The sequence below is a fragment of the Carex rostrata genome, chromosome 13 (assembly GCF_964058835.1).
Source record: "Carex rostrata chromosome 13, lpCarRost1.2, whole genome shotgun sequence".
NCBI classification, from domain to species: domain Eukaryota; kingdom Viridiplantae; phylum Streptophyta; class Magnoliopsida; order Poales; family Cyperaceae; genus Carex; species Carex rostrata.
Window position 1 is genome coordinate 3,682,887 of NC_135930.1, and position 71,507 is coordinate 3,754,393.

The window sequence follows — 71,507 nt, forward strand, 5'->3', positions numbered from 1 at the left end:
TTTATAAAAATAAATAAACACGATTTCAATAATAATCAATAATAAAAAGAATAAATAAGTAGTATTAAAAAAATTAAACATAAATAAGCAAATTTTATCTTACATTTACATTTTTTTTATGCATTACAATCAATATAAATAATAAATAAATATTAATTTATTTTTCAAAATAAAGAATGAACAACTATTCATTTTTTTTATCTAACAATTTTCCGTAACAACATAAAAGATAAAAATTAAAATTCCACCTTATAATGTAATACCTCTAATGAAATAGATAAGCTTCTTTAAGACATTGTATTAATAGAAACGAACAAGCTTCTTTTAGGGCATTGTATTAATAGAAAATTAAATGATTTATGAAAGTAAATCATCTCTTTTCAAATAATTTTGTATAAGTTTGATTAAATCATCTCTTTTCAAATAATTTTGTATAAGTTTGATATACTGTATTTTTTTTTTCAAACAGTGAGGGCTCAATTTTTCGTAAATGTCACCTATTTTATATATCTCTTTTTCATCATTCAAATAATGTCAAATCATTTGACTAAATTGAGTTTGTCCATAATAGTTAAATATAATGTTTTGACGTACTACAGGTACATTGGCGTATGACAGGTATATAACTAATAATAGCAGGAATTTTCTTATTTGTCATTCTCTTCACTTTCTAATTATTTCTCCACTTCTAGTGATAATTTTTTTTTTCATTTATTTTTCCACTTCTAGTGGAATGATGCACTTTTTCTTCATTATCACGTCCATATCTAATAGTTTGTCCATCATATTATTTTCCACTTCATGTGTAACTATTATTTTGTTCAACCAGAACAAGACATGTGGCTTCAATAATTTATTATAATTGAACTTCAGGTCAATTGATAAAATTGATGAAATAGCTTCAGGTCAATTTCATTAATATAATTTATATTCATATGGCTTCGGGCCATTTCATTAACATAATATAATGTAAAAGATAATGTATAAACTCGAAATATTTCTTGAATCTTCTTCGGGAAGAGTACATCAAAAAATTCCACATCATATAAATCTGATTGAAATCTTCTTCAAGAAGATATATTGAAATATTGTCATATTAATTTTTGTGAACCACATAAATCTTCTTCAAGAAGATTAAATTATTAAAAAAAATATGAACATCACATTAATTTTTTGCACATTATTTAATTTTTTTTCATTATCTTTCCACTTCAGGTGGAAATATGTGTTTTTGTAATAATCACCATGATAATAAACTCATTCTTGTACGTCCATGTCCACAAGTTTTTTTTTTTTTTCAAATTTATTATTATATATTACTACATTTACTTCAAGAAATGAAGCATAACAAATTGAATTATTTTGTCCAACAACTCATTATAATCTCTTCAACCATAAAGAGATAATAAATCAACTTAGAATATCTCTTAACTTCTTCAAGAAGATTAAATTATTGAAAAAATATATATATATAAACATCATGATAAATTTGCGCATCATATAATTTTTCTTTATATCTTCTTCAGGAAGATCTTTGATGTGAATTATGCAATACAAGTAATAAATCCTAAATTGCACTCAATTTGGTTGCAAGTGTACAACCTTATCGAGGAGTACTTAGGGATCGTCTCCACAGGGACAAGTCGGAATTTCAAGTCTAACCTAATCAATTTAAATTAGTAAAAGAAAATAAAAGGAATTTGTTTGTTTTTAGGATGGTTTGGTTGTGATTAAATTGAATTAAACTAAAGTCTTTAAAAGCAAAATTAGGTTTTTAACAAGAATTAGAAATTAGGGTTTCTTAGGGTTCCTATCCACTAGTGTTATGACTAATTGGTTTATTAAATTTGTTCTTTTAGTTATGAAGGCACAGTTGGGTATTGTAGGTACAAAGGGATATCTCTATATTAATACCATCTTTAAATTAGAATAAACGTCACCTCTCGGTACTTGGCTACCCTAATCTAAAGTCATTAAGTTCTTACTGTCCCAATAAATCTAGAAAACTATCTTTCACCTCTCGGTACTTGGCACAATTCTCTAAACTATAAGGTAAAGCCCGTATAAGACAAGCGTCACCTCTCGGTACTTAGCCTATCAAATACCCTATTCCTTATGGTCTGGACCTAATATTTAATTTCTCAATTGCAAATACCAAATCCTAGGGTTTCATGTGATTTCGATTAAGTCCTCACAATCAATTAAAATAAAGAATAGATCATAACAAAGAACAAGAATATATAAAATAAAACAACTAAATCATAACAAAAGTTTCAAGTACAACCCTAATCTACCCTAGAAAAGCCTTTAGCCAGTCATGGCTAAAGCACAAATCAAAAGAATAAAAGAGTTCCAAAGGAAAGAAAATAATAAAACCGATTGATCAATGATCTCTTCTTCCTTCTTCTCTCTTCTAGCTTTTCCTTGCTCTTCCTTGTTGAAACCCTAGAAATTCTGCCTAAAAACGTGTCTAATCTGTTCTACAAGTCCCCTTTTTATAGCCCCCTCTAAAACCTAAAAATAGATCTCCAAAAATAGCAAATTCGGGCTCTGAACTGCCTTATTGCGGGCCGCAATGTACTGTAGCAGTTAACAGACTGCGCAGAAAAATTCTACAAGTTCAACAGCATAACCAGTCTTCTAAATGAACCAAACCGGAAAATAAACCGGGTCCAGTTTATTCTTTCTTTCGATGGCCACTTCTGAGTTAAGAAAATTTTACATTTTCATTATCATCTTGGATAAAAAACCAGAATATACATAGAGAATTTTCTAACATATCTCTGATTTTTTTTAGGGTATTAATGATGAAAAGTTGTAAACAATTTTACATTTGAAAATTTTGGGAAGTTTTGAGCTAAACAACAAACATTCACCACGTTCAAAGAACAAGGTTTCATCAAATAAAGATCAAAATAACATCTATTTAAGATCCAAAACATTAGTTGCATAAATTACTCCATCATAAAATATTCCAAACTTGGTAGGTAATACGAGCTTTTACATGAAATTTAGTAATAATAATCAGAGCTCAGTTGACTTCTTCTGCATGCATTGCCTTATTTCTTCTGTGCCAGAAACATATCAGTGAGTACATTCTTGGACTTTAATGATGTCTTTAGAAGCTCCAAACCCTACTACGATTAAAAAAAAAGTGTCAATTAAACAAACTAATTACTATGCAATACGCATAAATTTTTGTATAACAAAATAACGAAAAGCACTTTTATAGTATATCATATAAAAGTAATACTGAGAAGAAAAGAGATCGACCTCTTGGTACTCTTGGTACTGCATTAATGTTCAATTCATGATGTGTTCTTGATATCATCAACTTTGCTTAATATATGAATGTTCATTTTTATTCATCAAGTTCACTCTTGAAAATGTAGTCTTATTGAAGTTTAAAAAGAAAGAAACAGAGCTGACCTGTTGGATATCTAGGCTGACTGTTTTTTCTTCGAACAGGCTTAAATTATTGTACCCCATTTTTTTGAGAAACCCCATACTCCCAAAAGACATCATAGGCACTATGGATAGATCATCCATTACAGCATAAGTAATGCTATCTTTGACATATCCGTCTCTTTCAACCTCTGCCTTCGGGACACCGGATCCCACATATAATAATTCTATATTGGTAGTGCAGAGGCATCTATTGCAAACATTATCACGCACATAGCTAAAGCTATGGTTGCAACGGCATCGATAAGGCTTCTCTTGTGCAGTAACTGGACTTGCAGAACATAGAAGAAGAGCAAAATTGAAGGGAGATGTAGGCGAAATAACAGGTATAAAACTATTTGCTGCCATTCGGGGTTTAGAAAGAAAGATAGGATATAGCTGCTCCCAGCTGAGGTAAGTGTTGCACAAGGTACCGAAGGTTGATTCGTCTGTTATTAGTTTGCTCAATGATCCAATGGGCAGGCACAACAGACTGAAGAGAAAATCGACGACATCTTTCCGGACATTGGCAAACAACACTTTCTGGGATTTTTTTCTCAATTAGAAGGTTTAGTATAAGCTTGTCACCACGGGTGATAGACATTGTTGGCTAGACTTATGCGAATTGCAATAGATACATGAATTTCAATTTTGAGTGATATTTATAGGCAACAAGTGAAATTGATAAACCATAGAATTTGTCAACATCTTTTAATAAAGAAAATGGCGGTCACGATTCTTTCCAGTTATCTGGTATGACGCTTTGGTTAACTCTTTCTTATTGAAACTTAATTAGCAGTTAATTTGCAAATAATGCAATCTTTCGGCTGCCGTCACCTCGTGAGACTAATAGACACATACATACATACTGTGCATGCATGCTCACAAGTCACAAGGGAATTATAATAAAAAGGGATGTTAATTCTTAGGCGTCGTTTAGGAATCAGCAGTACCGATCGAGTCAGTATTTTGTATTTTATCATTTGGAAATTGAGGTATTTCCGTAGCAGGAATTAATGTTTCGTATTGAATTTTAGTTATGCATATTTGTTCACTTGTATAGTTTAATATTTTTTGTAAGAAATAAAAAAAAACTTTGATTAGGGTTTCAAACTTAACTTATCTTATTTTATGCGCATAAAAGATAATAAAATATTTTGACCTATAATTTGTTCGGTTTGTGTCACACCCCGGAACAGGGGGTCACGCAGTTTTCGCCAGTGTTTTAAAATGCGGTTTTGTTCATGCATGCGGAAGGCCATTGTATGCCGCATATGCGGATTTATATATATATTGTTATGTTTATATATGTGGGCCTGCTTCTAGGGGTATGCGGGGGGTGGCAGGGGGGCGGCAGCCCCCTGCGAGCATTGTCTGAGGTTACGAAGCACCGCTCAATAGAGCCCGGAAAATTTTATTTCGGAGAAGTCAAATTGCATGAAAATCCTTTAACCGACGGCCCAGATTAGTCCTTTTTCACATAAATTTTAATTAAAATACAATCAAATTATCATATGATTTGATTTAAAACAAGTTTTGTTCAAATCCGATTTAATTTGGCTAAGCTATACCCAAAACAGCATTTTTCAGAACCCCATTGCGGCCCACAATAGGGCTGTTGCGGCCCGCAACAAATTCCAAAATTTCCAGCCTCTGCAAATCGCCTTTGCCTCCATTCATTGCGGCCCGCAATGAATTTATTGCGGCCCGCAATGACCTGGTTGGATTTTAATCTGCGAATTTCCCTCTGTCTACTCTCATTGCGGCCCGCAATAGGGTTATTGCGGCCCGCAATAAGGGTACTGTTTTTCATTCCTTTGCCCATTTTCGTGAAATTTCACCCCGTTTTCAAACCCGATCAAATCTCCATATAATTAAACAATTATTCCCCATTCACTAGAAATTTTAATGACATTTAACATGCAATTTCAACATTTAAGTCATAACAACAATTTAAAACATACCGTTAGGGTTTTATAACATAATACGGTTCGATAATAACCTATACATCAAAATAACCGACTACGGGTTCAACTACACATTCAAAATGGGCATAAAAGGGTTTGGCATAACCTATTAGCCCGGCCTATACTCACGTGTCGAGCCCGAGTCCCACTTCACTCGCGTTTACCTGCACATATCAATTCAAAGGGAAAAATTCCCCGAGGGGAGGGGGTGAGAAAAACCTGTCATCCGTTTTCTCAGTGCGGAATTTAAAGGGCTACTGGATTTGTGAGAAATCCATCACCAGAACTAAATACACTAGCAAAAGGGTATCTATTTATTTATTCACCAATAATAATAAATGCACATGTACCGGGAATAGATTCAAACGGATTTCAATTCACATCTCATCAACATCAATCAACGAATTTCCAGAAAGATTTGGTTTCACAGATATAATATATATAAGTCTGGTTATGAGGTACAGATATCAACTATCGATCACCTCCGGCTTAACAGTTCTATTTTCTGGTTTCAAGTCATACAATCTCATCAATTCATCACTTAAAATATATACACGGGCATATTCCGCGAATATGCAACAGAATATCACTTTTCCCAAAAGGAAATCACTGACACTTTCACTGAATCACTGAACCACAGTTCTACCTAAAATTACACTGCACTTCCCTTACCCAACCGGTACTGGGTTCACTAGGGCCATTCTCCAGATGCGCATAAGGGTCCTGGATGAAAGTCTAGTAGCTAGCTAGACTTTCCACTATGATACACTGTTCACTTCACACAATCAATCCAAGTCATACTATGGTTCCACTCACTTATTCAAAACGGCAGATCAACAATCGATAAACCGTACCAACATGAGAATCATAACAGTTATACAATTCAATTACACTAATATCACAATTAATGCAATGCGGCAACAAATGCTTTCAATCAGAGATTCAACATGCTATGCACAGTTTATTTAAATTAAGCAATCAACATAAATATAATAATATGCACCGTTATTTAGTTCTAGAATAAACCCCAAAACGGATCCCGTGAACCCCCGCACCTGGTTACGTAGGGCACGTAGAGGGTCCGCGATCTCGCGACTCGGTAAGCTCGTCAATCCCGCTAGCCGTGCTCATTAGGATCTATACATAGGTCAATTTATTAATCTCCGGCACTTTTACAATTTAAACCCTAATCAATTTTTTGGGAAAATCCGTAAATTGGAAATTTGGTTGCACTTTGGAACACGGAATCAATCAATTTACACTATAGAAACAACAAAGGCACGGAATAATCAGTTTGGTACGATTCTACGGGTTTTCACCGAAACTCTAAAAACACGGAATCAAGAAATGAGAGAGAAATAGAAAGGGGAATTACCAATGGAACGGATGGATGTGCGAGGTTTGAGCTCCTCTTCCTAAATCTCCGTTTTCGGGCAATACGGTCACCGGGGGAGGGTTTAGGGTTGTCTCTCTCTCACTCTCTCGTTGTCTTTCTCTCTTGGCGGAAACAAAGGAAAAGAGAGAAGGGGTGGGGGCGCAGGAAAGGAAAGGAAGGAGGGGAAAGAGGAAAGAATGACAAGGGCCCCCACTTGTAAGTGGTCTTTTTGCAAAATAAACCCTCCACTTGTTCGATATTGATTAAATGATTTATATAACACCTATTGCTCCTCTTTCTTAACACAATTAATCGTATAATTATTGTTCACCATCCACGTCACTAATTTCGTATATACGTATATATATATATTATTCGATTTAACCACTTATTATTTTAATTAAATCTGAATTTTAAAAGTTCACAGTGTTACAGTTTGGGCTAAATAACACGACATAACCGGAGCCACAAGGCCTCCATGACTCCAGATTAATTTCGAAATTGTAATGTCTTATTAACATAAGAACCATAAACAGAAGAATTTATTAATTGAGTTATATGTGTAAGAATCATTCTTATAAATAACATCACAAGATAATCTTTTTTTTAAAAAAAAAAAAAAATGCTTGGTAGCTCACAAGATAATCTTTAATCATAGCTCGTGATGAGCTAGCACGTTGCCAGCACTACATCAATGTCATTTATTTAATATACAATACTCCTAATTGAAACCCGTTACTGCAAATTCATATACAATACTCCTAATTGAAATATCGGACACAAAATTAACTGAAACTGAAGCATTAGAATTGAATTTGTACAAAAAAAAAACAGTAAAGAAGAGATAAAGAAAAGGAACAACTTCATTTATTTAATTCAATTTTGCTTGGTTTTTGATACGGAAAGATAACACGCCATATATCTCGGCCTAATATATCGAAACTATTTTGTCCACTTCATTGATGCTGCTCCTCTCCATTGGTATTCCCAATTAGAAGCCTAAGAAGAGAAGACATATGGGCTCAGCCCACAATCAAGAACTATGTGACTTTTATGTTGTCAATGAAGAAACTTTTAGAAAAATGATAATTTAATGTTTTGTACTTGCAAACTTCAAGAATTTTTTAAACCGACATATATCAGAAAGTAGGATTTTGTAGTAATAAATTGTACCAATTACAGTCTACAAAAGTCATATATAACAGACTTTGTGTTAGTATAAATAGTTGGAAGTATATTTATGTATGGGTAAGTGTGAGAAAATATATCAAGCAATTGTACAGTCATAAATAAAAAATAAAATAAAAGTTATCTGCCACCTGCCATAGTACTATAGCTTACCACTAACAATAAAAAGATAACTTTTGCTCTTCTCCCAAGCGACAAAGGAAAAAAAAAAAAAGAAACTCTAGCCACCACCGTCGTTCTCCTTCAATCTTCTACACCTCTCCATTTCGTCTCTTTCACCTCTTTTAGTTTCCATCTCCGATATGGTGATACCTTCCCCTCTCTCTTGTGTTTATCTCCTTAAATGGAAGAAAAATGAGGGAGAGGGTAGGGAACCAAGCTGATCCGATCGGAGCCGAGAGCGCGGTATTGTCAGATCTCAAAGCGTAGAGCCTTTACTACCTCCATCTCGATCGGAGCACGGCGGTGAGCGAATTCAGCCATCGGAGCGTGGCGGCAATCGGACGAAAGCGGATCCGGTCGTGAAAAGAGATATATGGAAAAAGAGGTGATAGAGTGTTTAAGAGTAGATATTAGGAATAAGTGATTAGAGTAATTTACAAGATTTTATGAGAATGAATAAGGTTACATCTAAGAAGGAGGGTCATTTGACTCGTCGTAAGTTTTTTTTTTTTTATTATCAATGAAATTATTAGTAGGCATTTAAGCCACTAACCTTGAAAAAAAAAAACAATAAAAAGACGTACTATTTATCATTGGTACAAGACTTAGAAAATGTATTACTGTGTAAAACACTAACTGGAGGTCTTGCACCTAGTATCAAGCCTAATTTAGACTCAAAATATACGACAGTCACCGTGACAGCCACCGTACCGACTATCAGGCTTTGGCCTCGGTACATGGAAAAATTCTAGCGTATCAGACCTTCATCATTGTGAAATTTATTGATGTAGAGAACTACATCAGAGAGTTGATCCAATCAATGAGGATGGGCGCATTATTGCCTCTAATGATGCCGACTGATCTGTTGAACAGGATTTCCCGCTTCATTGGCTATGTTATCTTTCGCATGCCGGTTGAACGTCCTCTTCTTCAACGCCGATAATTTTGATAATTCTGATCCATGAGTGACCAGAATGAGAAACTAAAACAAAAATTAATGTACAAGAGCTAAACAATAACAATCGGGTTAAAACATGTACTGAATCATACATAAGAGTTAAAACAAGGAATTTTCAGATTTTAAAACAATTATATATAACAATTAATCTCAAACTTTCCACATATCAAAATACCAATCATATAATATTTCCAAAAAAAAGCATTTAAGATACCGGTAGGGGTTATCAGACATATCGACAAAATGAGAAGGAACTTCCTGTGGAAAAGAATGGAGATCTGCAAGGGGATTAACTGTTTGGTGAATTGGGAAAGAGTTTGTAACTTAAAAGAAAATGGGGGCTTGGGCATAATTGATCTCAGCTGTCAGAATGATGCATTATTATTGATCAAATGGTTGTGGGCTATTGACAATAATCCGGCTGGGCTTTGGGCGAAAACAATGGACTCGTTGTATGGAGTCACTGCAGCTTCACAGTTAGAGGCGTTGGGAAACATGGCTTCTTTTTTCATCAAAGAATTGGCACACCTGAAACATTTCTACTCGGGCTCGATAAATATGCAAGGAGGATTTACAAAATGGAGATGGACGAACTCCGGAATCTTTTCCTGCGCCTCTGCATATAGAGGGTTGCACAATACAGGGATCTTATCTCCGTATCACAGATCATTATGGAAGATAAAGGTCCCACTGAAAGTCAGAATTTTTATCTGGCTGATGCTGGATAGGAAAATTTTACCTCAGGATGTTTTAACTTACAGAGGCTGTAATGTGCAATCGGCGTGCCATCTCTGCGATGTGGACCTAATGGAAACGAGAGACCATATTATGTGGGAGTGTCCGTATGCAGTGAGGTTTTGGAGGGTGCTGCTGGTACAGTACAACCTAAGGGCATTAGGAGGAGTTGACATACAACGAGTGTGGTTTGAAACTGGTAGACAACTTTCAAAATCACAAAAAATATTCTGGAATATACTGTGGGCTACAGGAGCTTGGACATTATGGAGAGAGAGGAACAAAAGGTTCTTCTCAAATAAAAGAAGAGCTGTACATCACCTGATTAATGACACAACTATGGAAATTGAGAGGTGGAGAAATAGTTTGTAAATATTTTTTAGTACAATATAGGGGGGAGGGGTGAAGAGTAAGGGTTACTGTGGCTATATATTTGTGTAATTATGAGAATGGCTACGATCTTTTTCATTTCAAAAGCACTTTTGTAAATCATCTTTTATTAATATATTTGTTGACGGCAATTGCCGTCAACCATCAAAAAAAATATTTCCAAAAAAAAAATTAAAAAAATATTCCAAAAAAAAAAAAAATATTATCAGGGACGGCTATTAATTTGTTCGATTTTGATACTATCACATCAGGGTCGGCTATACTGTCCAATCGTCATAGTAACATAGTTTTTTTTGAGGGTGCCATCTTACGGTTTTTCCCATAGTAACATAGTTACAACCGAAATTTTTAAAAATATAATTTTATTAAAATTGATAAATCAAAACACCAATCTGGGTCGGAATTTATATAATTTGCATGGCCGCTGCCAAGGGAAGCGGGCAGCTGGAACTGGGCCGCTGCGAGGGGAAGCGGGCGCTTATTTGGGCCGCTTCTGGGCCCAGCGGGCTGAGCCGCTTTGGGGGCCAGCGGCCACATTGGATTTTGCTTTTTTTTTTTTTTTTTTTGGAAAACATATTTTTTTTTGTATTAAAATATTAGAAATGGTGAATATATTTTTTTGAAAATAGATGAAATCCAATATAATTTGATTTATTAGAAATACTGCAACAAATAACCCGGATCAATATTTTTCAGGCCGGATTTTTCGCGGCTGTAAGAAAAATTAATATATTTCTTTATGTGTTATTGGAAAATAATAAAAATACTTAGATTCTGAGTTATTGATCCCGGTTCAAAATTCACTTCTAGGTAATACAAAAAATATTATGATCCTTCTAGTACATTTAATTTTTAAAAAGTTGTATCTATTTTTGAAAAAAAATAAAAACCTTAATTTATTTAATGATTGTTTTTCAAAAATAAATCTCAAAATAGATATAACTTTTTATAAATTAAATGTATTAGAAAGATCACAACATTTTATGGATTACCTAGAAGTGAATTTTGAACCGGGATCAATAACTCAGAATCTAAGTATTTTTATTATTTTCCAATAACACATAAAGAAATATATTAATTTTTCTTATAGCCGCGAAAAATTCGGCCTGAAAAATATTGATCCGGGTTATTTGTTGCAGTCTTTCTAATAAATCAAATTATATTGGATTTCATCTATTTTCAAAGAAATATATTCAACATTTCTAATATTTTAATACAAAAAATAAAAATAATAAAAAAAAATTATGTTTTCCAAAAAAAAAAAAGAAAAAGAAAGCAAAATTCAGTGTGGCCGCTGGCCCCCAAAGCGGTCCAGCCCGCTGGGTCCAGAAGCGGCCCAAATAAGCGCCCGCTTCCCCTCGCAGCGGCCCGGTTCCAGCTGCCCGCTTCCCTTGGCAGCAGCCATGCGAATTATATAAATTCCGACTCAGATTGGTGTTTTGGTTTATCAATTTTAATAAAATGATATTTTTAAAAATTTCGGTAGTTACAATCAGGGTCGTCTGTACATGCGATCCTAATTATCTTGACTTTCAGTGTCTCCCCGGTCAAGATCAGACCATAATCCGATCCTGATAGCTATATGAGTCGTATCATTTTCCACAAGTGATCTCGTCTAAAAATAGGCCGACTGGGCCTGTAGCAAAGTTATATGTACTTGGGCCTGTAAAATTGATTAGTTTACAACAACACTTGAAAAAAGGAAAAAAAAAAATTCTTCAAGACTTCAAGAAACAAAATCAAACCCATTGAACCTAATGCCCAAACCCACTTCATTATATTAACCCATCCAACTTCTCTGTTACCATCTCCACTCGTAGTAAAGCCATTGAACATTTCAACACATCCAACTCTGTTACCAGCTTCACTCGCAGTAACCATGGAATGTCACAGGTCCTGTGAAAGCTTCTTTTGCAAAACACACACTTTTTACTATAGGAAGGCCTATCAGAGGTGCATGGAGGCTTTAAAGGCGTTGCTGACCGCATACAAATCTGACAATGGCCGCCGTACCGAGGCCACTATCTTGACATTGGAAAATTACATACACCTTCATGATGTTTTCATCTCAACATGTAATAATGTTGAGATAGAGTGGCAAGAGGTGGCGTCGAACAGCAATTCAGGTGAGCTGGGGCCTTTCAGCCTGACACCTGAGCTGAACAGGGCTCTTTCTGAACTGATTGATTACTCAGAATCGGATGCTCGATATGGGGTCGAGGACCAAGTAGTGGAGGAGCAGCACATGATTACAACTAAGGAGGAAGTAGAGCACAACATGACTAATGAGATAGTAGAGGCGGCTGAAGAGACAATGGATGACAACACAGCTGAAGAGACAGTGGAGGGCATCACGGCTGAGCGGAAAGAACACATGGAGTTAGATGCTCAATACGTGAAAGCACTGCCAGTTTTGCCAGACTATTGTCCATTTTGCAAAATTTTTTATGACAAGTGTGATCATTGTCCACTTTGCGAAACCATGATTGCACCTAAGGAGGAAGCAAAACACAACACGGCTGATGAGACATTTGAGGAGGCCGAAGAGACAATATTATTGGAGGATATGGCTGAAGAGACAGTGGAGGGCATCACGGCTGAGCGGGGACCAGTTTTGCCAGACTATTGTCCATTTTGCGAGCTTTTGTATGACATGTATGATCATTGTCCTCTTTGCGAAACATGAGCACAGTCTGTTGGTGTAAATGGTTCTTTGTTTACTTTTGTTGATACCTTTTTTCTTGTTTCTTGGTTTCTTTGGATTTGATGTTTGATGATACGTGGGATAAGCAATTCAATGGTGAGATACTGAGATGAATTTGTACAGTTATAAGCTTTTTTAAAATATATATGTAGCGTTGATTACAAAATCGAGTATTTCTTAGTTTCTAATTGTTAAAATCGCTTGAATCTTATTTTCTTGTTTCTTTGGTAAATTTGGGTCGACCTTAGCTTAGTTTCTGTGACCTTTGCTGCTTGCAATTAAGAAATGATTTGCAATTTAGTTTGTTCCTTTTCTTGAAATTTTTTTTTTTGTAATTCTTTTATATTAACGATCTCAAGTTAGTTTAGAGTTAAATAATGCTAATCATGTGTATCTTCTATAGCATTAGGAGCATAGCGAAGAGTTCAAAATACCGAAATTAATTCCTCCAACATTATAGTAAAGGTTTCTAGGGTTTGAGAAGAGGAAGAGAGCAAGAGACACAATAGAGAGACAACTAAAATGATTTTGAGCTGCTTGTTATTTTCTCCATGATGATTTCTAGGGTTTTATCATTGAGAAAGAAAGAACGGGAGATTTCTTAGAAAAGAGACCAGAGAGTTATTTCTCTCTTACGCCTCAACACCTTTCTATTACTAACTTTCAAAATTACAAAATAGTCCACACAATATATAGAAATAACAAAAGAGTCCCTAGAGTTTCTATAAAACATAAAAGAAACAAAAACTTTATGTCTCAACACTCCCCCTCAAGTTGGAGCATAGATATTTATCATGCCCAGCTTGGAGCATATCTCTTCTATCCGTTTTCCAGACAACCCTTTCGTAAACACATCCGCTAGCTGCTCATTAGATCTCACATGTTTTGGATCGACCACTTTCTCTTTCACAGACTTCTCACGCACCAAGTGACAGTCTACCTCTATGTGTTTAGTTCGTTCATGAAAAACTGGATTGCTAGCAATATGAAGAGCTGCTTGATTATCACAATATAAAGGAATCGGTTGTGTTACCTTGAATCCTAACTCATTAAGCAATGTTTTCATCCACATGCCCTCACATGTCCCGTTTGCCATAGCTCTATATTCAGCCTCTGCACTTGATCGGGAAACAACCTTTTGCTTCTTACTCTTCCAAGTAACTAAATTACCACCAACAAAAGTGCAATAACCAGATGTGGATCTTCGATCAATGGTACTCCCAGCCCAATCAGCATCAGTGTATATATCAATGTTTAGAACATTTCCATGGGAGTACAAAAGGCCTTTTCCTGGTTCCCGTTTCAAGTATTTCAAAACTCGATAAGCAGCTTGTAGCTGTTCATGTGAGGGACTTTGCAAAAACTGGCTAAGAACACTAACAGCATAAGTTATATCAGGTCGAGTAATTGTCAAATACAATAACTTGCCAATTAGTCTCTTGTAAACAGTTGGATTTTCTAATGGCCTAGCTGTTTTATCCCAAAGCTTATGGTTTGGTTCAATGGGACTTGTTACCGTCTTACAACCCAACATTCCAGTTTCTTTTAGCAAGTCAAGAGCATATTTTCTTTGACATATGAAAATCCCCTTTTCTGAACGAGACACTTCAATTCCAAGAAAGTATCTCAACTTACCTAGATCTTTGATCTCAAATGCACGCCTCAAATTTTCCTTCAACCTATTTATCTCCTCAACATCATCTCCTGTCACGATTATATCATCAACATATACAATTAAAATACACACCTTCTCACCCCTTTTTACAAACACAGTGTGATCAGAATGTGTTTGTACGTATCCCAAACTAATCATGATATGATTCAAGCGTGCAAACCAGGCTCGAGGAGATTGTTTGAGACCATACAATGATTTTCTTAATCGACATACCTTATGTGTCTCCCCCTCAAGTGTGAAACCTGGTGGCTGATCCATATATATTTCCTCTTCCAATGAACCATGAAGGAAAGCATTTTTCACATCTAATTGATAGAGTTCCCATCTTTTACAAGCAGCAATACAAAGTAGAATACGTACTGAATTCAATTTAGCCACTGGAGCAAAAGTATCATCATAGTCCACACCCTGTGTTTGTGTGTACCCTTTGGCAACCAACCTAGCTTTGTACCTCTCAACTTTACCATCTGGCTGAAATTTAACAGTAAACACCCATCGACAGCCAACAGTCTTCTTTCCCTTTGGGAGTTCACAAATGTCCCATGTCCCACTCTTCTCAAGAGCATGCATCTCCTCTTCCATTGCTCTTCTCCAAGCATCAGATTCCAAAGCTTCCCTAGTATTTCTAGGAATAGATACTGTATCACATGATGCAACAAAGGCTTGAAGTGGTTTAGATAGATGAGAATACGAGGCATATTTACTGATTGGGAATTTTATGTTTCGTTTACCTTTTCGAAGAGCAATGGGTAGATCAAGATCGTGTGGCAAGGTATTTGTGTTACCTTCCTCATCCAATATTGCATTTTCTAGATCTTGACTCAAGGCACCTCCTTGTTCAGTGGCATTTGAAGTGTTTGGAAGTACCACTTGTCGCGTACCTCTTGTATAGACTTTCATCTCAGTGGGTTTAGGTTCTTCACTCTCACTCGTCAAATTTCCTGGAGTGTTTGGATTGAAGACATACCCTAATTGACTTGGGAAAAAGAACTTTTCTTCATTTTTAGTTAGGTCTTTACATAAACTGTCTTCACCGGATTTAAAGTACGGTTGAGTTTCAAAGAATGCGACATCCATTGAAACATACCTACGTTTGGTGATAGGATCAAAGCACTTGTATCCCTTTTGAGAATTTGAATATCCTGTAAAGACACATTTGATAGCCCTGGGATCTAATTTGTCATGAAAATTTCCCTTTGTGTGAACAAAGCAAATGCAACCAAAGATTTTTGGAGGTATAGAAAATAATACTGATTTTGGGTCAACAATTTGAAGTGGTGTTTTTCCATTAAGAATCTTTGAGGGCATTCGATTTATCAAGTACACTGAAGTGAGCATTGCCTCGGACCACAAATATTTTGGTACATTCATACCAATCATAAGAGAACGAGTTACCTCAAGAATATGTCGGTTTTTCCTCTCAGCTACCCCATTTTGCTGTGGAGTATAGGGACAACTTGTTTGAGACTTAATACCATGCAACTCCAAGTATTTCTGAAGTTCAGAGGAGAGATACTCTCTTCCATTATCACTCCTCAGAATCTTGATAGTTGCACCATATTGAGTTTGAACCATCTTGTGATAAACCGGGAAAATTGAGGCAACTTCACTCTTTGATTTTATCAAGAAAATAGTGGTATAACGAGAGCAATCATCCACAAAACAAACATAATATTTATATCCAAAAATAGATGCAACAGGAGATGGACCCCAAATATCACTATGAATAATCTCAAAAGGAGTAGTACAATGATCATTGACTACAGGATAGTGACTCCTAACTTGTTTAGCTCTAACACAAACCGTACATTTAAACTCTTCTTTTGTCTTTGAGAGTTCTGGAAACAAAATACACAACTTTGTAGGATGCAAATGACCTAATCTACAATGAAGAAGTTCTAGGCTTTCTGATTTAAAACAACCTAACCCACAAGACGAAGTCTTTACTCTTGAATCTTCAAGAAAGTACAATCCATTCTCTTCATAGCCACTCCCAAGGAGGCTGCCCGTCGTCAAGTCCTGAAAAATACAACCATTTGGAAAGAAAGTTACACTACAGGGCAAGCTTTTTGTAAGAGCACTTATGGAAAGAAGATTAACTGGTAAGTTGGGTACAAATGAAACTGGATTTAATGTGGCAATAGGGGTAGAAATGGATCCTTTTCCAACAATTGGAATTGAAGAACCATCAGCAATGGTCATTGAGTTAGGTTGGTTATATTGGTGTAAGTTTGAGAAAAGATGCTTCATACCAGAGTAATGATCAGTGGCACCAGTATCTATTACCCATTTTCCACTAGAGGTTGCTAAGTTTACTGATGATTGAGAACCTTGTTGAGCATGAAGAGCTTGAGACATGCCAAGTTGAGACCCGGAGAGACCAACTTTTAACTCATCAAGTTGTCTCTTCAAGTCTTGATATTCTTGCATTCCTATTGTCTGAGACGCAACTTCTCCAGCATTGAAGGCTCTTTTACCTCTTCCAATATGAGGTGGTCTTCCTACTATATCCCAACACTCTTCCTTCGTGTGCCTCATTTTGCCACAATGAGAACACTTAAGTTTGTCACGATCACTTGAGGATCTGCCACGTCCTCTTCCTCCTTGGTTAAAACCTCTACCTCGACCTCTCATAGGTCCATATTCTGCAACCATTCCTACCTTTTCAGCTTCACCAACAGATACTTCCATCATTCGTTTCCTTGTTTCCTCACGCTGGACAGCATAATAAACTGACCCAATTGGTGGAAGAGATAGTTGAGCAAACACCATACTCCTCACACTTTCATATTCAGAATTTAATCCCATGAGAAAATCAAACACCTGATTTTTCTCTCCAGTTCCAACACAATTCGGGCAAGGTTTTTCGCATACCTTGAGTTCATTCCATAACCCTTGAAGTTCTGAGTAGTACTCTTGCACTGAACGGTTTCCTTGAGTGCATTTTCGAATACTCTCTTTGATTTCAAACAATCTTGCATCATCCCCTTTATGAGAATATGTTGCTTCAACAGCTAACCACATGTCCCTTGCAGTTGCTACTTGCAAAAAATTCCTTCCCAACTCGGGTAACATAGTATTGTTTATGGCAGCCATAACACCATAATCGAGTGCCCTCCAATCAGAATACTTTGCATGTGTTTCAGCAGGTGCTTTTATTTCTCCATTAATATACCCTAGCATTCTTCGTCCTCCTAATGCTATACTAACAGCTCTTGACCATTCCAAATAATTTGATCCATTAAATTTAATAGATGTTAGGTCCCCATGGTACACAACTTGGACAGAATTGGTACTGCTTCCAGACCCAATTTCTGAACTCATCTTCTCAATTCCAAAAAAAAAAACAAATTTAGAGAATATCACCTGCTTAAGGTATTGCACAGCCTAGAAAACACAGTTCTCTATCGTGAGAATCTTCTCTCTTTCTGGAGCGATTTCAATCCACGATACCACTCTTGTTGGAGCGATTACTGCCTCTTTCTCCAAGTTCGCACTTCTGCTAGCTTCAGCCAGTCCGCCGATTTCACCAAGAATCAGCGAAGTTAGCGATTCCGCCAACTCAACGATTTCACTGATTTTGGGCGTTTTGGGAGATTTCACTTCCAGCTATGTGTTCTCTTCTTGATTGAGGTAAGAAACAAAGCTTAATCAACTTGGATCGAGTTGCTCTGATACCATGATGATTTCTAGGGTTTTATCATTGAGAAAGAAAGAACGGGAGATTTCTTAGAAAAGAGACCAGAGAGTTATTTCTCTCTTACGCCTCAACACCTTTCTATTACTAACTTTCAAAATTACAAAATAGTCCACACAATATATAGAAATAACAAAAGAGTCCCTAGAGTTTCTATAAAACATAAAAGAAACAAAAACTTTATGTCTCAACACTCCATGATTTTGTATGAGATGGAAAGAAAATACGGGAAATAAATCAAATCCATTTCGAACAAAAATGGTCTTCGAATGGATTAAGAAATTTATCTCAACATGGTTAAAATTTCATAAAATATCATGAAATTTACGTTGGCATAAATGTTTAGTCACTACAATTTTTCCATAGAGTTAAAATCACCGAAAATCCTTTATATTACAAATAATATTTGTGAATGATAATAATCTTACATACTCTCAATTAAAATTAATAAAAGTGTGCCATAGTAATTATTGACAAAACAATATTTCTGATTACTGAGTTAAATAAGTTTTGCATAATTATATTAGATAATATTAAAGGCCTACCAACTTTTATGCCAAAAAATAGTTTAATATTTTTTAAAGATAGATTACTGCCTGCATTCTTATACATTAATAATCTATAACTAAACCATTTAAAGATAGATTACTGCATCACAAGCAGCAAATCAGACCACTTGTCATCATCTCTCATGAGTTTTGGCAGAGCTGTTGCAATTCTTGGAACACAACAAGTGCATGCATTTTCTGTTCCGCATTATAATATTTTTTGATGGTAAGGAGGCAACTGCCATCCCTACTTTTTTGCATTGATAAAAATTATTTACAAAAGTTGATGTTGACTGAAAATATAAATGAAATACTACATAATTACAACGCCTCTAGAAAAGTAAATACCACTGGCACTGTAATTTTAATTACATGTGCACTCCATCGTCCCTCAAAGAATTTAACAGTATTGAAGCCATCTTGTTATTTCCTACACCGTGTCAGCCACTAGGATTCTGACTGATTTTCTTTTGTCAGAGAAAATTATGTTGTTGCGTTCATGCCACAATGCCCGTAATCCTGATTCAATAATCAAATCTGTTAAGAATTATGAGTTGAAAATATATTTTTAATTAATTGTAAAAATACAACATATTCAAACAAAATTAATGATGACATGTAACATAATATTCCTTATTGACAGCACAGTACTTCTGATGACTAACTTGAATATTCAATTAAAATTAATTATCTATTTATATATATTAAACTATATTAAAGGCCAAACAAATATTTTGAGGCCAGAGCACGGAAGGTCTTATGCTATCCATAGCACCTAAGTTTCTCTTATAGTTTATTTATCTTTAAAAGGAGAATAGAAAAATTACTGATAATTATTTACTAGTTGGACTTATTTGTAATAAAAATAAATTTTGGATTATCAGTAAAAAATTACCATAAAGTAAAATAATATTATATCCATATGATGACTTGCAATGTTTGATTGACTTGTCAATTTTGACATCATTTGGGATTATTCAGATCAATCATAGAGTCATATTTATGGAGTGTTTTATGATTATAAAATAAGACTATATTGTTAAAATTCTGCATAATATAAAATGGCTTCTAAATAATTTTCTTACATGGAAAAGAAATAATGAACCGAATATTCTAATTGTTTTTATTAAATTCCTTAACTGAATATTTCTGATTAGTAAAAGCAAATCTATTTAATTCACCACTTGAGTAAAAGAGAATCGATCATTTAGCAAAAGAAAATAATTTAGTAATTTACTATGCTTCTTGTTCCCCTCATATATATACCTAGGAACAATCTATGCCATTATTTGAATCATCTTTCTTTGGAAACAAATTATATATTTTAGGGGAGAATATTTGACTGATTCTCGGAGGACAATCAAAACCAAAGAGAATGTCAGACGATATTAAAGAAACATATCAATATTGATAATTTTAATTTTATTCTTTCAAACAAGCAAGTACACAACACAGATTTCACCAGTCCCACTTATCAAGAGCTATTGCACTCTATTTAATTCACCACTTGAGTAATAGTAACATCGGGATTTCCCTGAAATTCTGGATCATACTTGCTCTCCTCCTCGGAAGCGCTCCTCTGAAACCTAGGAGAAAATAAAGCCATCTCCTCCCTCCTGCTGTTCTTAAGCCTCCTCGCTTGTTCTATCGTTATGCGGTAAGAAGCCCTAAGAACATCCAATGGCAAGGCTCGGATAGTAGATTGCTTCCCGGTTATTTTGCTCACCATAGCATTAGGGTTTGTCTTGAACGAAACATACTCAAATTGATCTTGGTATGCCCTTTTCAGCACTGCATAGTTCTGAGGGATTAGCAGAATTTGTCTTTGGCGGAGCTGGCCATCAAAAACAGTTCTTCCTTGGTGGTTGACAATCTGGACCCTTCCGCTTCCACCGGTCACATAAATCAAGCTATGAGCATTGATGTTCCAATGTGGGGCCAGAATGGAATTCTACAAATACAAAAAATGTTTCAGTTAGTTCGAACAAATCTAGTAGCTCGCTCATTGCATAATACACAAAAGGTTTTTTAGAATTACCCTTCTCAAAACAACCCGGTTGGCACTCATTTGGACGATGTTAAGGATGGGCAACTTCTGGCTGTTGAGTATTGTGATTCTTCCGCTACGAGGGTTATAGATATCAGCACGGGATGGATCATTAATGTTCTCTCTTATTCTCATAGTGCAGAAGTTCTCGTCCAAACCATTGGTATAATTTCCCCTCCAATCTCCTTGATAACTTTCTCCGTAAAACTCTTCCTGTTGTTGTTGTTTTTGCTCATCTTGGATCCTAGATGGTCTAAGCAATTGAAGCCCTTGCGGTACATGCACTATTTCGCCTCGCTTGTCATTTTGACTCTGGAGCCTTCTCACAAGCTCCTGATTTACTCCAAGAGCCTCAGCCAAAAATCGAGTGTCAAATCCAGTTAGGATATTTCCTGATTGTTGCTCGGTTTCATAGGATTGTCCTCCCCTCTGGTGCCTTCCCGCCAGCAAGAACTCCTTATTTAATTAAAAAAAGCGTATAAATTAGAGGTACTTTTAATCAACATCATGAAGATGCATTTAATTTACACTTATGTGACAAATATGTTATGTGATAAATTAAACTTATGTGACATCTCATACCCTGCGTCTCGGCTCAAGTTGATTGGCGCTATTGCTTATGTCAGACACAGTGACTGCAACTGCAGGGACATCACCATCATTGTAGAACCAGTGAGTAACACCTGCCGGTAAAGCAACAATATCTCCCTCACGGACACGCCGAACTTTCTGGTGTTCATCCCAAGGCCTCTGACCCTGTGCCTCCCCTTCCTGTCTAGACTGCTCAAATTGTTGTTGGAATGATTGGTAACTTTCTGGGCACCCAGGATATACTATTCCCATTAGGCACCTTCCTGCAAATTATGTTAAACAAAATTTTGTTAGATATAGTATATATTATCTCGAAATGGCATGTAAATAAGTGCTTTGATTTGAAATATTATGTCTATGCAATCTTTGAGAACCCAACTTTACCTTGTTTAATGTAGACAAGAGAAGGCGCATTAGAGTAGGCAGGTAAGCGAAGGCCTCTAGGCTCGATTATGCGGCGTCTAGCAGATAGGCCGGCGCATCGAAGTTGTTCATTGTTCTCATCATAATATTCAGTGACGCCAGCCTCATGTTGCACCCGCCTTGATGGTTCAAGTGCTTCAAGCCTCTCAAATCTACAGGCCCTCTGGCCAATACCGAACCCTCGTGAGGCATGCCATGGGCTCTGACCACCAAATTGAGCTGCACATCCATGAAGCAAGACCAAAAGGAAAAGTGTAAAAGAAAGAAAGGTGGAATTAGCCATATCTAATCTCTCACCAGAAGATTAATGGTTGAATTGATTACTTGGTGAAGAGAATAGCGGGGCTACTTGGTACTTATAAGTGTAAAAAAAGTGCTTTGTTTTGTATATATTCAGAGAGGTTGGTAAGGTCATGACAAGTGACTTTAACATAATTATATAGTGGGTGGTTACTATTATCACAAACAACTATTCTCCTCGTATTTTTCTAGTAAAAAAAGTGCTTTATTTTGGATAGACTCGAAGAGGTTGGTAAGGCGACAAATGACTTTAACAGAATTATATTGTGGGTGATAAATATTATCATAAACAACGATTATCCGCATATTTTTTTATTGAAAAAGCAATATATATTGATCATTTCAGATATAAGCTTCCTAAATAACGCGGATAATTACACGTTTCTGTCTTTGTCATGGAAATTACAAAATGCTTTTCTTAAAGTTTCAATCTTCCTTAAAAACTTGTGGGAAAGCCTAATCTCTTTTGGATGCTAATAAAAAGGTTGGTGGAGTGTAAATAATTGAAATTAATCTATACTTGATGATAACTCAAAAAACCTGTAATTTTCTTTTTTCCAAATACTAAATTATCAAATTTAATTTGCCCATAAAGATCACTAATTTATAAACAAAAGAGAGTAGGAAATGGCACTACTCCTGGCTGAACTCTAATTAATTATTATAAGAAGGCTATTTGTATTGTTTTAGTGCAATTTAGTTATGTCGCTCTATTTGAACCGGCTCATGTGAGATAAAGAAATTATAGACATTAATTCAAAATTGCGCACAAAATGATTGTTTTATAATTTAAAATTTTTTTTTATAGAAAAAACAAGCTCTAAATCTCTAACTCATTGGAAAGTTATCTTATTTTTGTATAACTAGGAAAATTCTCTTGGATATGATTTCAATCATACTATTCCTGCCAAATTAAGATGAGGGGGGCATGCCTGATTAATGATTTGAAATAAGCAAATTTGTACCATTCCCATGTTAATTATATCCAAATCCGTGTGTTCAAGTATTCATAGGTTTATCTTTCGGTTGCTTAGGTTTAAGTAGGTCATAAACTACTACTATCAAAAAGCGTTGAAATTAAACAAATGTTAGTTTGAAGTAGTGAAAGTGTCCCAGTATAAGCCCGTTATAAAAAGCCCAAATTAAACCAACTAGTGAAAGAGGCCCAGTATAAGCCGGAGTTAGTCCCTCTCCCAACATAAATCAAATGAAATCGATCGATCGATGATCTAAACTCTCTCCTCTGTTTCCTACGGTCTTACAAATTGTCTCTCCCCTCTCTCCTCATCCTCTCCCTTTTTATACTTACAAGAGATAGAGAGAGAGGGAGAGAGGGAGAGAGGCAAGATGGGAAGAAGAAAGATAGATATAAAGAAGATAGAAGAAACAAGCGCTCGCAAGGTCACCTTCTACAAACGCTTCCGTGGCCTCATGAAGAAGGCGTATGAGATTTCTGTTCTAAGCAACTCGGACGTGGTGCTCATCATTCGCCACCCTTTTAAAAACAAACTCTGCTACTTCTCACACTCTGAAGGGTACACATATATGATCATTTTAAGTAGTTCCGTTGATCTTGCACTTCTTCACTTAGTTCTTGCAAGTTCTTGATTAGTCTCTCCAACAGACAGTAAAGGTTTTATGAAAACATACAGTTAGTAAATAAGTGTCTAATTCTCTCAACCATGTTTTAATTAACAGTTATATTTGTTTCAACAAGTACTTTGAGAAATTACATATTTACACATTATTTACACATTAAGTTCTTAATTGTATGTGTTTTACATTTATTAATTACATTTTATTTTGTTTTCTTTTTTTCTAGGGTCGAGGATATCTTGATTAGATTTCTTAACATGCCAGATGATGTTCGGAAAGTCAATGGTCGAGAATTTTGGTATTATCTTTAATTTTTTGTGATATTACTTCTGCCTTTGTTGATTTCTGGCTTTTATTTTTTGTTATTGTTATTTTACTGTTGTAGAATTTCACTATTGGAGAACACCATATTATGAATGTGGTGAAATAAACTCTTTCTTGGTTTCTTGTTTTTCATTTCTATGACATATCTCTGTTTTTTTCTTTTTTATTTCTTGTTTTGTGAACAGCGAAAGATTGGTGATCCCCAATAAAGATGTAAGTTCTCATTATTTGTACCCAATTCCCTTTCATAAACCCAATATATGAATAATAGTAATAACTGTTTCAGATAATTAGCATCTTTATACATCTTTATGATAATTGCTATGCCGCACAAAATTGCTATAGTAAAATAATTCTCCCTTTAAAATAATATAGCACTTTGATATAAGAGCTCAGAGTTTAGTGCATAAAAATAGTTTTATCTGAGATGTTCATCAAAATAGTTTACAATTTGTCCTAATAAGCAATTCTTTTTTATATTCATATGGATATTGGTCATACTTTTGAAAATGATTTATATTTTTATACGTAATTTCTCTCTTATAATAAAAATGTTTGTTTCATTGAATGCAGAGTCTAATTGCAAAACTTGAAAATTGCAAAATACAAGACACGTTGGCAGCAGAAGATCAAATAAGGTATGTGCTTGTTTATTTTCAATAGGAGATCGCATTAATTATTATAACATATCTTGTAATATTATAAGTTAAGTATTTGGACCTCCATCTTTAATTTTTCTATATCAATATATAAAAAAGAGATATGTTGCATTGCGCAATGCTCTATTATTCTATCGTGCAAACCTAGGCCAGTATAAAGCTAATGAACTGTTATTGAAAATTGTTTAATTCAGAAGTTCTAGTGTCAAGCTAATGCACTGCCAATGCTAACAGTGTTTATGCCTTTTATTTTTAGTATCGAGCAAGAAAACTCCAGGGCCATAACATCAGGTGATGACAACAGATCAATCCAGGTACTGTTTTAATTTTTAACATGTTCTATTTCTACTGCCTACAAACTGCACCTCATTTTTTTCCTTTTCCCCAGAAATGAACATAATACTACGATAAGGCAAATGAGATCCACTTTGTAAACCAATATGCAACAGGAATTACCAGTATTATATTACATAGGGTTCAGCATTTACAAAATAACATAAATACAACCAGGATTACCAGGATTACCGGTATTATATTACAAAAGTTTATTTTATATAATGTGCAGCATACTGAGGTGATTAATCCTCAAGAGTTTCCTCAACAGATACTCGACTACCAAAGGTTAGTTGCTTCTATTATGAATCTGGGTATTTGATTCATAATTGGCCTGAAAATATCAAAATAAATATGTTGTCCAGAAGAAAGGAATCAGCATTTTATTATGAGAAATATCTTATAGCTTACTAACAATATTTGTTAAATTGTGTCAATTTGGTTTCTATAATTAGGTTTTATCAAACGGCTACCCCAATGACACCTGAACATTTGTTTGATGACTATGGGGACAAGCTGACAGTCATACTTTCTCATATTCAGCAAAGAAAAGTAAGTTATTTGTAAATATCTGTTAATTTAGGAAAAATCAACTGTACATTAGAAAATTAATTGCTGGCACCATACTCAGCTCAGTTTTGAACAATTTACATCTCTACAGAAGTCTATGGCTACTTGAGGCTTGAGCAATACTTGTCACAAATCTATATTGATTATTGTTTTGCTTTCAATACATACAGAAAACTACATATTAAAGAAAAATTACAAAAATATACATGGTGCTCAATAATTATAGAATATCCATGAAGCATAAACCTGATCAATAAAAGTTGTTGAATTAATTTCTTCAATTATGCAGATGTTGTTGCAACAGCAAGAGCTGATGCAAACCAGTGCATTCTTTGCCAACCTGCAGCTGCAGCAACAAGCAACCATTAATACTAGTATGCAATTCTATCAGAACAATGGCCACATTAACCCTAAAGGCGAGCAATATTTCAAGTACGTCTCAATACCTTCACATTATTATATATTTTATATGTAGGTTTCATTTTTTTTATGTTATTATTAATACCAATATCCAATTGTGTAATCTTTTTCCTTTTGGTGGGGGATGGTTAAATGTAAAGATTGGCTTTCTTTGCATATATATAAGAAAAATAATAATTTGGTTAAAATATGAGAAAGTAATTTTCTCTAAAATTTCCTCATGCTTCAATGAAATCATTACAACTTACGAATTTACAGTTTTTAAAAACCCCTCAAATCAAACATGTCTTTGTACATCAAATGAACTCATCATGATCGCTTGGCTTTTGTTGATTTTCAGTAAAATTGAATTACCTACTGGTCTAATAAAGCCTCAAGCAATGGCTCCAAACAACAGCTGGGTACCCACTGACACACCCAGGCCATCCAATTACTACTGTCAGGTACTAAACAATGGCTTAACTTGAATAATCTCCAATCCAAAGTGCAGGAAAATTTTCCTGTTCAAATCATTAACTAAAAAGGTCCTATCAAAATCTTTCGCACATAAGTTTCTCCCTAGGCATCACCCCGAAAGAAAGAAAAAAAATAGAATGAAAGATAGTAATTGAGCTTAACAAGTTAATATGGTTTTATGACAAATAAATATAATAAATTCTTTATTTTGTGAACAAAAGGAGGATAACAGGTGTCAATATAATTTAATTATAAGTTAATAAGTTAGAGATAATATAGTCATTTTAATCTTAAAATAAATGAAGAGAATATGAACTTGTTTTAGGACACCCCCGTGTCTAACTCTCAATTTGCCGGAATTTTTCATATCCTCCATTAAATAAAAAATTACACAATTACCCTCAATTTTTTTTTTTAGAAAAAAAAGAAACCCAACCCATCCAGATTCTGTAGTTGTTGGGACATTTAAAAAAAAAAATTAAGGGTAATTGTGTAAATTTTCATTTTATGGAGGATATGAATAAATATTTTGGGAATTTCTGAAATCTTTATTGATATCCTCCATTAATATAATTTTTATGTAGGGTATGAAGCAAGAGACTCAGGAGCCCAGATTCAGTTTGAAGGAGCTGGGAGCATATTTGCCGAGCTATTCGGCGATGTATCCACCATCGGTTCCTTGTCAGTTTCCCCCAAGGGCCCACGACTATGAGGCTAGCGGGTCGCAAAGCCATGACTTTAAGACCCAAGCAACAGAGACCTTCTTCAGAGCACCATCACCAGCCACATACCCTGACAACATGCAGGAGGATGTTGGCGATAGTTCGTTGCCTCCCAGGAACAGCCATCCAACCCCACGATTTCCGCACTAAGATTACCCGTAGTTTTCTTTTTATGTTGGGGAATGTAGTTTTATTTAGGTTGATTGTAGTATTTTTCGTTTCTGGATTTTAGTACTTTATGTTTGAATTATTTTGTACTGTTTATCTTATATATTAGTTTATTTGGATGTCTCTTGAGTAAAATAAATCATAATGCTAATGGTGTGTTTCTTTTATAGCCTTAGGAGCTTAATGAAGAGTTTCAAAACATCAAAATTTACTGCTCTAGTTAAATGGTGTTTACAATGTCTCTATATATAGTACATATATAGTACATAAAACTATTAGTTAAAAAGTATTTAATTTAGTATAAAGTCATGTTTTATTATGTATAGCAGCTTAGAGAGAACTGTTCGATAACTTGTTAATTAGATGTACTGTCATAATTATAATAAATTTACATTATTTTTTGACAACATAACTGTATATATAGCAGCTTTATATATACAATCTGCTACACATAAAAGTACAACAAAAATAGATGCAGAATTTAGAAAATCAAAGCAATGCTTCAGCCAGTTGTTAAAGTAGCTAAAGTTTTTCAGTAGTAACTCCGTACAAACATTCAAGCATGCACATACAACTTTTTAAATAAAATAAAATTACAACATAGTTTTAATAAATTTAAAGAGAGTACTCAACTACCACCACACTATTAAAATATATTGCTTCGGCCAGTTGTTCTTTTTTTTGAAAACTTGGTAGTAACTACCAAGGTTCGTGAGGGGGAATCGAACTCTCGACCTTTGGGTATAACTACTTTAGGACATTTTTCTAGCCAATTGTGCTACCTCCCCTTTCTCTGCTTCGGCCAGTTGTTAAAGTTAGGTTCGTCATTATATTGTCCAAGGCCCGACCCGGCCTGGCCCGTTGTTCACACCATCTCCAATGGATTGCTATGGAAAAAAAAGAAGTCAAAATATTTATAATAAGTACTAACTATGAAGACCATATAGTACAACAATTTATTCCTTTTGTCAACGCTTGACATAATGTTGGCTGTGAGAATGATTTACTAATTTTACAATATATATGTCTTGTTGTGGAATATATATAATTGGATCAATTGGTTTGAATATTGAAATATTTAATTAATAATTTCCAGTATAATATGAAAATAGAAATTAATTGAAAAACTATATCAGACAAATTACATCAAGTTGTCTGATTGGTACAAATTGTACAATTTTCTCAAATACACCACTTTCTTATAAAAAATATTATAATTAAAGAAATTAATTCAACAACATCTGTTCTTGCTGTTGCAACAACATCTGGATAATTGAAGAAATTAATCCAACAACTTCTAGCTCATAAGCCTTCTTGGTGAGGCCAGGAAAGCGCTTGTAGAAGGTGATCTTGCGGCCGTACATTTGCTTCTTCTATCTTCTTTATATCTCTCTTATTTCTTCCCATATTGCATCTCTCTTTCTCTCTCTCTCTCTGCCAATAATTACTATATTAATTAATGAACCACAGGGTTTTGGACATGTAAGTATAAAAATGGAGAGGATGAGTAGAGAGGGGAGAAAATTTGTGAGACCGCAGGAAACAGAGGGGAGAGTTTATAGCCCGACCGTTTGATCTGCTTTGGCACGAATATTAAAGGGGCCCTGAGCAAATTATATCGATTTCATTTGATTGAAGTTGGGAGAGGGACTAACTCGGGCTTATACTGGGCCTGTTTCACTAGTTAGTTTAATTTGGGCTTTTAATAACGGGCTTATACTGGGCCTCTTTCACTAGTTGAAACTGCCGATTTCTTTATTAATATCCTAAAAAAAAAAAAAATTAAATTATCAAATCTGTCCTCACATTGAAATTAATTTTAAAAATGCCCTGACCACACAAACGTGGGGCAGTCAGCTTTTCTAATAAACCGCCCCGTGTTTGGGCGGTCAGCTTATTTTATTTTATTTTTTCTTTTGACCAAACCGCCCAGCGGCAGGGCAGTCAGCTACATGAACTTTTTTATTTTATTTAGAGATCTTAATATTTTCATCTAAAAATGAGAAATGAGAAATGTTTAATTTTATGGTAAACATATGTTTTGAACAATTCTTTAATTTATAATCTTGATAATTTTGAATTTCTTAATATTTTTTTAATTTAAAATTAGAAGACCTATATTATATATACACATATCATGCCTATAAAAAAAGAAGTAATGAGATTTTGTATATGCTTCTCTGTCCGTCAAATGATTTGAAATTTTAGTGATTTAAAACTAATCTTTTTCTTATTTTACAATTCATTTTTCTTCAGTAACTTTTTTGGAGTCAAAGTCCGAAATTTTAACAAAATTATCAAAATTATAATCAATAAAGACAGTTGGATAAAACCAATCCAATCTATCTGTTAAAGTTAGTTTATTTTTTTTAACATAATAACTCATTTTCATCTCTTTTTTACTATAAGATGAATACTAAAGTTTCAAATCACTTTGCATAATAAATAGAGTTTTGAATAAAAGACAATATTTTTGGTAATTATACTAGATGTGATTCCAACCCTTTTTATTTATGTATTCTCCACATTTATATATATTTCCATCTCATTACTTTTTTGGGAAACATATATTTTTTTTCTTGCAACTATAATATTTTATGTAAATTTAAAATTTGAAGGGTTTGCACTTGTGATAAAAGTATACAGGCCGGGCACATATTAATAAAAATAATTGATCTGTTTGATCTTAATTAAATATGTTAATTTCGGTTGTATGTATGAGTAAAACAATTTATATATACATTATATATATAAAATATACATAAAGAATTGTTCAAAATGAATGTTTGCTATAAAATGGAACATTTCTTATTTCTTATTTTTAGATGAAAAATATTAAGATCTCTAAAAAAATAAAAATAAATAAATACTGTCGCTGACCGCCCCGCCGCTGGACGGTTTGGTAAAAAAGAAGAAGAAGAAGTTGACTGTCCAAACATGGGGCGGTTTGGTAAGAAATGCTGACCGCCTCACGTTTGGGCGGTCAGGACATTTTTAAAATTAATTCCAATACGAGGGCATATTTGATAATTTAATTTTTTTAGGGTATTAATAAAAAAAGGGGTTGAAACTAACATTTGTTTAATTTCAACGCTGTTTGATTGTAGTAGTTTTACGACCTACTTAAGCAACCCAAAGATAAACCTAGCTAGCTATGAACAATAACTTCCCAACGAGTTAGAGATTTAGAGCTTGCATTTTTTATAAAAAAAATTAAAATTATAAAATAATAATTTTGTGTGCAATATTATTAAATAAAAAGATAAATAATCATGAAATTAAATCTTTACATTGTTTTTTTTTTTTTTGATAAGTAATCTTTACATTGTTACCCTCACATTTGCCGGATCAAATGGAGGGACAACTATATTGTGCTAACAACACAAATATTACACTAATGAATTGGAGGTTCGGCGGGCAACTAAATTGCATTGATTTCTTTCAGCCATGACAATTGAACTCGCGGACATCAGTAGTTACAGGTTTCTGAGTTATCATAAAGAGATTAACCTTTCCCACAAGTTTTTCAGAAAGATTGAAACTTTCAGAATAGCTTTTCGTAATTTTCGTGATAAAGAAGGACACTTTCGTGATAAAGAAGGACACGTGGAATTCTCCGCGTTATTTAGGAAGCTTATATCTCAAAATGATCAATGTTTCTTTGTTTTTTCATTAGAAAAATACGCGGAGAATCGTTGATTTTTATAATAATCATCACCCACAATATAATTCTGTTAAAGTCATTTGTCCTCACCTTACCAACCTCTCTGAATATATACAAAACAAAGCACTTTTTTTTCACTTATAAGTACCAAGGAGCCCCGCTATTCTCTTCACCAAGTAATCAATTCAATCATTAATCTTCTGGTGAGAGATTAGATATGGCTAATTCCACCTTTCTTTCTTTTATACTTTTCCTTTTGGTCTTACTTCATGGATGTGCAGCTCAATTTGGTGGTCAGAGCCCATGGCATGCCTCACGAGGGTTCGGTATTGGCCAGAGGGCCTGTAGATTTGAGAGGCTTGAAGCACTTGAACCATCAAGGCGGGTGCAACATGAGGCTGGCGTCACTGAATATTATGATGAGAACAATGAACAACTTCGATGCGCCGGCCTATCTGCTAGACGCCGCATAATCGAGCCTAGAGGCCTTCGCTTACCTGCCTACTCTAATGCGCCTTCTCTTGTCTACATTAAACAAGGTAAAGTTGGGTTCTCAAAGATTGCATAGACATAATATTTCAAATCAAAGCACTTATTTGCATACCATTTCGAGATAATATATACTATATCTGACAAAATTTTGTTTGACATAATTTGTAGGAAGGTGCCTAATGGGAATAGTATATCCTGGGTGCCCAGAAAGTTACCAATCATTCCAACAACAATTTGATCAGTCTAGACAGGAAGGGCAGGCACAGGGTCAGAGGCCTTGGGATGAACACCAGAAAGTTCGGCGTGTCCGTGAGGGAGATATTGTTGCTTTACCGGCAGGTGTTACTCACTGGTTCTACAATGACGGTGATGTCTCTGCAGTTGCAGTCACTGTGTCTGACATAAGCAATAGCGCCAATCAACTTGAGCCAAGACGCAGGGTATGAGATGTCACATAAGTTTAATTTATCACATAACATATTTGTTGGGCAAAATTGATTGCCTCTTCATCATGTTGATTAAATGCACTGCTAATTTATACACTTTTTTAAATTAAATAAGGAGTTCTTGCTGGCGGGAAGGCACCAGAGGGGAGGACAATCCTATGAAACCGAGCAACAATCAGGAAATATCCTAACTGGATTTGACACTCGATTTTTGGCTGAGGCTCTTGGAGTAAATCAGGAGCTTGTGAGAAGGCTCCAGAGTCAAAATGACAAGCGAGGCGAAATAGTGCATGTACCGCAAGGGCTTCAATTGCTTAGACCATCTAGGATCCAAGATGAGCAAAAACAACAACAACAGGAAGAGTTTTACGGAGAAAGATATCAAGGAGATTGGAGGGGAAATTATACCAATGGTTTGGACGAGAACTTCTGCACTATGAGAATAAGAGAGAACATTAATGATCCATCCCGTGCTGATATCTATAACCCTCGTAGCGGAAGAATCACAATACTCAACAGCCAGAAGTTGCCCATCCTTAACATCGTCCAAATGAGTGCCAACCGGGTTGTTTTGAGAAGGGTAATTCTAAAAAACCTTTTGTGTATTAAGCAATGAGCGAGCTACTAAATTTGTTCGAACTAACTGAAATATTTTTTGTATTTGTAGAATTCCATTCTGGCCCCACATTGGAACATCAATGCTCATAGCTTGATTTATGTGACCGGTGGAAGCGGAAGGGTCCAGATTGTCAACCACCAAGGAAGAACTGTTTTTGATGGCCAGCTCCGCCAAAGACAAATTCTGCTAATCCCTCAGAACTATGCAGTGCTGAAAAGGGCATACCAAGATCAATTTGAGTATGTTTCGTTCAAGACAAACCCTAATGCTATGGTGAGCAAAATAACCGGGAAGCAATCTACTCTCCGAGCCTTGCCATTGGATGTTCTTAGGGCTTCTTACCGCCTAACGATAGAACAAGCGAGGAGGCTTAAGAACAGCAGGAGGGAGGAGATGGCTTTATTTTCTCCTAGGTTTCAGAGGAGCGCTTCCGAGGAGGAGAGCAAGTATGATCCAGAATTTCAGGGAAATCCCGATGTTACTATTACTCAAGTGGTAAATTAAATAGAGTGCAATAGCTCTTGATAAGCGGGACTGGTGTAATCTGTGTTGTGTACTTGCTTGTTTGAAAGAATAAAATTGAAATTATCAATATTGATATGTTTCTTTAATATCGTCTGACATTCTCTTTGGTTTTGATTGTCCTCCGAGAATCACTCAAATATTCTCCCCTAAAATATATAATTTGTTTCCAAAGAAAGATGATTCAAATAATGGCATAGATTGTTCCTTGGTATATATATGAGGGGAACAAGAAGCATAGTAAATTACTAAATTATTTTCTTTTGCTAAATGATCGATTCTCTTTTACTCAAGTGGTGAATTAAATAGATTTGCTTTTACTAATCAGAAATATTCAGTTAAGGAATTTAATAAAAAAAAATTAGAATATTTGGTTCATTATTTCTTTTCCATGTAAGAAAATTATTTAGAAGCCATTTTATATTATGCAGAATTTTAACAATATAATCTTATTTTATAATCATAAAACACTCCATAAATATGACTCTATGATTGATCTGAATAATCCCAAATGGTGTCAAAATTGACAAGTCGATCAAACATTGCAAGTCATCATATGGATATAATATTATTTTACTTTATGGTAATTTTTTTACTGATAATCCAAAATTTATTTTTATTACAAATAAGTCCAACTAGTAAATAATTATCAGTAATTTTTCTATTCTCCTTTTAAAGATAAATAAACTATAAGAGAAACTTAGGTGCTATGGATAGCATAAGACCTTTCGTGCTCTGGTCTCAAAATATTTGTTTGGCCTTTAATATAGTTTAATATATTTATGAAAATACGTGGCGTAAATAGAGAATTAATTTTAATGGAATATGCAAGTTAGTCACCAGAAGTACTGTGCTGTCAATAAGGAATATTATGTTGCATATCATCATTAATTTTGTTTGAATATGTTGTATTTTTACAATTAATTAAAAATATATTTTCAACTCATAATTCTTAACAGATTTGATTATTGTATCAGGATTATGGGCATTGTGGCGTGAACGCACCAACATAATTTTTCTCTGGCAAAAGAAAATCAGTCAGGATCCTGGTGGCTGACACGGTGCAGGAAATAACAAGATGGCTTCAATACTGTTAAATTCTTTGAGGGACGGAGTGCACATGTAATTAAAATTACAGTGCCAGTGGTATTTACTTTTCTAGTCGACATCAACTTTTGTAAATAATTTTTATCATTGCAAAACAGTAGGGATGTCAGTTGCCTCCTTACCATCAAAAAAGATTATAATACGGAACAGAAAATGCATGCACTTGTTGTGTTCCAAGAATTGCAACAGCTCTGCCAAAACTCATGAGAGATGATGACAAGTGGTCTGATTTGCTGCTCGTGATGCAGTAATCTATCTTTAAATGGTTTAGTTATAGATTATTAATGTATAAGAATGCAGGCAGTAATCTATCTTTAAAAAATATTAAACTATTTTTTGGCATAAAAGTTGTTTGGCCTTTAATATTATCTAATATAATTATACAAAACTTATTTAACTCAGTAATCAGAAATATTGTTTTATCAATGAATTATTATGGCACACTTTTATTAATTTTAATTGAGTATGTAAGATTTTTATCATTCACAAATATTATTTGTAATATAAAGGATTTTCGGTGATTTTAACTCTATGGAAAAATTGTAGTGACTAAACATTTATGCCAACATAAATTTCATGATATTTTATGAAATTTTAACCATGTTGAGATAAATTTCTTAATCCGTACGAAGACCATTTTTGTTCGAAATGGATTTGATTTATTTCCCGTATTTTCTTTCCATCTCATACAAAATCATGGAGAAAATAACAAGCAGCTCAAAATCATTTTAGTTGTATCTCAATTGTGTCTCTTGCTCTCTTCCTCTTCTCAAATCCTAGAAACCTTTACTATAATGTTGGAGGAATTAATTTCGGTATTTTGAACTCTTCACTAAGCTCCTAATGCTATAGAAGATACACATGATTAGCATTATTTAACTCTAAACTAACTTGAGATCGTTCATATAAAAGAATTACAAAAAAAGAATTTCAAGAAAAGGAGCAAACTAAATTGCAAATCATTTCTTAATTGCAAGCAGCAAAGGTCACAGAAACTAAGCTAAGGTCGACCCAAATTTACCAAAGAAACAAGAAAATAAGATTCAAGCAATTTTAACAATTAGAAACTAAGAAATACTCGATTTTGTAATCAACGCTACATATATATTTTAAAAAAGCTTATAACTGTACAAATTCATCTCAGTATCTCACCATTGAATTGCTTATCCCACGTATCATCAAACATCAAATCCAAAGAAACCAAGAAACAAGAAGAAAGGTATCAACAAAAGTAAACAAAGAACTAAGTGAAGAAGTTCAAGATCAATGGAACTACTTAAATTGATCATATATGTGTACCCTTCAGAGTGTGAGAAGTAGCAGAGTTTGTTTTTAAAGGGGTGGCGAATGATGAGCACCACGTCCGAGTTGCTTAGAACAGAAATCTCATACGCCTTCTTCATGAGGCCACGGAAGCGTTTGTAGAAGGTGACCTTGCGAGCGCTTGTTTCTTCTATCTTCTTTATATCTATCTTTCTTCTTCCCATCTTGCCTCTCCCTCTCTCTCTCTCTCTCTCTCTCTCTCTCTCTCTCTCGTAAGTATAAAAAGGGAGAGGATGAGGAGAGAGGGGAGAGACAATTTGTAAGACCGCAGGAAACAGAGGAGAGTTTAGATCATCGATCGATCGTTTTCATTTGATTAACATGGGAATGGTACAAATTTGCTTATTTCAAATCATTAATCAGGCATGGCCCCCTCATCTTAATTTGGCAGGAATAGTATGATTGAAATGCATATCCAAGAGAATTTTCCACGTTATACAAAAATAAGATAACTTTCCAATGAATTAGAGATTTAGAGCTTGTTTTTTCTATAAAATAAAATAAAATTATAAAACAATCATTTTGTGCCCAATTTTGAATTAAAGTCTTTAATTTCTTTCTCTCACATGAGCCGGTTCAAATAGAGCGACATAACTAAATTGCACTAAAACAATACAAATAGCCTTCTTATAATAATTAATTAGAGTTCAGCGAGCCTGATTTCGTTCAAATTCTTTCTGGCGCCGTCTTTCAGCCAGGAGTAGTGCCATTTCCTACTCTCTTTTGTTTATAAATTAGTGATCTTTATGGGCAAATTAAATTTGATAACTTAGTATTTGGAAAAAAGAAAATTACAGGTTTTTTGAGTTATCATCAAGTATAGATTAATTTCAATTATTTACACTCCACCAACCTTTTTATTAGCATCCAAAAGAGATTAGGCTTTCCCACAAGTTTTTAAGGAAGATTGAAACTTTAAGAAAAGCATTTTGTAATTTCCATGACAAACAGAAACGTGTAATTATCCGTGTTATTTAGGAAGCTTATATCTGAAATGATCAATATATATTGCTTTTTCAATAAAAAAATATGCGGATAATCGTTGTTTATGATAATATTTATCACCCACAATATAATTCTGTTAAAGTCATTTGTCGCCTTACCAACCTCTTCGAGACTATCCAAAACAAAGCACTTTTTTTACTAGAAAAATACGAGGAGAATAGTTGTTTGTGATAATAGTAACCACCCACTATATAATTATGTTAAAGTCATTTGTCATGACCTTACCAACCTCTCTGAATATATACAAAACAAAGCACTTTCTTTCACTTATAAGTACCAAGGAGCCCCGCTATTCTCTTCACCAAGTAATCAATTCAACCATTAATCTTCTGGTGAGAGATTAGATATGGCTAATTCCACCTTTCTTTCTTTTACACTTTTCCTTTTGGTCTTGCTTCATGGATGTGCAGCTCAATTTGGTGGTCAGAGCCCATGGCATGCCTCACGAGGGATCGGTATTGGCCAGAGGGCCTGTAGATTTGAGAGGCTTGAAGCACTTGAACCATCAAGGCGGGTGCAACATGAGGCTGGCGTCACTGAATATTATGATGAGAACAATGAACAACTTCGATGCGCTGGCCTATCTGCTAGACGCCGCATAATCGAGCCTAGAGGCCTTCGCTTACCTGCCTACTCTAATGCGCCTTCTCTTGTCTACATTAAACAAGGTAAAGTTGGGTTCTCAAAGATTGCATGCATAGATATAATATTTCAAATCAAAGCACTTATTTACATGCCATTTCGAGATAATATATACTATATCTAACACAATTTTGTTAAACATAATTTGCAGGAAGGTGCCTAATGGGAATAGTATATCCTGGGTGCCCAGAAAGTTACCAATCATTCCAACAACAATTTGAGCAATCTAGACAGGAAGGGCAGGCACAGGGTCAGAGGCCTTGGGATGAACACCAGAAAGTTCGGCGTGTTCGTGAGGGAGATATTGTTGCTTTACCGGCAGGTGTTACTCACTGGTTCTACAATGACGGTGATGTCCCTGCAGTTGCAGTCACTGTGTCTGACATAAGCAATAGCGCCAATCAGCTTGAGCCGAGACGCAGGGTATGAGATGTCACATAAGTTTAATTTATCACATAACATATTTGTCACATAAGTGTAAATTAATTGCATCTTCATGATGTTGATTAAAAGTACCTCTAATTTATACGCTTTTTTAAATTAAATAAGGAGTTCTTGCTGGCGGGAAGGCACCAGAGGGGAGGACAATCCTATGAAACCGAGCAACAATCAGGAAATATCCTAACTGGATTTGACACTCGATTTTTGGCTGAGGCTCTTGGAGTAAATCAGGAGCTTGTGAGAAGGCTCCAGAGTCAAAATGACAAGCGAGGCGAAATAGTGCATGTACCGCAAGGGCTTCAATTGCTTAGACCATCTAGGATCCAAGATGAGCAAAAACAACAACAACAGGAAGAGTTTTACGGAGAAAGATATCAAGGAGATTGGAGGGGAAATTATACCAATGGTTTGGACGAGAACTTCTGCACTATGAGAATAAGAGAGAACATTAATGATCCATCCCGTGCTGATATCTATAACCCTCGTAGCGGAAGAATCACAATACTCAACAGCCAGAAGTTGCCCATCCTTAACATCGTCCAAATGAGTGCCAACCGGGTTGTTTTGAGAAGGGTAATTCTAAAACACCTTTTGTGTATTAAGCAATGAGCGAGCTACTAAATTTGTTCGAACTAACTGAAATATTTTTTGTATTTGTAGAATTCAATTCTGGCCCCACATTGGAACATCAACGCTCATAGCTTGATTTATGTGACCGGTGGAAGCGGAAGGGTCCAAATTGTCAACCACCAAGGAAGAACTGTTTTTGATGGCCAGCTCCGCCAAAGACAAATTCTGCTAATCCCTCAGAACTATGCAGTGCTGAAAAGGGCATACCAAGATCAATTTGAGTATGTTTCGTTCAAGACAAACCCTAATGCTATGGTGAGCAAAATAACCGGGAAGCAATCTACTATCCGAGCCTTGCCATTGGATGTTCTTAGGGCTTCTTACCGCCTAACGATAGAACAAGCGAGGAGGCTTAAGAACAGCAGGAAGGAGGAGATGGCTTTATTTTCTCCTAGGTTTCAGAGGAGCGCTTCCGAGGAGGAGAGCAAGTCTGATCCAGAATTTCAGGGAAATCCCGATGTTACTATTACTCAAGTGGTGAATTAAATAGAGTGCAATAGCTATTGATAAGCGGGACTGGTGAAATCTGTGTTGTGTACTTGTTTGAAAGAATAAAATTATGAAATATTATTTTATGAATTATTTTTTTGCTAATTAAAGATTAATATAAATTTCAAGCCATCACTTGATAATAAATTATCTTAATACTTTTGACAATAAAAAATAATGATAAACTTAAAATTTAGCATTATAACTATAATTTATATCATAAATGTATTCTACCTACGAAAAAATAAATATAAGTTGAGATTTTATTGTTTATTATGTAATTTAAAAGTTGATTAAAAAATCTTAAATTGATGATTATTGTTATATTACCATCTGTACCCAATTCATGATAATTTAACTAGCAAGTTATGTAAGTTGAGAAGCACATAATATAATTTTCAATTATTAATATTATTAAATTTGCCTTTAAAAATAATTTATTAACATTGTAAAGAGCATATTTTTGACAAATAAGCCGTTATTTTCAATTATTAATATTATGACGGTTGGTGTAAGATTCATCAGACATCAATTAATTTGAATTTTTAATGGTATGATATTACTAGTCGTGGATTGATCATCAAAGAATTAACACTTAAATTATATGACATACGATTATTAGCCTATTTGTAATTAAGTCCAATAACATACTGGATAATTTAACTTTTTCAGATTTAATTTATTATTATTTTTTCAATTGTCAAGTTAAACTTGTGAATTTATACATTGCTATATAAGAATCTGTCCTCTTCATTCAATTATATTAATAGACAATGAAAACAATTGTAACTCATGTGTCTGTCATAAACTTTTTCATTAGGTAATGTGCCACTGGAGTTTGATGAGCAGTGGTTTTCTTTTCTTGGGTTGGAGACTTGAGGAGATGATTAGAGGGAAAAGACAAAAAAAAAAAAAAAAAAAAAAAATTACAACAATGTTTTTCAAAGAGAGAGATCTAGAGAGTTAAAAAAAAAGCCTTGTATATATAACGCATTAATTTGTACTCTTTTTCAGTAAAAAAAATACTACATAATTAATTTCGTTTATATTCACAATCATTTTATTTACAATCTAGTTATAATTTCTCAACATTTTTCACTGGTCGTTGCGTCGTCCGGAAGAGAGGAAATTGTAGTTATATAATTATCCCATCAACAATTGTCGATCTCTTCGGGATAATTATTAGACCATCTCTGATGTAAAATCCATCAGATTTTCTATTTGCTTCCTGGATGCCCTGAAAAATAATTGAAAATAAATTTGTAGATTTAATATCTTGAAATATACTTTTTTTCTTGTACCAAATGATGACTGGCACAATTCTGTTTTTGTTTGAATATGCCCCACTGGCAGCATAGAAAAAAAAGGTTATACAATGTTGTAACAAAAATGATCATCTTTTTCTCCTACTTATAAGAAAGGCCACATATATGCATCCTAGAGAAGTGTTATCGGAAATAAGAAATTGAATTAAATAATTGATTTGTACCTCGGAATTGGTGATTTTAACGTTTCGTCCAATTCTTGCATTTTTATCAATAATACAATTGCTGGAATAGAAAAAGATAAGAACTATTAAATGGTAGATAAAGATGTAGATAAATCATATCAATCTAAAATTATGAAATTGTTAAAACAGATAAACTAAAGGGCCTAAATATGTAATATATTTGAAAGAAAGATTAAAAAGGCACTTGTACTGTATTTCTTCTCTAGAAATGTGTAATCCACATTTCATCATTTACGTATATTTCGTCTCTAGAAATGTATTTTTTAGTTTGGGATTTATAAGTTCTCCTCATCTTTTTTTTTTTTTTTTTTTTTTTTATCCTTTTCATTGAGGTATATCAATATTCAATAAGCACTTACTTTGATTTAATCATTTAAATTAAAATCTCTAACCTGATAACTGAGTTTTCACCTATTCCCACCGGAACTTTTCCTTCTCGCACCAAACTTGCTCTCTCATCATCTGTTTCGTATAAATCAGCACCAAACATTACTGTGTCCTGCATCGATTGTATGAAGCTTAATATATTAGTATGAAATTGATCTTTTGGTGCGTCTACGTATGGTTAGATTTTCCTCGTACTTATACAAAAGGCTACAGAATACACAATCTAAAGCTATTATACGGTCTCCAGGCCTGGCAGTATCAAACCACTATGAATATTATTTTCTTCAATTCCTAATTAAATATAGAATTTATTTTTAAACTGGTCTGGTATAGAGGGTCTGTATATTTCTAAAATGACAGGGTCGATCATATTACTACTGGGTTCGAGGGAAGATTACAACTCAAAATATGATTGTCAAATTAAGGGCTTACTTTCATTCTGACATTGGCACTTATGCGAGACTGAACACCAATGACACTATGCACTATCGAGCAATTGTCCAGTATACATCCATGAGAAATTATTGAGTCCGTCACCTTCAATATTAAAAATAAATCATGAAAAGTATATTATCAATAGCTTGGACGTGCATTTTGCAGAATTAATGCAGGTGTCAGTGTTTGTTTTCAAGTTTGGTTGGGCTCCTAACTGCTTATTCTTCTGTGAATGACATAATGCTGCAAAATACTTGTACGTTTTAATCATAGCATTTTCTAGATCTCGAAAATGAACTTTATCTAAGGCTAAATAAATACCAAAGTAACTTTACTAAAGATTGGATGCTACCTTGCTGCTGTTGATCATGGATGGTGGTAAGTTTCTCCTGGATTTATACATTGGCTTGTCCTCATCGTAGAAGTTGAATCTCGGTTGCTAAAATTTGAATAATTGAAATCAAATAATAATATATCAGATGTTGAATGTAAAGTACATGTTGCTACCTCCAGCACCTACTGGCCTGACCATTAAAAAGAGATATTAGAAGGACAAGGTTAATTAGTCAGATATTTTGGTTATCTTGATTGGTGAGTCAAAGCAGGACCTAATTATGGTATAATTTATACCAAGAAATACATGAATAAACAATGATAGCAACTCAGGTTTATACCATACCTACCATTCCCAATTGTGTGTTTCTAGACCTGCTAACCTGTAGCTAGAATGTTATTTAGTCTAAATCAATTAGCTTCAACAGATTGCTTTAAAAAAATTAAATAAAAAGTAGAGAACACATACATCATCCGTAAGGGCCAAATTGGCCTCAAAGAAGGATCTAATTGTACCAATGTCTTCCCAGTAATCGTTAAAAAGGAATGCCTGTTTGTAGATGGTGTTAGAAAAATATAATTTGAAATAAAAAATATTCTCTGTTTGAAACTGATTTTATGTTTTTATTTGAATCTAATAGAAACTTTAGCACAACATTCTAATGATTAGGTATTTAAGATGGAATGGACCTTGACAAGGAATTCCTTTGTTGATGCAGATTTTATCTCCGAACCAAAATCGTTTGCACTAGGAAACCGCCTCCTTACATATCATATTAATAAACATATCATTTGAGAATAGGTTTAATAATCAGACAAATTTATTTTATTCTCTTAAGTTTAATTATCAACTCTACCTAATTCTTTGAGCCTTTTGGTGTTCTGGACATGATTGGTACAAAGATAACTGGTTATATATTGATAAAAGACAATAAATGATTGATTAATTTTTACAAAAGGTTTATGTTTAGTATGGCCAGGGCATTATTTGAGTTCCAATGACCACTAGGAAAACTAGCAAGTAGCTACTAACACTAACAAATTCGGGTGGTAATCTGGTAATTAAATCCCTATGTACCAAACTACCAATCCTTGACAAAGAAAATGAGGCAAATGAAGATTAAGAAGGACATACCTCAGAAGTTTCAACAAGACATCTTTCCGGAACACATATATACCCATCGAAGCAATGTATGGTTTATTAAGCGCTTCCTCTCTTGAAAGGCCCAAAACACTAGTATCGACCTCCTTAGAGACAGAACCAAAGTAAACATATAATATATTAGAGAACGATAAAACAGAAAATAGAAGTGGACAATTTGCAGATTGTTTAATATATGAACTATGAAGCCACAGTTTGCATTTGGGTATCCTAGTACAATACATTGATATCGAAATTGGTGCTTTTTATGACTTCATATAATGTATCAAAAGCTTCTGGCATATTTCGGGACTGCTGGATTGATCTATGGTTTATAATTAAGATAATTATTTTAACAATATCTAGCATAAACAACTGAGTAGAACTAGGGTGTTCTTAAGTTCACCAAGTCCCTTAGTAAACTCAAGTCTAAAACTCATTGAATCAGCTTTAAACGATAAATCTGAACTGTTGAATTCCATTTACTTTACGAGTGATACGTCTACATGTAAAAAGAAATTAATTTTGAATTTAATTTTGCATAGAGTCTTGGTTAAAATACGTTCAAAAAATGAATGCATTAAAATTAATTTATTAATCTTCTAATTTTGACCACTTGACTTTAAACTAAATTAATTTGAATGTTTAAAATTTTTACATGTAGACAAATTTTCTCGTAAGTTAGGCAGATTTCAACTGTTTGGATTTGTCATTTGAAACCGATTTGATGGATTTCAAACTTGACTTAACCAAAGAGCTTGGTGAACTTAAGAACACCCTAGTTCTACTCTAAACAAATACTTATATAAGATAGCTTCCTCTAAAGCCACTCCTATACGCTATAATCCTTATCTGAACACTGATACATACCAGCTACTCACAACTATTTAATTTCAGTCTAAACATGGCCAAACCGCGACATTCCTAATGTCACATGGGTTGAACAAATTACTTGATTAATCTAGAATATAACTTAGATAAGATATTGAACACATTGTATTACCATAGCCTTTAAGTCATCTCCCTTGGGCTTCTCGCTGAAGGAAATGATTCTTCCAGTGTCATCTATATTAATCAATCCAAAATCCGATGCACGACTGTCAAGAAAAAAAAAAAATTACCTACAAGTTAATTAACAATGACCATGGATGCACTTCAACAACATAACTATTGCAATTCATTTGTCTCAAGTTACCTGCCGTCCATAGGTAAACAAGAGATTGTGACATCTGCACCACTTTGTCTGTGACTCTGCATGCGAAGCGAAGCAAAATTCGGAATGATGATTAGTTCATTAAAATGCTAATGACAAAAACATTAATTTGTAAGTTTTAACATACCTGAATAAAGTCCATGTAATCCATTCGATAAAGATGATCTCCGGAAAAGATCAATACATCCTCTATTTCATTGGATTTTGTATCCTAAGAAACCACAAAATTAACAATGTTGTTCTGTCACAAATTTATTTTTAAAATAATTTTCTTCATACTTCTAAAATATCAATTAAACATGGATTATAAGGATCTTGGTTCAAATTGAGGTTCAACCAGGACTAAATGATTAACAAATTGGAGCAACCAATGCCAATGGTACAAAATTAGCAAACTTTGTTGCAATCCTCAATTGTGTAAATCCAAAATTACATGAAATTCATGTAAATGAAGACCTAAAAGCATAATTTAGCACCTCAAAGAGCCAAGCAAACTGGCGAACAGCATCAGCCGTGCCTTGAAACCAGTTCATTCCATTCACTCCGGGGGTTTGGGTGGCTGCTAGAACCTGCAAAATATCATTATATTATTGAATAAATGAAACATTATTTTGTATTAGACATGGGAATTAAATAGACAGGTTGTTCAGGCTTTGATTGGACTTCAATATATATTTTGGGTGCAGCTTCAGTATTGTTCAGGTTCCTATTAATTGTCATGGAGCAGTAAGAACTATTATTCAGATAAAATTTTGGCTAGATGCAGAGTGGACAAAATGGTACCAGGATCACAGAGTAGATTCTATGGCAGTACAATACCTAAACCTTAAACCTTGGAGTATTAAATCCAAATTAACCCATGTGACAGATAAAAAAAATTGAAAATATGAAATGCATCAACACCTCCACAAAGCCGTCTCCAAAAGCCACATTGTTGCGTATCTTGTAGGTGTGTGTAACATGTCGATTCAACGAGGTAGAGTTGAACTGGGTTAGAACATAGACTTTGTTCAGCCCACTGTAGAAACAGTTACTCATGGCCACGTCAATGAGTCGGTACGCGCCACCTATTGGCACCTGTCTCATAAGAAATAATATGAATAAAAAAAGATTGTTGGGTAGTTTGTTGTATGTATAGTACTTTATATCAATCTAAGAAAACTTACAGCGGGTTTTGCCCTTGTTTGTGTAAGGGGAAAAAGACGGGTCCCAGCTCCACCACCTAGAATAACTGTTACTACATTTTGTGGGTTCCTCATATCTTCACACTAAGTAAAAAAGCAAGAACCAACCAGGTATTTGCAAAGAATATTCATCGTTACAAAGGTAAGTATATGATGTGATTTGAAGAAGAATTTTCTTTTTGTCACCCTTCCTCGTTTGGTGATTATTAGAAGTATTACCACAATGAACAACTTAGGCGCATTGTGCTAAGTTAAATTGTTCTATATATGTGCAATTTTTTATGAAACTCATTGTATCATATGAAAAGTTCCCATAAAAAGAGTTAAGCAACAGTGGTCACTATTTCATCTTGTTATATTGAAAACAGGAAATCATAAACAATAGTGATCACTATTTTGATTTGTTGTTTTGGTGTCACTTTTTTTAGAGACAGGTTCAAAACCCTAAAATAGTAAGATGTTCAGTTTCTAAATTCCAATTGCACATTACATAATTCACACACTCTATTCTTTCTAACTGAAACATCTCAAAGCACTTTTATAACGAAAGCACTCCTAATTAACGCACTCCGGCCGTTTCGAACTCATCCTTCATTTTTGTTTCTTTCTATCAAAAATTCATCTTTTTCATTTGTTAAGCAAATAAAATCTAGCATAAATGTCATGACAACTAGAAAACCATAAACACACAAAGCAGTGGTAACAGAAAAAAAGTTGGAAATATCATAAAAAAAGGGAAAACAATAGAGGTTCCTTCTATGAGAGAAACCTAAATGGTTTGCCAATAGCCAGGATCATCTTAATCTTGATCCAATCTTATTTCAACAAACAAGAACAATTTCTTGATAACTTTAGAAACAATTTGTTGAAGGAAATTTGGAACTAAACCTTTTTTTTATTGTTAACTTCAAAATTAAGCATTTAGTAATATCATACCTTGACGTTTATATTTACTTCGTCGTTGGAGACTGACATTTTAATGGAACAACTCTTTCTATTTTTTGGAGCCATCACCACTCTGGTACGCTGCAAATCTGCGTGCCTTCGCATATGAGCACTTTCTGTATGTGTGATATCTACCAGCCGCTGCCCTGCCAATAGTGGCATCATTGAGTTGTTCCTCCAAAAAGCCATATCTTCTCTGTTGGAATTAGTGCGGTGCAGATGCAGAGAGCAAAGAGTGTGTTTGTGGGTTAGGGAGAGAAAGAAGGAAAAACAGTGAGAGAAGAAGAGTTTGTATGGAAGATGAAGTTACCCTTGAGACTTCATATAATGACCACAGCTTGCTTTAACTTATGGAGGAAGGCATGATATTCGACGTGCTAGTATTGCCACGGGGCACTAATTAGGTGTTTCTTTTGGCATGATTTGCTGTGGCTTTCCTACAAGTCTAAGGTGGTGCATGTGTTGACTGGTGTATGAAAATGTGGAGGAAAAAAAAGGTATGCATATATATGTTTTATAGGTCCAATTACGATTATACAAGATACTGTTAAAATAGATGACCAGAGAAATGTAAAATACAATTAACATTTAAAAATAAGGAAAAACGTTATAGTATTAGTATTAAGGGTTGCCAATTTGCCATCAAGGTTTTATATTTTATTAGAGAATTTAAGGGGTTTTGTTTCACAATTTTCTCTTCTAATCCTATTGCCTTTGCTTCAATATCTTCTCTGTGCTTCTTGTTCGATCTATGCAGCTCAGTTAGCACCCGATGCTTCTTTTACATATGGGTATGTAGGGATTGAAATTTAGAAGAGCTGGTCTGAATGCTAACATAATATTTTAGGTATGTTTGTAAATTTCCATAATTTCTTAATTTTTCAGATGGATTAAAATGCAAAAGTTTATTTTTCTGGTTAAATTTCTTAATTTGCCACATCTCCTGCGCCAACTCGATCTATTCTCTCTTCTACCTCTTATATAAGACAACTCTAAGCCCTTTATTCTCCTCATTGTTCTGACAACTCCAACAAAAAAAATCCCTAAATTTTTATTAATAACAAATAAAATAATCAAATTAAACAAATTAATATGATTTTAATCAATTTTCCAAAATTAACATTTCCCCTAGATAATCCAGCGGAATTGAATTGAAAAAATTCCGCTAGATAATTCAGCAGAATTTACAAAGTTACGAATGAATTGAATATTGCACAAGTTGAATCCAATTCCACTTAATTATCCAGCGGAATTGGGCCAACTCAATTCCGTTAGATAATCCATGAGAAATGTTCCTTTTAAAAAAATATTAAATCCATGTTAATATGTTTAATTTGATTATTGTATATGTTATTAATAAAAATTTCGGCAAAAAATCTCTCGTATTGTTATATATATTAAGATTTTTTATTTATTCTCTGATTTTTTGCTGTTTAATCTGTTCAATGGCACTTTATTCTAGGGCTGCTAATGATTAAGGTTCGGCTCAAACTCGACTCGGCTCAATGAGAGAAGCAAAATGATTCGGCTCTAACTCGGCTCACTTTTGAAAGAAAAAAGTTTGACTCGGCTCGACTCATGTAAACAATTGGCTCGACTCGGCTCATGAGCCGGCTCATATTTTTACTTGAGCCGTGAGTTGGTATACTATTGGATTATTCATAACTATGTAACAATTATTCATCATGTGAAAGAAGATTGCTCAATATACTATTTACTATTGGATTCATTGGTTCCTTTTTATTTTTTAATATCAAGAAGTTTTTTATCTTTCCTCTTGTTAATTTTCTCCGTTTCAAATTGGGTTGGGATGCTACAGCATAACGTGTTTTATATTACAAATTTGGAATTTCAAATTTCAAAGTTTTTTCAAATTTCAAAGTTTTTCAAATTTCAATTTTTTTTCCAAATTTCAAATTTCAAAAAAATTTCATATTTCAAAATTTTTTCAAATTTCAAAGTGTTTCCAAATTGGAAATTTGAAAAAAAATTGAAATTTGAAATTTTTTTAAATTTGGAAAAAAATTGAAATTTGAAAAACTTTGAAATTCGATTTTTTTTTTTTTTACATGAACTGGGTCACGAGCCGAATCGTATTGTATTGTTATAACGAATTCTAAGATAATAAAATACAAACATACATGATTTATATATATGAATCCAATAATTAAGGTAGATCATTTTCCAAATACATATGCAATTCAATAAAATATTGGACAATTTTTTTTTATTGTAATCTCTTTAAACAATCCAAAATTTGTACTAAATTCACATTAAATATAAAATTGATGTTAAAAGAAAATGTATTAAATGCAAATTTTAAATTTCTTTCTTTTAGAAAACCATCTAATATTGTAATAAAATTTCAAATTTATAATATAAAACACGACAAGCGGCACTACGTCCCAGGGAAGGGTTGATACGCTAGTCGTGATATCTAGGACCCCACTAGGTAGCAGTAAGTAAGCAAAGAACTAGAAGATTCTAATTTCAGCCTTCATACTGAAGCCCGTGGTCTAAGCTTAATTATAGGGTTGAAGAAAGAAACATAAAAAATTAACAAGAGGAAAGAAAAAATAAATAAAAAGAAACCAATGAATCCAATAGTATACTGAGCAATCTTCGTTCTCTTTTTTACATAGTTATCATGAATAATTCAATAGTATACCGGCTCACGGCTCAAGGCTCAAGTAAAAATATGAGCCGGTTCACGAGCTCGCGAGCCGAGTTGAATCGAACCAAGTGTTTACATGAGCCGAGCCGAGTCGAGTTCGAGCTTTTTTCAGTTTCGAATCCGATTCGTTATGAAATATTGAGCCGCTCAACTCATTGATTCGCGAACCGGCTCGACTTATTAGCAGCCCTACTTTATTCTATAGAAGACATATATAATTCTCAAATTTTCTGTTAATGATAATAAATGATGCAATCTGAAGATGAAGTTGTTTTTTTTTTATCCATTCTCTCATTGATTGCACATTTTGGGATGGAGATGCAATATGGAGAATTTTTTTAATTATAAAAATTAATACAAAATAATGTAGTGTATTAAAATGATTGCCCAAATATTTTGATGAATAGGCGGAACCATAAAATATATTCGGCTCCAAAGAATGGAGCCGGATTTTTATTATTTTTGAGCCGCCACACCAAACCTCCGTTCACACAATAGTTTATGATGTTTCGGGATTTTATCTAACAAGCAACTCAACATTGAAATTTAAGTTTTTCAGATGTGATGGTAAGAACTAGTGGCCACAGTAAACTAAATCCGCCAACATACTATGGCACGCCAGATTGGATCAATTACTAATTTATTTTCGGATCCATAGTTTGAAGCTGAATTTTTTTTTTTTTTTTTTTGGGGTTCTGTCATCTAAATTCACATGGAATCATTCTAGTATCTTATATTATTTTAAATTAATTTCAATAAAAAAAAAAATCTTTCTTCCAAGCTTCATGATTAAGCTGGAAACTAGGAATGAGTAAATTGGTGGCTGCAAGTCATATGTTGGGCCTAATTTAGTGCTTCGCTTAAATCTCCTTGGAACAGACATAATAAACTAAAGCCCATCTTTCCACTGATATACTAAATTTGAGATGAATGATTATTTGTTGAAAGAAAGGCGTATTATCTAAATGGTTTGATTAATCTGATCACTTGAAGGAATGTTCCCGATGTTTAAAAAATAATAAATAATTAAAATAAAAAATTCACATTATTTTCAAAGAGAGCATAAAACAATAAAAAAAACAAAAAAACTCCATATGTGGAAGGCCCAAAAAAGCCCTATATAGTACACAGTTTCCAGCCCAACCTAAGTCGTGTGAATATTGTATCATGCCTCAAGAGCCTCAATCTCCTCGTACAATATTTTCTTGAAGCATTGCATGCTATCTGGCTCTAGTCCGACTACCACCGATATCCCGCCATCCATCGCCGGAACTCTAGATAGATAAACATACCCACTTCCGTACAGTTCTGCACGTGCCATTACCATCGGTTGGCCCCAGCCGAAATCTGCATCATACACGGGAAAGCTTAGCCAACTTATTGCCATCAAGCTTGTGTTACTCATTGCACCTCTCATCTTGCACAAAGCCTCTAAATCTGTCAACTCTAAGTGGTCGATAAGTGATCGTCCAAAATCATCAGTAATACTGTCTACCGTCTTTTGTATTAAATTTGCACCGAATTCAAGCGTGTTTGACACAAGGTCCCCAACTTTAGTTACAGCCACTGCACGGAGCGTCGGGTTACCAAAGTAATTTGCAGGGAGTGGTGGCTTGAAGCGGTCACGTAGGTCAACAGGCAGAATGAGTTGGGTCTCTACATCAGAGGCCAGTCCACGTGCAATGCAGGTGCATTTCCACAAGAGCGAAACTACTGCACGGAAAGTAGACACCCTCTCTCCACCTGCGACGATTTTCAAGGAGTGGATTTGATCTTTGGTGAGTTTGAAATTGGAACATATGCCCTGAGAGGAGGCGTTTGACAGACCTTTGGATTGGTAAACATTCGGGGAGTAGTCAGAGTGGTCAAAGGAGACAGAAGGAGGGGAGCGGGCCCGCAGGATGGTGTGATCGAAAAAGGGAGCAGGTATGGTGCCTGAATCACCACGGGTTAAGGAAGATAATGTCTTAATGAAAAGGGAGGCGCTGCGGCCATCTATGGCGTAATGGTGGATTGCAAAGCCAAGAACTATGCCGCCGCACCTGAGGCGAGTCATCTGCTCGTCAATAGAAGAAAAAAATAGATTAGTGAGTTAAATTTATATATTACCTAACAAATATTGCATAAATCTGTATATATATTTTTGAATATTAATTAAATTCTTTTTTTTTTTGTAACAAAACAATGTAGGGGGACGCCTTCATGACTCTTCCAAAATAATTAATTAGAACAAAATTTGCAATTATCATGGAGTTTGTCTACAATTTGTTAGTTAGTTTTGTTTAATGGAACATTTTTATGTTTTATAATATTACCGGCTTATATATCCTAATTTATTGGAGAAACCATCTTTTAGCACTTGTTAATTAATTTTGCAAAACAATTGTGTTTAAAGGAACAAATTAAGCTCTTTTTAATTAGTTTTGCCATGGTGCTTAAAGTGACCAACCATCTTGTGTACCCAAGCATGCAACTTTTGATCATTGAGCACAAAAATGGTGATGCTCAACTTATTCAACAACCCTTTCAATACTTAGAGCAAGCCAGAATTGAGATACTTTAATTAACGGATTGACAAAGTGGAAGGACCTGAGTCTTTTTTTGACCAAATTTGAAAAGAGGTTTTGATCATATGATGAGAAGCTGTGATGTCATCTTACTGAAAATTGATATCAACTTGGGTTGTGATTGGTAATTATCTTCAAAAGTTGCATGCACTTCAAAAGTTGCATGCATCAATACTAGCTAGCTAGTATATATATATATATATATATATATATATATATATAGAGATATATATATATATATATATATATATATAGAGAGAGAGAGAGAGAGGTGGGCTACGGTGAGTTATTGCAAAGTAAAACACATTTCTACTTCACGCCGTATTTTTATTTTGAAAGTTCAAATGACCGATCCGAACCGTTAGATGTTTAATCCATATTGAAATGTGCTTGGAGACCAAATTTTACATTTTTTGGATTTTTTTGCTATTTATTAAGTATATATATATATATATATGAGGAGGGATCGGATGACACCCTTTTTTGGTGACATCGAATAACATCGTGCATTTTTAAAATTTTCAAAGTCCAAACAGTCGATCCAAACCGTTCAACATAATGGATATGTTAAAATGTGTTTGCAGATCAAATTTTACATTTTTTTGAATTTTTTTACTATTTAACAAAATCGCTATATTCAGACTATTGAATTTTTGTACCCATCTTAATAAATAGTAAAAAAAATTCAAAAAAATGTAAAATTTGATCTGCAAGCACATTTTAACATATCCATCAAGTTCAACGGTTTGGATCGACTGTTTGGACTTTGAAAATGCACAGTGTCATCTAATGTCACCAAAAAAGAGTGTCATCCGATCCCTCCTATATATATATATGAGTTAGGCTGGGGTGCTATGGATAGCATAGTGGCCTCTATGCTACGGCTCAATATTCGAGTTTCCAAAATTCAAACGGTCGATCCGAACCGTTCATCTTATTCTCCATATTAATATCTGCTTGGAGACCAAATTTTATAATTTTCTGAATTTTTTTACTATTTATTAAGCCACTTTGAAAATCGCTAATCCAACGGTTTTACTGTTTTGTGCAGCCACCGTTGGATCAACAATTTTGTAAAATACTTAATAAATAGTAAAAAATTCAGAAAAATGTAAAATTTGGTCTCCAAGCAGATATTAATATAGAGAATAAGATGAACGGTTCGGATCGACCGTTTGGATTTTGAAAACTCAAATATTGAGCCGTAGCATAGAGGCAACTATGCTATCCATAGCACCCCAGCCTAACTCTATATATATATATATATATATATATGTAATGTTTTGTTAATCTACGATGTGATGTGGTAGTATGTTGACTCTCGCTTATTTTAGGTTTAGGATGCATACATCATTTGGAAATAAATCTGCTACGATCCTAAGGGATTGTAGGGTCCTAGGATTCCAAATCCAACCTTTATTTTTTAGTATTACAAATCTCTATAAAAGTTATTTTTTATGCACGAATCTCAAAGCAAATAAAAGGTTGAATTTGAAATCGTAGGACCCTACAATCCCTTTTAGGATCGTAGCAGATTTATTTCCTACATCATTTACTCTTGCTAAATCCGCTTCTTTTGTGAGTCTGTATTATTTGTATCATTGTATGGTGTGCTTTATTTCTATTCTGCTTTCTTGTGCTGCCGTTTAAATGGCTATGTATTTCATGGCATGATATTTACTTGGGTAAATTTCGCTGGAGGTCACTAAACTTTGTTATTTGTCACGAATTGGTCACTCAACTTTGATTTGTCCTTTTTGAGTCACTCAACTTTGTTATTTGTCCCAATCAAGTCACTCAACGTTTTCCATCCAAATTTTTAACGGAATATTCCTATTCCGTCCAAAAAATTAACGGAATATACCCATTCCATCCAAAATTTTAACGGAATTAACATATTCCATCCAAAAAACTAACGGAATTAGCATATTCCGTTAAAAATTTGGATGGAAAACGTTGAGTGACTTGATTGGAACAAATAACAAAGTTGAGTGACTCAAAAGGGACAAATCAAAGTTGAGTGACCAATTCGTGACAAATAACAAAGTTTAGTGACCTCCAGCGAAATTTACCCTATTTACTTTGTAAAAGTATATTACTTTTATGCAGGAGCGGAATCAGACTTTCTAACTATGGGGATCAATCGTGAATGAGAGTCAATCAAATAAAATTTTTATAATGCAAATGGAAGTCAATTTATAGTATTCATAGTATTTTACTTTAGATTATATAGAAAATTGTGTATAAATATAAAAAAAAATTAAAAAAATGAGGATCAATTGATCCCATTAGCTCTTACTCCCTCAGCCTGTGCTTTTATGTTGCATAACTTTCTTTAGGACATTCGTACGAATATGTTGTCATTAATTAATATGTCTAATTAAAATTGCTGTTATATATATTGAGGGAGAGGCGTCATAACGGTGAGCTATTAGTTCAAAATGTTTTTACTACTTGAGTGGCTATTGACATCTGTACTCGAGTAGATTCAAACAGCTAAATGTTAGCCGAGATTGAAATTAATTTAAAATATATATTGCTGGAATAGCCGAGAAACCAATTTGTTCAAATTGTTCTAGAATCACTTAACTGCTTTTCTGGAAATTAGAGGGTGGGCCTTTGGGAACTCTCTGCATGTACCCGTCTTGTTCAAGAAATGTAGTGTAAAAATTGCTATATCTTCTCCGTTAGAGAACAAAGTGCCTTAACCTCGAGCTTGTTCACATCATGGTCATCCTTTTAGTTTAGCCAAAAACTCACTATATATTCTGATTAAGAAAAACTTCTATGTGAATGGTTGATAATCTTAAGTTAGACATTTCTATAGGTTATTAAGAAATTTACTTTCTTTGATTGCATCCCATTTATAAGCGTTGAGATGGACAATCAATGTTATTTGTAATATTTGTTAAGTTGGAAAAACATAAAGGCACAACCCAGCGTAACTAGCCTGAATTTTTTACCAACTTTTTTTTTTTTTCTCTTATTTGTTCCCCTGTTATCCTTGAGAACGAACCAACTGATTGTTTGGGTAGTGAAATTCCTTTTATATACATTTTAAATGGTAGCATTGCTAAATGCTAATTACTCTTGCACATGAATGTATATAACACTGTCGTTAAAAAAAGGCAAAAATAATTTAAAAAAAGTATGAACAAGTATTAAAAACAAACCTGGACAGCCATTATGGCACAAGGGGGCTCAGCAGAGTCGATCACCGGCACAAGCTTCTTCCTCATCTCTGTTGACGGTGTGAAATCCTTGAAATCATCAAGTGTTGCATCTGAATCCGCTGTCATAAAATTCACACCTTGTCCCGTGCAGTCGATCTCTATTCTGCCGGTCTCCGGGTTCCGGCTCAGCCGACCGGCCAACGGGTAGAAAACCACCAGTGCCTTGGCCAGACCAGCTTTGAATGCCTTGATGGGAAAGAAATCTGGTATGCTGGTCGAGGGGTACACGTAGATTGTTGGAGTGTATTTGCGTGATGGGGCTAGTTCGAGGTTGGAAAGGTAGATTTTGTGCTTTGGGGTTTCATCTAATGGGGTTACTATAGTGGATTGTGTTTTTCCCACCATTTTTGGCTTATAATATTGTTATTTTACTTGGTACGAATGGATACTGCTAATTAAAAAATGAAGGTACGCAGCTTCTTGACAATATATTGTTAGGAGGACAAAAGGAGGTTTTTATTTATAGGTACTTGGGGAAGAGTTCGCACTAGGAGTGGTAGTAGTAGAGATAAAGAGTTTAAGCTGAAAAAGTTGTTATGTTTTAATCCAAAAAGTCTATTTGAGTCCATTGAGTTTTGTATTTTTAATACGTGGTTTAATGACTCTTTGTAATACAGAATTAAAATCACTTTGAGTTTTCTTTTTGTCTCTTGCTCTCCTTTTCTCCTCAAATCCTAAAAACTCTAACAAGTTGGTATCACAGTCACTATTACTGCCGACAGTTCAATCGGCAGATTCACAGCTAGTCCGCTGCTATTGTAGGATTTTTCTCCCGCTAGAGTTTCATTTTCGCTTTCCAGTCATATCCTTTCGCATCGCGTGTTGATGAACCATGTCGCCGAAGTTGTGTGCCGCAATAATCGCTTTTGGTGTGGGATTTTATTCTTCCTATGAGCCGCACAAGAACCAACAGATTTTTGGTTTTAACTCCAGTACGCACCAGCTGCTTCTGATTTTTTCTCTTGGACCGCGCAAAGACCAGGGAATTTTTTTTGTGCATTTTGGTCAGAGGCGTAGTGATTTGATTTTGTAATTCTAATTTATATTAAATTATAATTTTCATAATTTGTTACTTGGTGTATTTGTTAATTGGGAGAATTGATAAATCAGATGTTTGAAAATTTGAATGAATATGTCAGTGAAATATGATATTGAGAAGTATGATGAAAAGATGAGTTTTGCATTATAGCAAGTGCGTATGGTGAAAATTTTCTCAAGCCAAGACGTTAATGATACTATTTTTGATTGAGAAAATTTGATTGATGCGTTAACGGATAGTAAGTGGAGCAATATGAATGATAAGACACTCTCCATTATCGAAATGTGTTTGAGCAATTTGACATTGCAAGAGGTCCTATCGGAGAAGACCGCTAAGGGTTTGTGGAAGAAATTGGAGAACATTTACATGAAGAAATCTCTTACCAATCGATTGCAGTTGAAGTTGTGCCTCTACACCCTTCGCATGGTTGAAGGTACATCAATTTTCGATCATATTTTGTAGTTTGCATCTATTTTGAAGGACTTAGGTAATATTGATGTTAAGGTGGACGATAAGAACCAAGCTCTTTTGTTATTGTGCTATTTACCTGCATCATACAAGGCTTTTATAGACATATTGATTTATAGTAGAGACAAGATTTCTCTTGAGAATGTTAAGAGCAATTTGCAAATCAAGTTGCATACCGATAGTGAAATGATCAATAGTGAGAAAGAGAGTCAGGGTGTTGGTTTGGTTGTAGATCGGGGCAGGGGCGGACCTAGTGTATTCCAGAGGGGGGCAACTGCCCCTCCTTGTATTTTGAAGTTTTACACAAATTTATAGGTTCAGTTTGACTTTGCCCCCCTCTAGACTTTTGGTGTTTAATTTAGTGTTAAATTTAAAGTTAAAATTATGATAATTTTTTTTGAATTCTAATTGGTAATGATAAGAAGTCAGAGTATTGAAAATTAGAAGTCAAAGCATTGGAAATTAGAAATTAGAGCATTGTTTTTTTATCTAATACCAAATTAGCTAATGAGTTTGAACCCGACTAATTATTCAAATCCGATTCATTATTTTCTTGCCCTTCCCTGACAAAAATCCTTGATCCACCTCTGGATCGGGGTAAGTCATGGGACCGAAACTCCAAAGATATAAGGACACATTCAAAGTTTGGGCACAAGAATTCGGCACATAACTATTACAAGAAGAAGGGACACATTAAGGCTAGTTATTTCAAGCTTAAAATTAAACAAAAAATGGATATTAAAGGTTCTTCTTCCAAGTTGGCCAATGTGGCCAAATGTGACACGGTTGATACTCATTGTGTGATAGATACCAATGTGGATGGCAAGTATTGTTAGGAGATGGATATGGGTGCTTCACAACACATGACTCCAAATAGATATTTCTTTGACACTTATGAGTCTACGGATTGTAAAGGTTCTAATGGAGAACAACAACATGTGTAAGGTTGCCAAATTTGTTCGGTGATAATTAAGTTCCATGATATAAATGTCCGAAGATTGACGGGTGTGAGGCATATACCTGATTTGTCAAAGAATTTGATTTCTTTAGGGTCTCTTGAGGAAAAGAGATGCATGTTCCAAAGTGAAGGTGATGTCCTTAGGGTTTATAAAGGGGCTCTAACAATCATGAAGGCAAAGAGTGTTAGAACTCTTTTGTTCCTACAAGGTTCCACGGTCACAGGCTAGGCCGCTATTACACGTTTGGGTACTATATCAGATGCATATGCTACAAAGTTGTGGCATATATGAGATTGGTGCATATGAGTGAGCAAGGAATGACCATCTTGAGCAAGAGAGGCTTATTTGGCTTATTTTGTGAGCATCGTGTATTTGGCAAGCATAAGAGGTTGAGTTTTTTTATGACCATTTATTCGACTAAGGGAACATTGGACTACATTCATTTGGATCTTTGGGGATCTTTTCATGAGTCATCTAAAGGTAAAGGTTATTATTACATGCTTACTTTCATTAATGATTTCTCAAGGAAGGGTTGAGTTTATTTCTTGAAAGAGAAAATCAATATGTTTCTCACCTTCAAATAATGAAAGTCACTTTTGGAGAACCAAATAGGAAATAAAGTTAAGGGGTTGAGAACCAATAATGTGTTAGAGTTTTGTAACCATGATAACTTTTGTAAGGCCAAATGGATAATTCAGCACAAAATGGTGGTCACCATTCCTCAACAAATTCATAGTGCTGTGGAAATGATAAATAGGACACTACTTGAGAGATCTAGGAGTATGTTTTCAAATGCGGAAACCGTTAATACATCTTGCTATTTGGTGAATCGATCTACTACCACTTCAATTGAGTTGAAGACACCCAAAGATAGGGGTGGATCCAAAGCCATTCAAAAGGTGGCTAAGCCACCTGTATGATTTTAAAATTTTAGTTGTGTATACTAAAATTTTATTGAATTTTATTTTTTTGAAACAATTTATATAGTCCATCCCACATCATAAATTATCACATGTCTACTTGTAGTGTAGTGATAAGAGCTTATGTTGTGTATGGGGAGAGCTTGGGTTCAATTCCCACTAGCCACAACTTGTGCATTTTAATTTTTAGCCTCTCCTATCAGAATTTTCTAGTTCCGCCCCTGCCCAAAGAAATATGGTCAAGTAAGCTGACCGATTATTCGAATTTGAGGGTGTTTGGATGTCCCTCTTATGCACATGTGAATGAAGAAAAGTTAGAACCTCGATCAAAGAAGTGTGTTTTTGTTGGTATCCTGAAAATGTAAAGGGATATAAGTTGTGGTGTCCTGAATCATCCAAGTTCTTTATCTCAAGAGATGTCATTTTCAATGAGTCAGTAATATTAAAGGCAAATGAGATTGCATACACCCGAGCCGACTATTAAGGAGAATGACACAGTTAAGAAGAATGTAGAGTTTGAGGAGACAGTCTAAGACGGTGATGATGCGATCTCACATGATGTCAATTTGGAGGAAGGCCAAGAAGAGGCACAACCATATGCATTGGCAAGGGACCGAGCTAGAAGAGAAATTCAATCATCTACAAGGTATGGACACTGTAACTTTGCTTATTCTTTAGCAATTACAGAGAATATGGAGTATTGTGAGCCATCTTCCTATAAGGAGAATATTTCTTCCAAGGATAAGGCCTATTAGGTTGCTGCTATGAATAAACAGTTACAATCCTTGCAACAAAATAGGACTTGATCTTTTGTGAAGCTTTCTAGTGGTAAGAGGATTGTGATTTACAAGTGGGAGATTGATGGCTCAAATCCTGCTGATTTTTGATATAAAGCAAGACTTGTGACTAAATGGTATAGTCAAGTCCAACGTGTGAACTTCAACGATGTATTTTCTCCCGTTGTTAAGCATATATCCGTTCGAATTTTGCTTTCTTTGGTGGAAAATGGATGTGAAAACCACCTACTTACATGGTGATTTGGAAGAGCAAATTTACATGAGTCAACCGGAGGATTTTACATGACCAAATTTACATGAGTCAACCTTCACATGAGCAAATTTTTATGGCCTTAAGCAATCACCATGGCAATGGTACAAGAAGTTTGACTCATTCATGGTGAGTATTAATTTTCATCATTCCAATTATGATAGTTGTGTCTATTTCAAGAAGTTGAATGGTGGGAATTTCATTTACTTGTTGATTGCATCTTCAAACTTGAAAGTAGTTAGGAGGTTGAAAGAGCAACTAAGTTTGGCATTTGAGATGAAAGATTTGGGGGCACCAAAAGGATTCTCGGGATGGAGATCACAAGGAATAGGTCCAAAAAAAATTTATTTATTTCACAAAAGAGTTTTCTCGAGAAATTGCTACGCCGTTTTGGTATGGAGAAAGTGATGATTGTTTCAACACCTCTTGCGGTGCATTTCAAGCTTTCGGCCGCTTTAAGACCAAAATTCAATGATGAGAAGAAATATATGTAAAAAGTTTCATATTCGAGTGAGGTCGAGAGTCTTATGTACTTGCTGGTGTGTACTTGACCCGATATTGCTCAAGCCATTAGTGTGGTAAGTAGATATCAATCTTGTTCTAGGAAAGGACATTGGAAAGTGGTGAAGCGGATCTTATGCTATTTGAGAGGTACCATTGATACTCGTTTAGAGTTTGGTAATGGCAAGGCACTAACGAGTTTTGTGGATGCGGATTTTGCGGGTGATTTAGACAAGAGGCATTCTTTGACGGGTTATGTTTTTACCCTTAGATATTATGCAATTAGTTGAAAGTCTACACTTCAAGTCATCATTGCACTCTCAAGTACTGAGAGTCCGAGACCAAATACATGGCAATTACTGAGGCCATTAAGGAGGCTATTTAGCTCAAGGCATTTGTTGGTGAGATGTCTTCTTTCAAGAGTCCTATATTATAGTGTTTTGTGACAACCAAAGCGTGATACATTTGACTAAGGTTCACATTTACCATAAGAAGACAAAGCACATTGACATTCGATACCATTTTGTTCGAAATGTGATCTCATAGGGCAAGGTTGCCGTGAAGAAGATTGATACCGAGTTGAATCTGGCCGATATGCTCAGAAAGCCTCTTCCAATTGTAAAGTTTGGTGTCGGTTTGTTTCTAGCTAGGTTGAGTTAGTTTTGTATCTAGCATGTTGCTAGTGTATCTTTATGTTTACCTTTTGTTTAGGTTATGTTTTCTTTATGCATTTGCTTTATGTTTTAGTTTGTTTTAGATGCAATTTGGTTGAAGGTGGAGATTGTTATGTTTTGACTCAATCTGTTATTCAGGCCCATTGGACTTTGTATCTTTAATATATAGCTTATGTAATGACTTTTTGTAAGAGATATATAGTTAAGTCAAATGAAATCACTTTGAGTTTTCTCTGTCTCTTGTTCTCTTCCTCTTCTCAAACCCTAGAAACCCTAACGGTTGCAAAATAAATCAACATGGCTTAGTAAATAATCACCCACAGCTGATCAAATAGGAGATGATTACAACAACATGAAATATGTTTCATGCTCGTGGATAAAAAATAACTATTGTTGGGATATGATCACAAAAATTATTATTTTTTAATATATAATTATATATTATCGAAGGAAGAATCCGTGAGGATATCAATATTGTTAAACAATTTTGTCCTCGCCAATTAAGGTGGCAGATTATTGTAGTTCAATATTGTAGTCCAACTCTACTATTCAGTCATTAAGTGATAATGATTAGATAGGAATGGAAGACCGCTCACATGTATCTCTCATAAATGATTCACCAATAGATTCCAATTATTGGTATATACCACATGTTTCCTTGCATAAAGTATCTTTACCACAAGTTTCCAAACATGAACTCAAATAAATCTGTAACAATAATTAATAACTGGTTGAAGTAAAGACGTTGCTAACCAAACAACAATAAATAATATGGTTAAGCCGGCTAGGGTTTTTAATTGATTGTTTGATTTCATTTGTAGTCTTGCTTAATTGCAATGAATTCAGTCCAATCCCAAGGTTGCTAGACGTATGAATTGAACAATTAGTGTTGGTGTTATTGATAGAAGTCTTAACAGGATATATCAATTGTTGGACCAATTTCGGGTAACATAAAGTCTTAAGTGAATCAACGCAATCGTGAGGCGTAACTTAACTCATAAACGGGAAGAACTTAACCCATAAACGGGGAATCTATGTGATGGACGTAACTGTGAAGTTTAAAGACTTTCATGTAGGATTTTACTCTAATCACATAACTCTTTGCATCTAGTAGGACAAGCCTTAACCGGATCCATGGCTAGATATGGTGTCATGCCACGAGAGTGGATGATTACTATTTTGGATTAAAAATTCTCAAACAAGATAGAAAATCAAGTATTGAGCAGAATAAATAGAATTGGATTCAAGTACGATGTTAGCCTAACCCAACTGAATTTCATACTTTTATTATTAGTATTTTAACACGATGATGTTATTATCTACTTTAAATAAGAACATCTAACCCAACTCAATTTATCGACATGGATTAAAAATTGAAATGGGAAAGTACTAACTTAAAAACAAATCATCCTCTGCAATACAGATCTAATCATCTTTCTCAAAATAAAATCAAGATATAATCATATATGACGTTATAAAACAACCTTAACATCCGAACAGATATGGCTTGATTTCGACATTAAACTGCATCATGTAGGCGTGTTAATGGGGGTTGTTACAACGACATAGATTATTATTTCCATAACTCTTATTCATGTTCCTTTTTCCATGTTCGGTTGTTAAGGGAAAAAATTCTGATGATTTGTGCATGTTATCTTGTCCGGTAGTAAAACCGTGGGCAATTTATTGACACTTTCACATATTATGCACATATATAGTTGCGGATCGGTGTGTAGTTGCCAATTCCATAGTAGTGGGATTTTTTTTTTTTCCATTATTAAAAGACCACCAAGCACGTTTTGGGATAAATATTCTATCCCACCGAACTTCTCGCCAATTCTCATGAAATAAAACTTCTCACCAATTCTCATGAAATAAAGCCCATCGAAACATACTAAGTTTATCTAATGTGACATTGTACAAAGTCTTGATTTGATTGAAATTACGGTGGATCGGATCCTAGCAACATGATCTCTCAACGCATACTACAAAAATCATCATTGCTTACCAACTCTATTCTTCATTCATTCAGTGATTAAATGATTTGATAGGAATGAAGGACCACTCACATGCACCTCCCATAATTGATTTCACCAATAGATTCCATTTATTGGTTTCTTTACGTACGCAAAAAAAAAAAAAAAATTGTTTATTTACCAAAAGTTTCAAAACATGCATGCACTCAAAGAGATCTGTAACAATAATTAATAAATAGTTGAACTGAAGACGTTGCTTACCAAACAATAATAAATAATATGCTTAAGCCGACTAGGATTTTTAATTGATTGTTAGATTTCGTTTGCAATTTATCTTCTATACTTTCTTATATAATTGCAATAAATTCATTGAAATACCAAGGATTCTAGGCTCATCACAGAACTCTTTGTGTCTAGTACAACAAACCTTAATCGCACTCCGGACTAGATATGATGTCATACCATGAAAGTAGATGACTAATATATATTCTTGACTAGAAACCCTCAAAATATATACGATTTTTTTTTGCATCTAGTACGACAAGCCTTAATCTCACTGCGGACTAGATATGATGTTATACCACAAAAGTAGATGATTAATGGACTAGAAACCCTCAACATACAAAGGGAGAACGATGAAGAGATCGATGGCATGTAGTGAAAAATTTGATTCCCATACATTTGTGTACAAATTTGATTCACAATTCTCATGAAAAACAGGCCGCCCGAACATACCCAGTTTGTCTACTATCACATTGTACAAAATTTTGATGGATTGAAATTGTAGTGGATAGATCCTACGTACTTGATCTCTCAAAGCATACTACAAAATTCTGATTACATCATCGCCTCACTTTAGGCGGCATAAAATTGTGGCATGATGATTATTAGTTAAAATGTCATATATTGGGATGGCTCTAATAGAACATACATGCTAATATTTGTTTTATATCTTATAACTAGTTAATTAAAACAAGGATCAATAGTAAATATATATGCATTAGTTGAAATGTTGTTATACAAGCAATTATATAAGGTCTAAAATTGCCTCACGTGAGTAGTTGAATTGCCGACAGTGGGTTGGTTCAAATAGGACCATTGTAGCTCTTGTCCCATATCTTATAGGCACTAGTTAATTAAAGCGAAGATCAGAACAAATTTTATTTATTAGCCAATAGTTGAAATGTCATATATACAGCAATTATACCTACGCGATGATTAGTTGAAATGTCAGACAGTGGGAGGCCTCCATAATTAATTGAAATGTCAGACATTAATGTCAAGCAGTCACGTGGCACATGGGATAGTTCCTTTTTTTTATAAAATTGTTTGTGAAAACAGCCTGGTACCAGACAATAAATCTTTATTTTTTATACACAAAATGATCAGAATTTGACAGTAACCTACATCTCCATGACTTCTTAACCTACAATGGTGATGTGCATACCAATATTTACCTATATATACTTTACATTTAACAATTAGAGTAGAACTAGGGAATTCCTTAGTTTACATAGCCTCTTTATGAACTCAACTCTAAAACATATTTGATTGATTTTATATGAAGAATCCTAACGTTGAAACACTTTTATCTTACGAGTGATGCGACTACATGGAAAAAAAATTAACTTTTGAATTAATCTAGTATAAAGTCAGGCGGTCAAAATTATAAGATTTATATATTAATTTTAATACATTCATTTTTTGAACGGTTTTTGACCACTTGACTCTATACAAAATTAATTTGATAATTATATTTTTTGTATTTGGATGCATCACTTGTAAGATAGACGGGTTTCAACAGTTCGGATTCATCATTTGAAGATAGATTTTAAAGCTATGTTCACCAAGAGACTTGATGAACTTATTTGGAGAAAAATGTACCTACAATTAGACTGCTTCTTCAGAAATTTTGACATTATTTCTTGTCAGAAGGGCTTAGACGCAAAAGTAAATAAATGTTTAAAAAAATCAATAGTTGCACCAGTTGATCCACCGATCCGACCAGTAATTCATTGACCCTATACAACCTTTACCTGGTCGGTATCCGGTAGACTTCTGATCACGGTGTTTACAATTGAAGTTCAGATTAAAATCATTAATTGCTCCGGACTGACTGCAGCACCAGGCCATGCGTACATTAAAACTTTCCAACACAATTAATTTCACACCTCTAGTGCCTTCTTCATTTAAAAATGGCAAATGAGTACGCTCATTTAGTGACCGATTATTTAGTGCTTGGCCAAAGAGGCAAAGACATTAAACATGATTTAAAAGTAAATAAAAGCTGAACTCTCTGTACATTTTAATATAAGATTTTCAATGTAGAAAATACTGAATTGAATTCTATATAAAGTTGCGTTACAAGTTTTAATTTACATTTTAATTCATTTAACATGATTTGAAAAAGATTTCTGGGCTTGTCTCTTACCTCACCAAAAGTACCTTTACCTTCTGGTCCCGAGGAGTGACTACAAGGGCTCCATGCAAAACCTATGGTGGCAGCATATATAGAAGAGCTTTAAAACCTGTAAGAAAGACCACATGGGACTCAGATTTGGCAGCATGGTAGTGGGTCATATGACCAGAGAGAACCTCAATAATTTTGAGGTATACAGAAATGGCGGATCGTAGGTTTTGTTAGCAAAGCAGGGATGGGGGACCATGCATATATACATGGTTATTCACCACATGGATTAGTGATTTGTTTAGTGAATAAAGGACATTTTCCATGACATCTGAGGGGTGATCGAACTGAGTTGTAAATAATATTATTTTTATCAATGAAATCATATGGCAGCTTCCCATCTTACCCTTTAAAAAAAGTACTAAGTTATCTTCTATGAATAATACATAATCTTGGACACATCTAGATAGGCCTCTCAAAACACTCCCAAAATAATGAAATTATTCCTAGTACTCAAGCATAGATAAACTACGTACATCAACCGCATATAAATTATGTTGTGTATGTCTCTTATTTTATCATATATTTTTATTATACTAGACTTAGCAGTATGTCAAAATTGTAAGTTATGTTTGACAGACTATATTAAGGAGGAAGTTTTTAATATTTAATATGTACGGATAGTTATTTATAGATTTTTTTCTTTAGAGATTTATGTTATTATAAATAAGTCGTTTGCTCTATGTAATATAAAGTTAAAAAATGTGATTCAGCTTTCTCATAAATTCTCTCGTTTCTCTTTCAAGTCTGAACTCTTCATTGAAACCCTAACCAATTAACAACAATGTGAATCACAAAGCGTTAAATTATTGACCACAATGTCAATCATAAAGGTCTTATTATATTTCACCTCGTTTTCTTATTATAAATCGACCCCTCCAAATTTCGTGATATATTTAATACTTGGTTAGATGCCAACATCATATGTGACAATGTATAAATTGACCAGAATGTGAATAATGGTGTCTCTGCTTCTTATATTTTAATAATTGCCCCTCCAATGTTTGTTGATATATATAATACTTGATGTTGACTTGATGCCAAACAACACGTGGGGGCAATAGATAAATTAATCTGAATGTGATTCAAATAGCCTTCTTAAGTTAACTAAGTCCCTTGGTAAATTTAAGTACAAAACCCGTCAAATCGGCTTTAAATGACGAATCCGAACTGTTGAAACCATCCTACCTTACGAGTGATGTGTCTACATGTGAAAATTTTAAACATTCGAATTAATTTAGTATAAAGTCAAGCGGTCAAAATTAAAAGGTTAATAATTTAATTTTAATACATTCTTCTTTTGAATGTTTTTTGACCACTTGTCTCTATGCAAAATTAATTTCAAAATTAAAATATTTTACATATAGACACATCACTTGTAAAGTAGACGAATTTCAACAGTTCAAATTCGTCATTTAAAATCAATTTGATGAGCTTTAGACTTAAATTCATCAAGAAGCCCACCAAAGTTCCACGTCACAATTGTTGAATTGGCCTTGACATGTCCCGAATTTTTTATTAATAGAAATAAAATAAATAAAATATTTAAAAAGAGCATTACTTTAATTTTTTTGCGAAAAGTAGATAGATCGGGTCCTGTTAACCCGTCCCACCGGACGGGACTACACAACCCGTCCCGGTTAATCATCCAACTTCCTAATTAAATTCGCTAAAAAAAAAAAAAAAAAAAAAACAGGACGGGACTACACAACCCGTCCCGAACTTAGCATTAATTGAATCCAACAGATCCATTTTCTTGTAGATATGAGGATAACCTTAGTGGGGACAACATACTTGACTTAGCTCAACAATTAATTAATGAAGGTTGGAATGGTTTGAATTGTAGCCAATGGATGGTTGTATGAGAAAATAGTCACATGTTTAGCCTTTCCGCTTTCTACACAAGATTGGACCAAACCGAATTAGTTCGGTTATTTCAGTTTATTGGATCGGTTTGGTTTGCTTTTCAAAACCGAATTATAACTTCGGTTCGGTTCGGTTTAAAAATTTTCAAAACCGAAATAACCGAACCGACCGAACTATCATATAATATGAATTTGATCGGAACCACCCCGGTTTATTTCTTAATCAATTGCTTTAAATACTTGGTTTATTTTTAAATAACTTAGTTTATTTCTTAATATACTTCAGTTTATTATAAATCAATTGTTTTAAATAAAAAATAATAATATATTTTGGTTTGAACCGAACAAACCGAAATAAAACTTCGGTTCGGTTCGGTTCGGTTCTATTTTTAAAACCGAATTATAACTTTGGTTTGCCAAGTTCGGTTCGGTTTTAACCGAACCGAACCGATGAACACCCCTATAAACCGAGGACCCGTCCAAGCCTGTGCCCTTATAGGGGTGTTCATCGGTTCTCGGTTTTAAAGATAGAACCGAGTATTTAAAGCAATTGATTAAGAAATAAACCGGGGTGGTTCCGATCAAATTCATATTATATAATAGTTCGGTCGGTTCGGTTATTTCGGTTTCAAACCAAACCGATCCAATAAACTGAAATAACTGAACTAATTCGGTTTGGTCCAATCTTATGTAGAAAGCGGAAAGGCTAAACATGTGACTATTTTCTCATACAACCATCCATTGGCTACAATTCAAACCATTCCAACCTTCATTAATTAATTGTTGAGCTAAGTCAAGTATGTTGTCCCCACTAAGGTTATCCTCATATCTACAAGAAAATGGATCTGTTGGATTCAATTAATGCTAAGTTCGGGACGGGTTTTGTAGTCCCGTCCTTTTTTTTTTTTTTTTTTTTTAGCGAATTTAATTAGGAAGTTGGATGATTAACCGGGACGGGTTGTGTAGTCCTGTCCGGTGGGACGGGTTAACAGGACCCGATCTACCTACTTTTCGCAAAAAAATTCAAGTAATGCTCTTTTTAAATATTTTATTTATTTTATTTCTATTAATAAAAAATTCGGTTGACATGTCACGACACAATTATTAGTGCAGACACAAAAACATCACGTCACTTCACAGTTAGATATGCATAATTATATCAAAATTGATTTTGAATAAAATTGGGATGCGTGACTAGAGGAAAAGAGACTGCGCCTCGTGGTGGGTGTGAAAAGAATAAAGATTCCCTTCCTTTCCATTTTCTTTGGTTTTCTGCAGATTATTCTGTGTGACGAGTTTGATTGGTTCATCAATTCAAAATTTATATTATATATATCCAATAAGTAAGACCTCTCTTCTAAAATTTGAAAACAAATATATTTTTAAAAGAGTAGGGTTAAAATGCACCATTGGTTTTGTGCCCCAACCATACCCCATTTCTATATCTTCGTTTACAAAGTTCAAACAGTCGATCCGAACCGTTCATCTTGTTCTATATATTAAAATGTGCTTAGAGACCAAATTTTATATTTTTTGGAATTTTTTTACTATTTTTTTAGATAGGTACAAAATCACTACATCTGGACCATCCAAAAACGGTGATTTTGTACCTATCTAAAAAATAGTAAAAAAATTCCAAAAAATATAAAATTTGGTCTCTAAGCACATTTTAATATGTAGAACAAGATGAACGGTTCGGATCGACTGTTTGAACTTTGTAAACGGAGATATAGACATGGGGTATGGTTGGGGCACAAACCAATGGTGCATTTTAACCCTCCTCTTTTTAAAAAAAAGTGTCACCATTTTTTCCAAGAAGAATCCTGGTAAGAAAACATTATTTTCTGTATTGAATCAAGTAAGAGTAAAAACTTTCTACCAACATTTTTGCGAAATATGCAACATAAATTTTCCAACACTTTTCTATCACTTTAAAATAATTTTTCAGTTCTTTGTACATTTTTTTACCAAAAAAAAATTCGCAATCAATTCAAAATTGGAACAATAAACTTCTCATATTGTTAGGTTTTCTAGGGTTTGAGAAGAGGAAGAGAGAGGGAGACAGAGACAACTGAAAATGATTTTCTGATTAGGCATAGTTCTCTCTCATGATAAGAGACTACATATTAAAAATACAAAGCCCAACGGGCCCGAATAGTAATTTGGGTCAAAACATAACAATCTCCACCTTGAACCAAATTACATCTAAAACAAACTAAAACATAAAGCAAACATAAAGATACACTAGCAACATGCTAGAAACAAAACTAGCTCAAACTAGCTAGAAACAAACCGACACCAAACTTGAACAAAACTTGAACTTTGCAATTGGAAGAGGCTTTGTGAGCATATCGGCCGGATTCGACTCGATACCAATCTTCTTCACGGCAACCTTGCCTTCCGAGATCACATCTCGAAAAAAATGGTACTGAATGTCAATGTGCTTTGTCTTCTCATGGTACATGCGGTCCTTGGTCAAATGTATCGCGCTTTGGTTATCACAAAACACCGTAATAGGACCCTCGAAAGAAGACATCTCACCAACAAACGCCTTGAGCCAAATAGCCTCCTTAATAGCCTCAGTAATTGCCATGTATTCGGCCTTGGTACTTGAGAGTGCAATAGTGGTTTGAAGTGTAGACTTCCAACTAATTGCACAATCTCCAAGGGTAAAAACATAACCCGTCAGAGAACGCCTCTTGTTTAAATCACCCGCAAAATCCGCATCCACATAACCCGTTAGTGCCTTACCATTACCAAACTCCAAACGAGCATCAATAGTACCTCTCAAATAGCGGAAGATCCACTTCACCGCTTCCCAATGCCCTTTCCCGGGACAAGAGAGATATCTACTTACCACACTAACAGCTTGAGCAATGTCGGGTCGAGTACACACCATTAAGTACATGAGACTCCCAACTGCACTTGAATATGGAACATTTTCCATATATTTCTTCTCAGCATCAGATTTTGGGCTTAAAGCGGCCGAAAGCTTGAAATGCGCCGCAAGAGGTGTTGAAACAACCTTTGCTTTCTCCATGCCAAAACGGCGTAACACTTTTTCGGCAAAACTCTTTTGTGAAAGAAACAACTTTCTTTTGGACCTCTCCCTTGTGATCTCCATCCCGAGAATCCTTTTGGCGGCCCCTAAATCTTTCATCTCAAATGCCAAACTTAATTGCTCTTTCAACCTCCTAACTTCTTTCAAGTTTGAGGATGCAATCAACATGTCATCCATATAGAGCAACAAGTAAATAAAATCTCCACCATCCAACTTCTTGAAATAGACACAACTATCATAATTGGAACGATGGAAATCAATACTCACCATGAATGAGTCGAATTTCTTGTACCATTGCCGCGGTGATTGCTTAAGGCCATAAAGGGAATTCTTCAAAAGACACACACGGTCATTCTTTCCCGCAATCTCAAAACCCTCCGGTTGACTCATGTAAATTTGCTCCTCTAAATCACCATGCAAGAAGGCGGTTTTCACATCCATTTGCTCCAACTCCAAATCCTTCATTGCCACCAAAGAGAGCAAAACTCGAATGGAGGTATGCTTTACTACGGGAGAAAACACATCATTGAAATCCACACCTTAGACTTGACTATACCCTTTAGCCACAAGCCTTGACTTGTATCGAAAATCCGCGGGATTTGAGCCATCAATCTTCCTCTTAAACACCCACTTGCAACCCACAATCCTCTTACCACTAGGAGGCTTCACAAGAGACCAAGTCTCATTTTGTTGCAAGAATTGTAACTCTTCATTCATAGCAGCGACCCAATTGGCCGCATCCTTGGAAGAAATGGCTTCCTTGTAGGAAGATGGCTCACAATACTCCACATCTTCTGCAATTGCCAAACAATAAGCAAAGTTGGAGTATCCATACCTTGTAGGTGGTCGAATTTCTTTTCTAGCTCGGTCCCTTGCCAATGCATATGGTTGTGCCTCTTCTTGGCCTTCATCTAAATTGGCATCATCATGTGAGATCGCATCATCACCTTCTTGGACCGGTTCCTCAAACTCCACCTTCTTCTCAACCTTCTCATTCTCCTTAATAGTCGGCTCGAGTGCAACATCATTTGCCTTCAACATTGCCGACTCATTGAAAATGACATCTCTCGAGATAAGGAACTTGGATGATTCGGGACACCACAATTTATACCCCTTCACATTTTTGGGATACCCAACAAAAACACATTTCTTTGATCTAGGCTCCAACTTTCCTTCATTCACATGTGCATAAGCGGGACAACCAAACACCCTCAAATTTGAATAATCGGCCGGCTTACCCGACCACACTTCTTCGGGTGTCTTCAACTCAATTGAAGTGGTAGGAGATCGATTTACCAAACAGCAAGATGTGTTAATGGCTTCCGCCTAAAACTCCTTACCCAAATCCGCATTTGAAAGCATGTTTCTAGACCTCTCAAGTAGTGTTCTATTCATCCTCTCTGCAACACCATTTTGTTGAGGAGTGTGGACCACCGTCTTGTGCCGAACAATCCCTTCAGTCTTACAAAAATTATCAAACTCACGATTGCAAAACTCCAAACCATTATCGGTTCTCAACCTCTTAACTTTCCTTCCCGTTTGGTTCTCCAAAAGTGACTTCCATTCTTTGAAGGTGCAAAACACATTGCTTTTCTCTTTCAAGAAATAAACTCAAACCTTGAGAAGTCATGAATGAAAGTAAGCATGTAACGAGAACCATTACCTTTAGATGGCTCGCGAGAAGGTCCCCAAAGATCCGAATGGATATAGTCTAATGTTCCCTTGGTCGAATGAATGGCCGTGAAGAAGCTCAACCTCTTATGCTTGCCAAATACACAATGCTCACAAAACTCCAAGTTGCCCGTGCATTGGCCACACAACAAGCCTCTCTTGCTCAAAATGGTCATTCCTCGCTCACTCATATGCCCTAATCTCATATGCCACAACTTTGTAGCATCTGCATCCGAGATAGTACCCGAACACGCAATGGCGGCCGAGCCCGTGACCGTGGAACCTTGTAGGAAATAAAGAGTTTCAATTCTCTTCGCCTTCATAATTGTGAGAGCCCCTTTAGAAACCCTAAGGACTCCACCTTCACTTTGGAACTTGCACCCCTTTTCCTCAAGAGACCCCAAA

At 34.7% G+C, this 71,507-nt stretch overlaps 7 protein-coding genes and 1 long non-coding RNA gene across 8 annotated transcripts; 3 read left to right on the forward strand and 5 right to left on the reverse strand.

Moving 5' to 3' along the window:
* Window positions 1-3,051: 3,051 nt before the first annotated feature.
* Window positions 3,052-8,875, reverse strand: LOC144564493 (uncharacterized). Its single transcript, XM_078314090.1, has 3 exons — window positions 8,774-8,875; window positions 3,430-3,987; window positions 3,052-3,134 (listed from the first exon to the last, which is right to left on the reverse strand). The coding sequence occupies exons 1-3, from the start codon at window positions 8,873-8,875 to the stop codon at window positions 3,060-3,062; spliced, it is 735 nt and encodes a 244-aa protein (XP_078170216.1). The 3' UTR covers window positions 3,052-3,059.
* Window positions 8,876-16,217: 7,342 nt separating this feature from the next.
* Window positions 16,218-17,855, reverse strand: LOC144564596 (uncharacterized). The gene is made up of 2 exons (XM_078314203.1): window positions 16,851-17,855; window positions 16,218-16,617 (listed from the first exon to the last, which is right to left on the reverse strand). Exons 1-2 carry the CDS (start codon window positions 17,779-17,781, stop codon window positions 16,580-16,582), a joined length of 969 nt encoding a protein of 322 aa, XP_078170329.1. The 5' UTR covers window positions 17,782-17,855; the 3' UTR covers window positions 16,218-16,579.
* Window positions 17,856-20,248: 2,393 nt separating this feature from the next.
* Window positions 20,249-22,233, reverse strand: LOC144564093 (cocosin 1-like). Its single transcript, XM_078313610.1, has 4 exons — window positions 21,866-22,233; window positions 21,473-21,744; window positions 20,882-21,346; window positions 20,249-20,794 (listed from the first exon to the last, which is right to left on the reverse strand). Exons 1-4 carry the CDS (start codon window positions 22,185-22,187, stop codon window positions 20,339-20,341), a joined length of 1,515 nt encoding a protein of 504 aa, XP_078169736.1. The 5' UTR covers window positions 22,188-22,233; the 3' UTR covers window positions 20,249-20,338.
* Window positions 22,234-25,037: 2,804 nt separating this feature from the next.
* Window positions 25,038-26,086, forward strand: LOC144563964 (uncharacterized). Its single transcript, XR_013514516.1, has 4 exons — window positions 25,038-25,097; window positions 25,349-25,404; window positions 25,572-25,668; window positions 25,976-26,086. It is a non-coding gene; the product is annotated as an uncharacterized LOC144563964 (long non-coding RNA).
* Window positions 26,087-30,899: 4,813 nt separating this feature from the next.
* LOC144564496 (cocosin 1-like) lies at window positions 30,900-33,265 on the forward strand. Its single transcript, XM_078314093.1, has 5 exons — window positions 30,900-31,107; window positions 31,398-31,655; window positions 31,777-32,048; window positions 32,170-32,634; window positions 32,722-33,265. The coding sequence occupies exons 1-5, from the start codon at window positions 30,900-30,902 to the stop codon at window positions 33,175-33,177; spliced, it is 1,659 nt and encodes a 552-aa protein (XP_078170219.1). The 3' UTR covers window positions 33,178-33,265.
* Window positions 33,266-36,976: 3,711 nt separating this feature from the next.
* On the forward strand, window positions 36,977-38,914 carry LOC144564497 (cocosin 1-like). The gene is made up of 4 exons (XM_078314094.1): window positions 36,977-37,298; window positions 37,424-37,695; window positions 37,822-38,286; window positions 38,374-38,914. Exons 1-4 carry the CDS (start codon window positions 36,977-36,979, stop codon window positions 38,827-38,829), a joined length of 1,515 nt encoding a protein of 504 aa, XP_078170220.1. The 3' UTR covers window positions 38,830-38,914.
* Window positions 38,915-39,967: 1,053 nt separating this feature from the next.
* On the reverse strand, window positions 39,968-46,169 carry LOC144564498 (glucose-1-phosphate adenylyltransferase large subunit 1, chloroplastic/amyloplastic-like). Its single transcript, XM_078314095.1, has 15 exons — window positions 45,972-46,169; window positions 45,018-45,119; window positions 44,755-44,928; window positions 44,328-44,420; window positions 43,979-44,062; window positions 43,834-43,889; window positions 43,642-43,735; window positions 42,633-42,745; window positions 42,188-42,260; window positions 41,967-42,047; window positions 41,517-41,603; window positions 41,162-41,266; window positions 40,735-40,841; window positions 40,322-40,382; window positions 39,968-40,069 (listed from the first exon to the last, which is right to left on the reverse strand). Exons 1-15 carry the CDS (start codon window positions 46,167-46,169, stop codon window positions 39,968-39,970), a joined length of 1,530 nt encoding a protein of 509 aa, XP_078170221.1.
* A 3,496-nt stretch (window positions 46,170-49,665) lies between these two features.
* LOC144564304 (putrescine hydroxycinnamoyltransferase 1-like) lies at window positions 49,666-54,867 on the reverse strand. The gene is made up of 2 exons (XM_078313903.1): window positions 54,395-54,867; window positions 49,666-50,710 (listed from the first exon to the last, which is right to left on the reverse strand). Exons 1-2 carry the CDS (start codon window positions 54,797-54,799, stop codon window positions 49,820-49,822), a joined length of 1,296 nt encoding a protein of 431 aa, XP_078170029.1. The 5' UTR covers window positions 54,800-54,867; the 3' UTR covers window positions 49,666-49,819.
* Window positions 54,868-71,507: the final 16,640 nt, after the last annotated feature.

Excerpts from the sequence above, each read along its gene's own strand:
- LOC144564493 (XM_078314090.1), bottom strand. The coding sequence starts at position 8,875 with ATGTACCGAGGCCAAAGCCTGATAGTCGGTACGGTGGCTGTCACGGTG. Across the intron at positions 3,988-8,773 it reads TACTAGGTGCAAGACCTCCA|AAAGTGTTGTTTGCCAATGT; the intron begins GTTAGTGTTTTA and ends AAAAAATCCCAG. Across the intron at positions 3,135-3,429 it reads TCAGCCTAGATATCCAACAG|GGTTTGGAGCTTCTAAAGAC; the intron begins GTCAGCTCTGTT and ends TAATCGTAGTAG.
- LOC144564596 (XM_078314203.1), bottom strand. The coding sequence starts at position 17,781 with ATGCTAGGGTATATTAATGGAGAAATAAAAGCACCTGCTGAAACACAT. Across the intron at positions 16,618-16,850 it reads TGCCACTGATCATTACTCTG|GACTTGACGACGGGCAGCCT; the intron begins GTATGAAGCATC and ends TGTATTTTTCAG.
- LOC144564093 (XM_078313610.1), bottom strand. The coding sequence starts at position 22,187 with ATGGCTAATTCCACCTTTCTTTCTTTTACACTTTTCCTTTTGGTCTTG. Across the intron at positions 21,745-21,865 it reads TCTTGTCTACATTAAACAAG|GAAGGTGCCTAATGGGAATA; the intron begins GTAAAGTTGGGT and ends CATAATTTGCAG. Across the intron at positions 21,347-21,472 it reads AACTTGAGCCGAGACGCAGG|GAGTTCTTGCTGGCGGGAAG; the intron begins GTATGAGATGTC and ends TAATTAAATAAG.
- LOC144564496 (XM_078314093.1), top strand. The coding sequence starts at position 30,900 with ATGACAATTGAACTCGCGGACATCAGTAGTTACAGGTTTCTGAGTTAT. Across the intron at positions 31,656-31,776 it reads TCTTGTCTACATTAAACAAG|GAAGGTGCCTAATGGGAATA; the intron begins GTAAAGTTGGGT and ends CATAATTTGTAG. Across the intron at positions 32,049-32,169 it reads AACTTGAGCCAAGACGCAGG|GAGTTCTTGCTGGCGGGAAG; the intron begins GTATGAGATGTC and ends AAATTAAATAAG.
- LOC144564497 (XM_078314094.1), top strand. The coding sequence starts at position 36,977 with ATGGCTAATTCCACCTTTCTTTCTTTTACACTTTTCCTTTTGGTCTTG. Across the intron at positions 37,299-37,423 it reads TCTTGTCTACATTAAACAAG|GAAGGTGCCTAATGGGAATA; the intron begins GTAAAGTTGGGT and ends CATAATTTGCAG. Across the intron at positions 38,287-38,373 it reads ACCGGGTTGTTTTGAGAAGG|AATTCAATTCTGGCCCCACA; the intron begins GTAATTCTAAAA and ends TTGTATTTGTAG.
- LOC144564498 (XM_078314095.1), bottom strand. The coding sequence starts at position 46,169 with ATGGCTTTTTGGAGGAACAACTCAATGATGCCACTATTGGCAGGGCAG. Across the intron at positions 42,048-42,187 it reads CAAAGGAATTCCTTGTCAAG|GCATTCCTTTTTAACGATTA; the intron begins GTCCATTCCATC and ends ATCTACAAACAG. Across the intron at positions 40,842-41,161 it reads GTGCCAATGTCAGAATGAAA|GACACAGTAATGTTTGGTGC; the intron begins GTAAGCCCTTAA and ends CAATCGATGCAG.
- LOC144564304 (XM_078313903.1), bottom strand. The coding sequence starts at position 54,799 with ATGGTGGGAAAAACACAATCCACTATAGTAACCCCATTAGATGAAACC. Across the intron at positions 50,711-54,394 it reads GTGCCATAATGGCTGTCCAG|ATGACTCGCCTCAGGTGCGG; the intron begins GTTTGTTTTTAA and ends ATTGACGAGCAG.